Source organism: Bidens hawaiensis, unplaced genomic scaffold, assembly GCF_021521415.1.
Source record: "Bidens hawaiensis isolate Kalapana, Puna unplaced genomic scaffold, B.hawaiensis_p1.1 tig00000369_1, whole genome shotgun sequence".
Lineage (NCBI taxonomy): Eukaryota > Viridiplantae > Streptophyta > Magnoliopsida > Asterales > Asteraceae > Bidens > Bidens hawaiensis.
In genome coordinates, this window is record NW_027491028.1 from 1,075,161 (window position 1) to 1,146,981 (window position 71,821).

Genomic DNA, 71,821 nt, shown 5'->3' on the forward strand with positions numbered 1-71,821 from the left:
AAGGATTTGAAATCTTTAAACTATTTTTTGCAAGGATATTTTATCCTAAAAATCATTTTCAAAGATGTTTTTAAATTCTTCAACAAGACTAAATTTATATCAAATAAACTTTCACAATAACAAGCAAATAGTCAAAATCTTTATATTATTAATCATAAGTCACCTGGACTTACCCAAAATCCTTAACCCGGACTTCACCATTCAAAATATAGACCATCCATTCGGGTTAAACATGTGTTACTAGCTGTTCATGATGTGCAGGGAGAATAAGAGGAGTTGGATATATAGCCGAAAAGGAAGTTCCCAAGGAAACTCTATAGATATACGATAATTATATCTAGCTTGTCAAATATCATCTGTTTATGCAGGAAGTTTGAATTCAAAGGCAAACTGACAGCTGTGATCTTATCACAACCGCCATTTTGGAGGCAATTGTTAGGGCACGAAAATTTGACACTGTGGATACGTTATCCTGACATATGTCTGGATCAATTATCCTTAGCATGTACTCCAGATCGTATCAGGATCAAGGATCCTCAGTACTTATTACTAATTAACGGTTGTTCTCATGTGTAGTCTTATATTTAGCATGTATAACGCTTAGAAGACTCAGTCTATCCACTAACTTGCAGTCAAGAAGATATTGACGTGTCTGGATCAATTATCCTTATGAAGAGTTCTAGAGCTATGTCAGGATCATGGATCCTCGGTATTTGGTGTTGTTAACGGTTGTTTCTTATATGAAGGTTGATATTCATCAAGTGCAATGACTCCAAGACTTATTCCACCAGATATCTCGCTATTGGACTTGCCAAACACGTGGTCAAAGTGGCTGTTACGTTTATATTGAAGGCAAGGTGGATTTTTAGGGATTATTAGTTAATTGTGTTTATTATTAATAACTCCATTGAGTTATGACCAGTTAAGGCGCACACCCTATATATAACACACCAGCTACATTCGTAGGGAAGGACAGCAATACACTCACACACTTAGAATTATTGTAAACACTGATCATAATCTCCAACCTTGTATCTTCATTTTTCATATTAATTAAGTGGTGATAGACAATTGTCATAACCCGGGGTTTTTGTGCCGGCGATCCGACCAAGATCAAGGGCTTTTCCTCGTAACAAATCCTTGTGTTCATAATTATTTTGTTTAAATATTCATTATTATCATCATAGCACTAGACCTCACAATTACAAATTTGGATACATTATCCTTAGCATATTTTTATCCAAAACAAACACGTCATCTCATAAGATAATTATCATAGGGGTAACAATTATTCACAACCCAAAAAAGGCCCCATCATGGAACGGTTATCCATAACCCTCTTGCCAAAAAGGCTCCGCCATGGGACGGTTATCCATAACCTCCCGCCAAAGAAGGCTCCACCATGGAAAGGTTATCCGTAACCTCCCGCCAAAAAGGCTCCGCCATGGGAAGGTTATCGATAACCTCCCGCCAAAAAAGGCTCCGCCATGGGACGGTTATCCATAACCTTCCGCCAAAAAGGCTCCGCCATGGGAAGGTTATCCATAACCTCCCGCCAAAAAAGGCTCCACCATGGGACGGTTATCCATAACCTCCTACCAAAAAGGCTCCGCCATGGGAAGGTTATCCATAACCTCCTGCCAAAAAAGGCTCCGCCATGGGACAGTTATCTATAACCTCACGCCAAAAAAGGCTCTGCCATGGGACGGTTATCCATAACACCCCGCCAAAAAAGGCTCCGCCATGGGACGGTTATCCATAACATCCCACCACAAAAGGCTCCTCCATGAGATGGTTACACAACCTTTTGCCAGCAATGGCTCAACTGAAATATTCATAGCCAAAGGCCCAAGTTAAGTCCCTAGCTCCCCTTTCTTTAAAAAGGACAACTACGGACTAAGGGGGACTTGTAGAGGTAGGGTATTAAACCCACTCCCAAACAAGTCGTATATCGTCTCACTGAGTGGAAGGGTCAAGCGCCATACGGATATCATGGCGCCAGAAAAGGTGAATACGTACGGTCGTATATAATAAACATTCACTGAGACCTCGGGAATGGTAGCGCCAAGATCTCCACCAGCATGGGACAAAAAGAAAGAACATTCATCGTGAATGATGCCCAACCAATAAAGGATAAACAACACATAAATGACGGTACTACCTAGTACGACACGCCAATGTTAAAAGGCCACGATGTCCACCAACTCCCGAGATCACACGTGCAGGGAATATAATTGGTGGGGAGCTTGGCAAGGCAGTTAGCCATTGTAAGACCCCGTTACCGGTGCCTCACATTTAGGCGTTGGATTTACTCATAAACACAGTTCTAAATATCAGAGTTAATTAAAACTTTGCGCGGAATATAAAACTTTCAATAACATAACAATAATAAACCATAACTTGTCTTAAAACATTCTTGTCTTTCAAATTTAAACAATAAGTATAAAACATCATCAGTCTTCAGATGCCAGACTCTTATTCTTCTGCCATGTCTCATCTTACTCACATGCGTGCATACTAAAAGTCAGCTATGCTGAGTGAGTTCTAGTTAATCATGTATCATATAATACATACTCTTACCTTCAATCATGCATCCGAAGATACATAATGATTACTTTACTAACTTACTTTCATTACATAATTTCATACATACGTTCATACTTTATTACTTTCTTACTATATAATTACTATTCATTCTATCTCAGATATTATTAGGGTCTGATCCCTCTTTCCTTTGTCTATCTCAGATATTATTAGGGTCTGATCCCTTTCTTGTCTATCTCAGACATTATTAGGGTCTGATCCCTCTTTCCTTTGTCTATCTCAGATATTTTAGGGTCTGATCCCTTTCTTGTCTATCTCAGATATTATTAGGGTGTGATCCCTTTTTACTTCTCTATCTCAGATATTATTAGGGTCTGATCCCTTTCTTCTCTATCTCATATATTATTAGGGTCTGATCCCTTACTTCTTCATCTTCGTACATACTGTCTTTACCTACCCATAATATACATATACTTTCTTTTAACATTCATACATACTCATATGTTTTACATATATCTATATCTAACATACACATTCAGCTATCACATACATACCTCCTTTGTCAAGACGTGCAATATCCGAATATCGTTCACGTACCGACAAGCTTTCATTCACATTCAAAATATACATACATAAATAATATATAAATCATACATGGCATACACTTACCATTTGAGGTAAGTGTATTAACTATCACATCGAGTATGCACACAGCCCCGAAAACATAACAAGAAAATGGGGCTAGAAACTCACCTGGATTCGGTTACGCTCAGAGCCAATAGTAATCCATTTATTTAATTGTGCACAGCTAACTGTTAAATATATATATATATATATATATATATATTTGTTAATTAACCATATAATTAATTAAGTTTGTATTCTATTTAACCAACGTATGATGATGGACTAGTTTTCCTTAGATAGGATATGGGCTTAACACTTGTGGACTTAGTTAAGTCAGGCCTAACTGTCCATTAAGGCATCTGGGCCCAACTGGGTTCAGACCCAAACCAAACAGACAACTGTGTGGCTGAGAACTCAACACAGAACCCATGTTTAATCAAGAACTCCTAGTTTGACCGAGAACTCAGCAGAGAGCATCAGGACCGAGAACTCTTAACAGAAAACCCAGGTCTGATGCTTTCGACCTGTTTGTCAATCTTTTCATTTCTATGTTATATCAAAAGGTATATCATTAATTATACATCTATTATGGTATTCTTTTTAACCCTTAATATTTCCTTAACCATGTTCGGCCAAATCATGACCCGTGCAACCATAAAGCTTGGACCTTTATGTTTTAAAACGTTCTAAGGCTAGATCTAGGGTTTATTTCATGAACCGTTCATAACCATAAGTTTGTTAAGTCCATTTTAATCCTCAAGTTTGCAACTTTATGGTATATCTATACTCGATTTACTATCCTACTAAGTTTCATGCAAAACCGACTTCGTTTACCCGTCCTTTTCACAAACCGAACACTACTCGTTTTACCCGAAATGAACCAACTAACCCATTTATTATCAATTTCATTACTTTATCAATAATCATGACCCGATCTATCATCCTATCAATTTTCATGTAAATCCGTTCATGAAAAGGAAGTCTTTTTAACAAAAACGTACCTTTGAGGTTTTTGTCTGAAATCACTCGAGAGGCTCAAAACCATATCAAACAAACTTCGATTTGAGTGATTCAAGCGGCCACGGTACCGTCTTGTCCCGATCTACAAACCCCTCACCTTCTCCAGAAACAACTGCTACAGTCGCCGGAATCTTCATTTTTGAGCTGCTACGGTTTTGCTGATAAAAACCAGACTTCCTGACCTCTGATCTAAGATCTAATCGGTGGAAATCTTCATTTATATACCATGAACACTCAGTTAAAATTTGAGACCGATCCTACGGCTAGATCTCCGGGAATATTTATGTCTTTTTGGGTGGTTTTCTAAAAACGGGAATTGAAGAAGTGTGTGTTTTTTTTAGTGTAGGCTATGTGAGATGTATGAAAATGGAAAGGATTAGGGTTTTAAGGGGTATTTATACTCCCTTAAGCCCATGGACCATAGGCTCATCTTTCCTTTTTGGTCCATAATTAATTACATCTAATTAGCCTACTTGCTACTTATCCTTCCATCTTTATTATTTTACTATTAAATCAAGTAAACTTTTCCATCTTAAATAAGTAATAGATTAATTATTTATTCTTAGAAATTTCGGGATGTTACAGCCATACACATTTTCTCTCTCCCAACGGCTATAAATACCAAGGCACCTTCAAATGGTAAAGGATCTAGAATCTAATACTCTCAATCATCTCTATATACTTTTATCATAATCACATATTGATTCTCAAACCTTCAAATGGCACACATATTGTTCATACAAATAAACACCAAAATATAAAAGATAGATATTGTTCATTCTTCTAATAACCTAGCGGTATCAAATAGAATGACGTCTTCGAACTCAAACTCAAGTAATAATCAAACCTGTAACAATGCATAAAATAACATTTGTCAACACGTATGTTGGTGAGCAATTTCATAGTTTTGAGTATATATAATATGAGCGAAATCCACAAACGTATATGAGACTATAATTAAAAGCATCAATCGTGGTATATAAAACATATGTAAATGAGGATCCTTTCTAATCGGTAACAACCGACATACTTGGATAATGAGGCCCTATTTTACTAGCACAAGGCTAAGTAATTAGGGGAGCGTATGATCATACTTAATGAGGCTCAACAACAACATAAAAATAAACACTCCCGCGCGTAAAGCATATGAGACATATAACACATAATAGAGCAAGTATTCTAGCATCATACACCCTAAAGTTTGTGGTTTGAGAAATGAGTATAATAAATCATTTTTGTTTGAATATGTATGCATGTTACCCCCAAAAGATAAAAGTGAAAACGGGGGATGAAATGTACTCACGTTAACTAAGTAACTTGAAAGATTGATTCGTGAATAATCGGATATCGGGTTAATGAGCAAGACCTAGGTTAAACGGGTCTTAAGTTAGTAGGTAGTCTTGGAAGGGTTTAAAGTAAAATATGACAAGTAAAGTAAATAAATGAAGCCTATGGTTTAAAATGTAAATATTTGGGAAATTAAAGACATGTTCTAAAACGTAAGTTTACTCGAAACGGGGTCTTGGTATTTCATACATAAATATTACTCAACCTATGTTAAGTAACTTATGTGGGTTAAAATGCACTAATGCAAAACCCTTGGTTATATAAATACCAAAACAAGGTTTTAATCGAGTGTTCGGATTTGTTAATTTGGGTCTAGATAATTAAATAAACTCAAAGTTAACTTTCCAAAATGTTTTGAGATAACTCAATAAAATCAAAATACTTAACCAAGTATATAGTTCTATTATGAAGAACCTTAACGTCCGTTAAGTGAGTATTTGGTTTCAACGGTCGAACTTGTTATAAGATCAAGTTGGATTCCGACACACCAAGTAAGTTGATAAAATACTTAAAATTAGTTTAAAATACATTCTTGAAGAAAGATAAGTTTCGGTGGCCAAAAACACACCTGTGTGTCTTAAGCAAGTGAACTCAGTTTAGTTCAGTTTTGGTTCGGTCCTTGACTCGGAATGATACCGAGGATGGTTGCCACATACCCAAATACCATAGAACTATAAAAATGGTTTTAGAAGTTATAAGGTTCAAATCTTTCATAAACATGTTTATTTAACTATTTTAAACAAAACTAGTAAACAAAACTATTTAAAACAAAAACTAGTAAACAAGAGTTCGGTCTTGGTTCCGGTCTAATCTCGGGATAAAACCGAGACTAGTGACTTCATACCCAACACCATGAAACTCTTTAAACATGAATTAAAACTAAACTACTTACAATATAAACAAGACTAGTAAAGCATTAAAGGAAAATAGTATAATCAAGAACTACAAAGAGTTCTCCATGAAGCCTTGTCTTGTAGCATATCACCTCCCGAAGAAGATGAAAGCCGAAAGAAACAAGGGGTGCATATTATATATATGTTGTACCACAAGACATGAATTAGTTGGTAACAAAACAAGAATTAAAGAAGGTTGTTGCTTGAATATTATGAACCTTGAAGGTTTGAGATGGTGTTCTTAGTATGAGAGAGAAAGAAGATGAAATGAGCAAGAAGAAATGAAAATGATATGCTTGTTTATACAGGGAAGTAGTCAAAGTTGTTTTCTTTGGTTTATATCAAGGATTTCACATGTTTAAAAAGGTTTAACACGTCAAACAACACAAACAAACTAGCAAAAATCCGGATATGGGTGAGCTGGTGGCCTTGGCGTCGCGCGACCGGCCTCCCTCCCTTGGCCGTGCGGCGCAGCGTCTTCAGGGGGGCTGGTCTAGTTTGGTTTCGCGGGTTGTTTCGAGTCGTTTCGGGTCGTTTTCGAGGCGTTTTACGCGTTTTAAAGACCGTTAAAAGGAGTTTTCGAAAACCGACGAGTGTGAGATGATTATGAAACATAAAAGTCCAATATTTTATATTTTCGAAAGATTCGGTTTACAAACGAGTCGGGTTTTGATACAAATACAAATACAAACATAACCGAAAAAGACGAATGTTACAAAAAAAGATATTCAATTTTTCACTTCATTAATATAAGGAACGACAAATTCTGACATAACCCGAACATAATAAAAAGAAAAAGTTTTGGGTCGGTCGGCACGACCTATTTTGTTAAACATATTAACCCGAACACAATTTCTTATAAAATGAGTTTACATGCTAACATTTTTAAGAGTTCTTAAAAATATTAATATTGTGATATAAGAGATAAAAATTAATAGAACTTGTTGTTAAGTTACGTTCGAAAGTGAAATTAATTTACATTTTGTACCTTTTTATCTACTCTTTCCATTACAATAATTTGATTTTATTAGCTCTATATAGACTTTTCTCCGCTTCTTTTCATTCGTGTATTCTAATATCCTGATAAATATATAAATTCAAGTTTGCTAATTTAGAATCTTCATCTTATCATAATCTTAAATATATATATAAACAATCATTTAAAAGCTCTCTGATTGTTTCCTATATTGTCTTACGCCACCAAATTGGTTTATTTGTAAAATAAGGTTTCTTATGCATTTGACCTGAATTCACGGGTATTGGTCTCACCAAACTCATATAGCCCTTAAACGAATTATAACATCTCATTAAATAAAAAATTAATCTAATCAAATATTTGATATGGAATCCTATAACATATGAATATACTAAAAACTAATATATGATTCTTTTATATAAAAAGATATTATTTATTATTAATGTAAAAAAAAGCAGGTCATTGGTTTCACCAAACCTAGATAGTTTTTAAACCGGGTTACAGTATCTCTTAAGTATTTTATTAATTTCATTACAATAAAAAAATAAAATTTAAAAAAAGACATAAATATTATAAACGAATAATGTAAAACAAATCTCGTCAGTCTTTCAACAAACAAAAAAAAAATCTCATAATATGGAAAAATGATTATATGATATGGTTATATGTAATTTGTTTATATTTCTAAATTCTAAGACTATCCGTAATGGGGCGCGAGTTTGGGCGAATTGGGGCGAGAAAAGGGGGAACACCCACCCCCCCCCCCCCCGGCGATATGTGGGCGAAAGGGGCGGGGGTTTCTTGTCGCCCAGCATGTGTGTGTGAATATAAGGTAAGAATCTTAAGAAAACCCTTTGCAAATTGAGAACTTTGAGAACCATTTTGGACCACTAAAAACACCTTTAAAAAAATCATAAAACAAAAAATAACAAAAATTTTAAAAAAGTAAAAAAACCAAAATTCTTATATTTCATTAAAAAAATAAAAATAAATAAATAAAAACGTCATATTGTACACATATATATAATTTTATTTAATCTTTAGTTATAAAATATACACATATGTACAGTATCATTTATCTTAAATTACACACATGTGTATAAAAAAATCATGTAAATGTATATATATATGTATATATTATACATATGTGTATATAATTTGCTAAACCGAGTTTTTTTTAATGAAACCGGGATGTTAAAATAAGAATTTTGGTTTTTTTACTTTTTTCATTTTTGTGTTTTTTTTTATTTTATAATTTTTTGTGATCCAAAATGGTTTTCATAGTTCTCAATTTTAAAAAAATTCTCTCATGATCCTGACCCTATAAATATATATATATATATACATATATATATATATATATATATATATATATATATATATATATATATTATTACTATTTGTAGCCCCTACACCATTAGGCCAAGTGTAGTGGGCTACAATTTGGGGCAAGAAGGGGCGAAAAAGGGCGCAAACACCGCCCCCGGGGGCGATATTTGGGCGATTAGGGGTGCGGGCGAGGTCTTCCTATCGCCTGGAAGAAGGGCGAATTCAGACTTGGTGGGGCCGGCATGTATGGAGTGTGTGTGTGTGTTATATATACATACATATATATTATTATTATATTATATTTGTAGCCCCTACACCATTACACCCCAAAAACAAATTCTCACCCCTTGCTCACTGGGCGTCACATGGCGCAAAACGTCCCAATTTGTAGCCCCTCCACTACACATAGCCTTACACCTTAAAAACAAAAACACATAATTTGCTGACTGTGCGCCACATGACGCAAAACATCTCAATTTATAGTCCCTTCACTACATATAGCCTAAGCGCTTTCCTTCGATCAAACGCCACCTGTTTGGCCTACACAAATTACCTTGTATGCTTTGTAAATAATTTTTGCTCAAATAAGCATATAGCTTTTCTTCGGCCCATTTTACAAACTCCCACTAATTAACCATGGAATGCTTACTTGGGAAAACCAATAACGGTGATCGAATACATCTTGTGGGTGAAACTAAGGTGTCTCAGACCAGCTGAGTTTTCCCTCATTTTAACTTTATAATGTTGAATCATATCACCCAATGTCATTCTTTCAAGCTTTTTAGAATAATCTTACTACCTATATTTCACAAAATTTTTGACTAAAACTGTAATGTCTTAAACACATTTTAATTGACTGGACCTTTGTTATATTATATCAATTGATAACATCGTAAAATAATTACATTTTAGTTTCAAACATAGTGTTTGTAATTATTAATTACACTTCCTTATATATCTCATTTACTTGTAAAAGAAGAAATGCATTTATATTCATATTTAATTAAAAAGAGAAAGTAAATGTTAGGTGAAACTACCTAAAATGCTCACCTAACATATGAAACTTTGTTAGGTGAGCATGTGAAGCTTTGTTAGGTGAAGCTTCGATTTTAAGAATCTTATTAAAATTTCTCAAACGCGTATTCAGTTTTCGCATTTCACATTTAATTAGACTTTTTTTAACACGCATTCTATAACTTTATCTTAAGTCTTAACATTAGTAGTAATCATCTCTCGATTGTAACATAATTTCAAGGTAGAACATTTCTCATATCTTTTAAACTAACAATTTTAGCATCCACGAACTCGTCACAGTATAAATATACTTCTCTATACATCAGTTTGAATGGTTAATTATCAATGCATTCTTTAATTATAGCCATAACAATTAGACTTTATACTCAAAATATTTTAATGGTTTACGTTGTAGAACAATTATTATAGTTGTTGTCCTTAACTCAAAACTTTTGGCTATGCTTATAACAACTCAAAAGTAAAACTATCAACCGGATTTTATTAGGTTTAAGCTTAACGTAAAATAAACATGTTGAATAACATGTGTATGTAAGTTTATTATTTAAAAAAAAACAAACAATATTTGCCCACATGATCTCATTTTAATAACATGTTTTGCAAATTATGAGAAATATATATATGTAATTCTTTGTGTTTCCTTTACTCTTCTCTTCCTTGCTTAATTACTATCTCATCTCATTTAAATGTAAAGGAACAAATATAATGTACGTGAAAAGTGAATAAGTAATGCATGTCTTTTTTAATTTCTATAGTCCCCTTTCATTGTCACTTGAAGTATACAAGAAACTTCTTATTCCCAACCTTCATAACCATTTCACACTCATATATCCCTATATAAACCCCCCACTATTAATTAATTTCCAACTCGCAAATTAATCAAAATGATTTACACGTTGATGATCTTCAACACAATGGTGTGGTTTTCAGGAGGCGATGTGTATGTGACGGCAATTTATAATCTGATGTCTCTCTCACTAATAGTGTTGTTTGAAAGCTGCGTCCCAGCGTTGGATAAAGCTGAGAATCCGATTCAAAAACTTTTGGTGAAACTGAAATCGTGGGTTTTTTCAAATGTTGTGTTTATTGGGTTATTTTATCTGATGGATTTGTCCGAGTGGCCGCAATTGGCGTCCCTCAAGTACTTGTTTCCGCTCTTGGCTTGTTCTTTTCTGTTGTGTGGCATCATATTCAATGATTTCGTTGAGTGTTTGAAGTTCTGGAGGCACGGCACGGATCAGAAAGTGTGACTCAGTAATAAGAACGTAAGCATGCTTCACTATACTCTTATATATATGATGGTAATTGTCGATCTAGCTTCAAGAAAGTGCAAGAGTGTTTTTTTTTTTTTTTTTTTTTTAATATTAAATGTTTTATGTTATGAAGAGTGAGGGAATGGATGCTTTATTGAAAAATAAATGATCTGGTATTACGGATTATTATATGTCTAGTTTTAATATGAAATGATTTTAATTGATGGATGGATGGATGGTGTAAATGTAGCATGCGTTTAGAAATATATATATGTTTGTGGTGTTTATTGATTTTTGGTTCCTTTTGCATTGCATATTCTCTTTTGAGTAGTCATAAATTATGGGTTTTTTAATAAATAATTCACGGTTGTTAACAAAATATGCCAACAAGATGCTAGTCCAGCCGAGAACACACGTACCATACATCATTTCCACTCCTTTATCCAAATCAAAGTCACACCACCTTGCCTTGTTAAACTAAGGCTTCTTAATCTGTTTCAAATCCAGGAGAAGCTCAACGCTTTATTAACTTCATATATCACGACATAAAGATTAACCGGCTTTTCATCAAATAAAACCGCGTTTCTAGATTTCTAAATACATCGAATTGTGGGTAAACACGTAGCATGGAACGACTTAGCTTTCCAGTTAGGCAAAAGAGAGTACTTGTGTAATTCCATGATAATATATTTTGAGAACGCATAAAAGTCGGCTATCTTACACCAATTAATGATACGGTCCTAAATCAATCGGGTAAATCGTCATAAATTCCACAACTCCATCTAGTAACAATTCAAACGACCCACAAAATGGTGATAGCAACCGCATAAACTCACAAATTGCAAAATTAATATGTATTATAATGGATATGAATATATGATACATTTCTTATTGTTTTAGTTCAAGTTAATAAAACTGGTTGATCCGAAACATGACATATTCGAAATAAACATAAAACTGGTTGACCTGAAACATGACCCGACTCGACGTGAACAACAAACTTACTATTTCTATTTCTATTTCTATTTTGCGGTGGAACTAACAAAACCTGACCAATTTTAGGGCCAATCGAGAAACAGAAAAACCCTAGATTGGATGGAGAAATCAATTGCAACGTTGGATAAAGGCACGATATGTTCATCATGGAACTACTGCGGCCAAAGACTAGCCACTGGTTTGATCGACGGGTCAATATCCATCTTCCAAACCACTGATCCTGCTTCTTCCTTCTTCACCTCCACTTTCAATTTCAAGGTTTTCAACTTTTAGGTCTTATAACATTCACATTTTCAGTTGAATTATTTATTATTATGCCCAATTGCTTTTGTTCATATGCTGCCACTGATATTATGAACAAGTGTTTGCATAGTGAAAGTGTAAAATGAATACTGTAACGGTATTATTAAGACCGGAGAACCGACCCTATTGTGATATAACCGGGTCTGATCGGTTCGAGTCTTGCGGGTCTTACTTGGTTTATGCTCACCCATACTCAAAAAGAATGCTCATCCCTAACTACTAATAACTCTGATTTTAGGTTAATAACGGAAGCGTTACGAAAGTGGTTTGGGTTCCTCCGGAGTATGGTGATGCAGTTGCATGCATATGTTCCGATGGAAGTTTGTCTATTTGGGAAGAAATATCAGAAGGTATGCTTATAAGTGTAGAGATTATTTTGAGTTGCAATCGCATATACTCGTTAATCTGCATAGTTTTTAATTAATATTAAAATAGTAAAGTTATGTACATTAGACAGCGAGCCCGTTCAGTGGAAGCAATGCACAAGCTTTGGTGGACCTCTGGAACAAGCTCTAGATGGTCAATTCGGGAACTCCATCTCGAGTTTAAAACTGGTGATTCAAGATTCAGTTTATTGTTAATTATTTTATAAATTGTTTGCCTTATTAAATGTTATGTTTCATTTGCAGACAATTGCTTATTCAAACGGCCTTGTAAAAGTGTATGAAATCTTAGATCCGATGGAACTAAAGAATTGGCAACTTCAGGTGACCGTAATTTTGTAATGCTACATTTTTATGTTTGTTTATCTGTTTAGATTTCTCTCATGTTTCTTGCTCTTAAAAAAATATTATCTTTTTTCTTTGGCTTCTAGGCTGAATTTCAGAATGTTACGGATCCATTAACTAAATTTGGAAAGGCTACATGTTCATTGGCATCGATTTCTTGGAATCCACAAAGAAGCGAAAGCCGTCCTGCAAGTTTCGTGTTAGGTTATAACTCAGACACTTCACAATTAAATTCTCCCAAGGTATGCCACTTTGCATCATTATGTAATCGGGAGATCAATTATGGCTAATAAATTATGTCGGTATGTCCTATCAGGTATGGGAATTTGATCAAGATCATCAAAGATGGCTTCCAGTTGCAGAACTGGCAGAGCTTAGTGACAAGGGTGATCATGTAAATGCTTTGGCGTGGGCCCCAAACATCGGAAGGTAAAATAACAAAATGAAGTAGCGTAATAATGATTCTATAATGTTGGCATAATTACTCTAGTTATTTGTACGCTTCTCACGCTGTTTGTATTTGATCCAAACACTATACACACACCCACACAGATAGACTACTTTTAGAAGTAACTTTATTTGTAACTTCTTCAGGCCATATGAGTTGATAGCTGTTGCAACGTCGAATGGGATTTCAATATGGCAAATGGCATCGAACCCTGACTCTAATGGAAGACTTTCAGTTGAGAAAGTCGCCATGTTTCCTTGCAATGGCAACGAGGTACATCTTTTTTAGTGTTTTTGATGTATGATACTTGATAATGTGCACAATTTGATGGATGATTGTATGTTTTTTTGATATTTGTTGAGTAGGTGTGGCAGATGGAGTGGGATATGAGTGGAATGACGCTAGCAACTTCTGGGACTGATGGGAGGGTGAGATTGTGGCAGTCGAATCTTAACGGAAATTGGCATGAACAAGCAATTATTGAATCCGCAGCATAGGCAATGCTACATGTTTAACCTGATATGAATGTACCAAATGCAAAATGTACTCGTTAAAAATTTTATATTCATTTTAGATGTTTTTACTTGAATCCTGAACCTTAATTTGTTAAAGGATGGTTTTGGATGCTTCTGTTGGTACAAGGAGTGTATTGATGCTAGGAAGCATCATCCATGTCTGCAACTACAACCCGAGTTGTTAGAAATCAGGAAAATAATAAATAGTAGTATTTTCAAACACAAACACAGATTATATTAGGATCAAGTGCTGGCCCGGAGGAGGGGCGAGGTGGGATAGGGTCCGCGCTCATAATTGTTTAAAACAAGTCATCTAACTTTATTATTTACGAAATGGCTTTTTAGTGTAATAGAAAGAGTGCCGGTTTTAGTGTAATAGAAAGAGTGCCGGTCTATGAACAAAAGGGATTTTGGGTTCAAAGCATAGGTAAATAATTTTAGGGCTTGTTTACTTTTAATTGCCCTAACATATTTAAAGGTTATCGGGGACGGACCTATTTGGCCCAACTGCTCAATGGTCTTGTCTTTCCATTCATTCACATAAAATAGTAGCAAATTATCACCGACTATTAATTAAATTTTAAAAAATGTTATAAAAATTTGATTAATTCTCAATATTTACCATTTAATATTTAACCATCTGGGCTAGCTTAGATGGCCAGGGATATGATAGAAGACCTGGAGATCCCAGGTTCGATTCTTGATCTCGACCGGTTTTACCGGCTCTCTGCTGTGAGCGTGGGGGTCGGGTTTATCCGGTGAATTGGTGGTTAGGTGGCCCAAGAAACAACACTCGTGCCCAAACGTGGGCCCGGTTAAAACAACATAGTCTTGGCTCGAGTGGGTTGGGCTGTTACTGAAATTTGCCAAATAATGATAATATATACATATTTCCATTTAATCCAATCCGATACAATTAAATCCATCTTTAACTCAAAAAATTACTAATAAAAATACTATTTCTGGCGATCGCACTACTCCGACGAAGAAATTGATGTACGTTTTACATGTATTAAATCTATTCTAACACACAACATCACCTGTATGATATATAATTGATTGATTTGGACAAGTTTTTATGTTACAATTTGAGATATGCATATTAGGTGTTTGATGAAATGCCTCACTGAAGCATGCTACTGTGATATGTGATGCAGGAGGCTACATACTTGCATACAAACACATAATTAATTATTATTATAACAGCTGGTGGGAAATGGTGGAGTTTGTCTCAGTTTTTCTGGTTACTATTACTACACTACTCGTGTTCCGGGTTGTATATGTCATATCTCAGAGTAGCAAGCCGGCCCGTAACACTTCTCAGAAGCATTTGAGTACCCTCATTGTTTTGGGTTCAGGTGTGCAAATTACTGACTTGTTTTTTAACTCAAACTTCATATAGTTACATTACTAGCAATCTAGAAGCTGATGGTGTTGCGGTTCCTAACCTTATTCTTGCCAAATTTGATTTGGGAAGTCGAACTGTGTTCCGTTTTGATCCAGGGGGGGCACACAGCAGAGATGATAAATTTGTTATCTGTTATGCAAAAAGATCGGTTTGCTCCAAGATATTATATTGCTGCAGCAACCGATAACATGAGTCTTCAAAAGGCATGTGTTTATGAGGGCATCTTAGATGATAAGGTTCATCGATAACAAACAGTATATGATTCTCGCTGTTAATATTGTCTCTATGATGCATCAATTTGCTACAATTTATGCCCATGAGTTTAACTTTTGCTTGATTTGCAGGGCGCAGACGGCACTCAGTTTATGCAGATTTATAGAAGCCGTGAAGTGGGTCAATCTTACATAACCTCAGTTGGGACAACATTGCTTGCTTTAGGTCATGCTTTATGGCTCATGGTCAAAATCAGACCTCATATGGTATTTACTATCGTACCTTCCTTTTATTGTCTTTGTAAAGTTTTTATGACATGTCATTTTCTTTATGTAGATTCTATGCAACGGTCCCGGGACTTGTATTCCCATATGTGTAATCGTGTTCAATTTCAAGGTTCGTATACTTGAGCTTTTCAAAATGTTGTATTTTGTGTTTTTGACTGTTCGAATGACACTGTGTAAACTTCAGGTTTTGGGAATCAGGTGGTCCTATATATACTATGTGGAGAGTATTGCAAGAGTCAAAAGACTGTCATTGAGTGGCTTGCTTCTTTACAGATTACACATGGCTGATCAGTTGTTTGTGCAGTGGCCACAATTACAAAAACGATATCCCCGAGCTCATTATGTGGGCGGTCTCATGTAATCCATTTTTCATTCCAATGGACCAGAGGCCCTTTAAATTAGGGTTTGAATCCGATTTCTAGCCTTTTTTAAGTTTAATTATACAAGTCAAAGATCAAAAGCTGTAATCAAGCAGGTAACTGTTAGCTTAACTAGTGTACAGAATTACATGATTGTAAGGTTTCGGTTCATGGTTTTGGATAATAGAAATGACATTTGTGTGATTGATATGTTTGAATTCATCTTTCCCTTCACTTTGTTATGATTAGGCTAATAATTATGTTCCTAAGTCCTAACAAGAAATATAATTAAACGAAGTGTGTAGGGCTATAAAGAAAACTTTGTTGCTCATAGCTCGCTCAAATTTGGCTTGTTAGTAAACGAGCCGACTTGAGCTGGCTCAGTTTGAAAGCGAGTTAATCTCGAGCCTAGGTAAAGTTGCTCGTTTATACCAAGCCCAAATTTTAAATTTATAAGTTATAACCCAAATAGTAGTTGATCTTTATTTTCTAAGCCCAAGTTCTAGACCAATTCAAGCTTGTCGACTGTATTTATAACCCGATTAACTAGGTGAAAATGCTATTACTTTGATGATTAAAGATTAAATTGCTTATTGAGGCAAAAGAAAATATGCAGCGTTTCACCGATTGCTATGGTCAGTTCTGTATTTACAGGAAAATAAAATATTCACAATACAATCCCTGTACCATGTTATAAAAGTACCCTAGGTTTTCTATCTAACAATAATAACTCAAATTCCTAAATGTTTTACCCTATTAAGTTTTATGACTAATTTGCAGACAACTGCCTATTGAAATGGCCATGTAAAAGTTTATGAGATAGATTCACTGGAGCTGAAGAGCTGGCAAGTTCAGGTGACCTTAATTTGTAATTCTACATTGTTACACTTATTTATGGCTAATCTGGTGCGCGTATTATGTTTATTTATGTTTCTTTTTCTTACGAAAATGTCTAGCTCTTGGTGTAAATGTAATGCACAGTAGAGATCTTTATTCGATTACCATATGCTAATGTTTTCCCATGGTTCTGTGCACGACTAATATGTTCTCATTATTCAAGTTCATTTTTTATTGCCTAAAAGCAATCGAAATAACATCTTAAGACAAAAAGAATGACATTCTATATAATTTCTTGATTGCACTTGGCTATTAAATGTTACACTTTTAATTGTACAACACATGATTTGTCGATGCTAGTAAGCATCCCTATCTGCAACTAGCAAAACTTATTCCTATTTTTTTGATGAGTACATTGTTCGTATGGATCAGATGAAAAATCCAGAGTTAAATGGGAAATTTTGGCTAAAATCCTGTGAATCAGTTGGGAAAGCAAGTGGAGAATTTGTGGCGGAAGCAGTGGTTATTCCCGACAGATGTGAGTCATCATGATGCTGGAAATCACCACTGTGTTCTGTAATCGAGTTCGTTTAAATAATCAAATTGTTGGAAGTTTTCTGCGGCTGAAGGGAAGGAAAATGAATGCGGGACCATTGCATTTGAATCTGAGGTACAGACTCTGAGATTTTGTCTGAGGTTTGAGAGCATGTCTCCAGATTTTGGTGGTGGCGGTAGTTGGTGGTGGTTATGTTCGGTCTCATGTTTTTCTGGTGACTGTGGTGGTGCAACTGGTGGTGGAGCGGTGGGGTTGCATGTGTGCTGCCCTCGGTATGTAATCTCAAACACCATCGGGTCCTCGTCTGCTCTCTGCACCTGTTTTCTTGCCATGCAGTGATGAATATATCGATACGTGCATCTATAATAGCTTCTGCAAAATTAAGTAAAATTTATTATCAATATACGAGTTTACATGATAATTGAATCATATATTAAATATATCGACTGTAGGCCCCACGCAAAAGTCAGCCCCGCAATCCATCAAAACATCTGAGACTCTCTAATATTAGAAAGAAATACTTAAAGCGATGGTATCTTTATAAATGGGCCCCACGCTCGTTATCTCGAAGTAGATACACCGTATAGAGTGGGCTCCACTAACAAGTGGGCTCTGTTCTTTTAGAAAGACGAAGTGGAGCCTAAGTGAGTCCCACTTTTGTATGGGGTTTGGAAAAGAAAAAAAAAATCATGTCTTTTGTTTTTACCTTGGAAATTTAGCACCCAAAATGTCTTTTTGTCCGTACTTCCTCCAACTATAACCGTCATCGGTGTTTCCCTCCAACCCGGTGTCAGTTGAGATTCTAATTTGATTTTTCCATGTCGTTATCGCCTTCCTATGACACCAAATAATAAAAAAGATTAGGCGTTTGCATCATTAAAACATGCAACATACACGCGCCAATTTAAAAAAAAAAGATATATTCTAATTAAAGATACCTTTTCTTAGAAACAGGTTTCTGGTCATGTTGATTATCAAATGTTTGGTTAAAATCTCCACTTCGCGGGCTCTCGTCAATGGAAACGGATGACTCAGGCTGGCTGAGCAATGCCGGTGCTAGTGGCGGTGTGCCTGGCGGTGTTTGACCACCCGTGTGACCCCAGTTGACCATCATCAAAGCTTTGTCATATGATGATATGATTCCTTGTATCAAAACCTGTTTACTTTCAGGACAAGTATCTGAACTTAAGATGGACTTTAGCTGTTTTGCTAAGTGTATCCCTTGTGTTATCTCATTGATAATACAAGCACTAGTGTCCATATCTTGGTGTGTACAATTGAAGATGCAGAGTGCACAAGTGAAGTGTGTTTGAGTTTGAAAAAGTCAACTGTGGGTGTTCATGAGATGGGAAGGTGGGTGTGTTTGAGAAGTTGAGGAATGAATGAGGTGGTTTTTAAGGATTTAAAGTTGAGAGTGATGTTGGAAGGTTGACTGAAGAAACCGTGTGAAGTGTTTATTTTCTTCTCTTTTGCGGCTGACCAATTCAAATATTATTAATTTACAAATCAACCTCCTCTTATTAAAGAACTTTGTTTCAACACCCACAACTTTTTATTGTTCTACTTCTAGACCCTGTGTGCAATGATATTTATAGGTGTAGCAAAAAGTTTAAACCGAGCATTGATTTGCTCGGCTTATAAGAAGTTGGTGGGTTTGGACCGCCTGGTTTTGGTCCGTGACTCTAGCGCAGGTCTAGTCGTGTAGATGACTAGATGGTCACGAATTACCTGCATTCCGTTAAGTTCTTAGGGTTCTTATGCGTTGTGAAAGTAGTTATTGTAGTTTAGTTTAGTAGGTAAGTAGGTATAGTTATATAATAGCTTGTGACGAACCTTTGAGCAACAATAAGGTGGTTGTCATATGTCTTGGAGGTCATTAATTCGATTGTAGAAACATTCTCTTGCTAGAATGTATGGCAAAGATGCATAAATCAGGCCTGGGTTGGCATGACAACACGGGAGCATGTGCATGCGGGAGACTCGTGCACTGGCTTTGCCTGTCCCCGACTATATAAATAACTGGGTCCAACATGCTTCTTAAGCAAAATCTTTTCAAATCTTACAAAATATCCTTCAATGCTTCATAGGCCGGCTTGTGATTTGCGAGGTTGTTAAAACAAGTTTAACCCATATAGACTGCTTTAAAGTTTCATAAAATATATATATATATAAAAAATTAGAATTATAGTAGTATCACTATATATGTGAACTATTGTATAATCTTGAAAGTTATCCAATATCTTGTAAATTTCAAGTTATTTTTGTGAAATATGGAACCTTATTCGAAATTAGCATTTGTTGATCCTTTTAAAGAGCTTTACAAGCCGCCTTTTATAGGATTCGAGGTCATTTTAGAATAGTTGAAACGATTTAATGATTTTGGATGTGTTAAGAGATAGATGAATGTATAAAATAGGGGTACCCATTTGCAACTTTTAAGATTATTAGAATAAGTTAAAAATTACACCCATGAAGTAATGAAAGTGATATATTGAGCAAGTAAATGGAGTGAAAATGCAAGAAAGTGGTTGCTGACCAATTCAAAATATTCAATTCATCCCCACTTTCCCCTTAATTACACAAATATTTTTGGTGCTGCTGACCATTTCAGCTCTCTCTAGCAAACACACATGGACATGTGGCACATTCATAGTCGATCAAATTAACACGAACTTTAAGTCAGGTCAAGGCTTATTTTTTTAACGATAAAACAGAGAATTGTCTAGGTCTTTCGTACGGGATGAGTCAATGACAAAATGTCACACTCAGTTGGCTCAACCCAACCGTACGGAGTCCTTAAGTGCCTCCAAGTTATCTCCAGTTTCGAGAAAACTCACCTGCTCGAAGGCCTTCTAGTGGTAAAACTCAGACGCTCTTAGTCTCGAACGGGAGATTACAAACTCCCAATCTTCCTTTACTGCCACTCATCCCCCCCCCCCTCCACCACCAGTTGGGGGTGACTTTTCAAATACAGTGTTTTAATTTTTAACAGGGTGTTTTATTTTTGCTCAAATGTTTTAATTTATCTCGGTATGGTGTTTTAACCATTAAACAAGTTGTATTAGTTTGCGCCTATATTATTTTACACATTAATTTATACTTTGTTCTTTATGATACATGGCGTCTTTTGATGGTTTCCTACACTTTTAAGACACAATTGACTTTTAAGTCTAACTTCACCCATATAAGGAATGCCGTTTAGATTTACGCGAATTGGATTTTCTACTTGTAAAGAAGAGACTCTTTAATTGGTGTTATGCCATTGGATACAATTAAGTACTAATATTGAGAAAATTACAAGACCTTATGAGCCGAGTTGAGCCAGAGCTAACTTGAAGTTGGCTTGTTTATAACCAACTAAACGATTTTTGAGAGACAGGCTAACATGTCTACTCCAATATCTCAGTATCTTGGACCAATGATTTGATTAGTTTGGGATTAAAAAGATGACTAGTGGGATGACATTAATTAATTAATCATAATAATAATAATAAATGGATTGGTCTTAATCTTATACCCGCGTTTGGTTGGACTGTAAAAGCGTCATGCCAATCCACCTAACACGTTCCATTTCTCCACCGTTGACTTTTTAATTCCAACAACTAAGCGTACCCGCGCGTTGCTGCGGGCCGAGCTTTTATGTGCGTGTTGCCATAAGTTTCGATAGTTACTTTGTAAACCCCTCCCCCTGCACCCACAATGACAATTACTTATCAATGTTAATGTTGCAAGTAATCATACACGGCCACATGGGTCTTAGTTTCAAATAAATTACACAGTTTATGAAGGAAAAAAACGGGGGGTGACCGGGGACACGTACCCGGGCACCAAGCAAGCTTCGCCCTTGCATATGGGCCATGGTTGTAAACAAATTATGCGCAGCTGCTATGAAGCGAGAAAAACGGGGCTGGCTGGGGACACTCGAGCACCAAGCAAGCCTCGCTCTTGTACATTGTTGCAGCGCGTTTAAACAAGAAAAATGTTAATGTATGTACAAAGTGCTTTGCATAAAATCAAAATACAAAGTTGTTAAATTTTTCGGGTCAACCAACTATGGCCGTATAAACAGTTGCCACTTTTTACTCGGTACCCGAATGTTGACTCGCTTAGCCTTCCCTCCATCTATTACATTTGTTCTATCTTGTAAAGCTCATATCTGTCAAAACAATGCACAGTTTTGACTTTCAGAAGTCAAAAATATAATGTATTGTTTAGCCTCCTTAATTTATACATGTGTGATAGATAACTAAAGCAAATTGTAAACATCAATTCACCAAATCCAGCATAACAATAGTATGTACACGTGCAATTGTAGTCTCAGTCACACAGGTCAAAGCAATGCATGAAACGGGTCAAATTACAAAAAATATCTGGTTAACTTACATGTTCACCCTTCTGCATCCTTAGAATTATGAGAGCCCCCAATGACATGTAAGCCTTTCCCATGTTCAATATCATTATATCTAGCAACCTGCCAAACAAAATGCAACAAATCAGTTGTACATGATTTAGATTCATTTACCACTAAACATAATCATATAAAGAATATAAAAAATATATAATAAACTAATGATCATAATTTAGAAAGCAAAATGTTATCCACAAATATTCACAACTAAACTATGACAACTGTCTAATGATTGAATAAAAATATTCTTAGATCTTTACTTCTTCAAGTTCCCTTATGATTTACTTATAAAACTAAATAGTCTAAATGTGCTCAAGTTCTAATTTTGTAATTGAATACATAATTGTGATATGTTCAAAACCTTTGGGAATTCTGGCATGAGCTATTCAAATCACATAAACCTCTAAATAACCAATTTGCCTCCATTTTCACTCTTTCCAACCCTGCCCATCAACAATGTTGTGAAAGTTAAATGTCTGGTCAACCCGATTGACAACCGCAGTCCTAACTGAAAAATAACCAAAACTAATCAGTATGTTTCAAGTTATCAACGCAAGCTCAATTTAGACAAAAATACAAAACTTAATTGATTGCAAATAGATATTAGGTAGCTAATTGTGTAATTCTACGTGATCACAAACTTATGACCAAAAAACATTTACCGTGTAGGTATCCATTTGAACCATATAAGCCCGCATTCTTAAACCGCCATAAACGCAACACCCAATTAATCCAAAAACATCATCACTTTTAGCCCAGAATACCATGAGACCTGTAAAAATATGCTTAAATTCTTTAGAAACCGAAATATAATGTCGTATCAGATAAAATTCCTGAACTGGTTGCTTACCGAAGTGTAATTCATTGATGGCGGCTGCTTTCCCGCTTAACAAAACACCATGGTACACTGTACCATATGACCCCTCACTAAATAACCGGTTAATAAACCCATAAATAACCCTACATAATAATAATAATAATAATAATAGCATACGAATTCTTGCGGTTGCATGTACTTGGTAAATGATGGCCCATTCCCATAAGATGAAGTTGGTTTCCCAGTCAACACGCAGTTGAGATCGAAGATCTGATGGACAAAAGAACATCATTCATTTCTCATCACCTATTGCTTAAATATTTTAGGTATATGAGCTCTGCCACCACAACACAAAATAATCGTGATGGATGATGAATACCGTAACCCTAATTAACAAAAGAAAAATAAACAACAGTTAACGTTACAAATTTAGTCATCATAACGTATTAATCTTACTTTTATCAAGCATCAATTCAACTAAAGCTTCTGATTTAAACAACAATTAGATAGCACAAATCAAAATTTAAAGAATGAGTATTTACCTTGAATCATGGGAGTAAACCTCATAAGCTTTCCACCTGCAATTAATATCGGTATATTATACATCAGTTACTTTTAGTACTAAAAATGTAATCTAAAAAGCAAAAGGCTAAAAAACACAGCCACAACTTTATAATCCAAAACGGAAAAACTGCAAAAATCAATAAAAACAGATAAGCGCAGCAATAAAATCCGCAACATCGAAAGCCAAAGCGATTGCCGAGCCTGAATTCGACAACGCAAATGCGATGAAAAATGATACAATCTTCAGTCGATTTGTGAAGACGGGATGAGAAAGGAAAGGAAGAGTCACGAACCTTCAATGTCATAATGAATAGCGAGGCGGTGCAGAGAAAAATGAACCATACAGTCCTCACAATTATCAATCGCCTATGTGAGAGCCACGTACATGAACACGTGGCTAAGCCATAACTGGCTAACTGCTATGTAAGCTGCATCAAATACTTATACTACGTGTTTGATAAATTGTACCAATTTGCTACAGTAAATAATGTGAGTATAACCCAACATGCATTTTAATATATAATATAATTTGCATAATGCATATGTGCAACATATTTAGCAAACATACATTCAAATTTAGCAAACATACGGTACACTATGTCAATGAAACAGCCAATAGAAACTTAATATCAAAAGGGGCACTAAACAAAGCCACCACGGCTTACCCGCCACCAACGATTCCAAACTGGAAATCGGAAACGATAAACGATCGTCATCATGGCTCAGACACGCGATCATCATAGCCGCATTCCACCAAACCGAAAAAACCACGACTCATAATTGGCAACCCAACAGCCTGTTGTCAAGACGAATCCACCACCACCAAGGGTTTCTAATTTAAACCCGACAATGGTAGACGATAATCCTCGTTCCGATTATCATCGTAAAATCATGATCATCATAGTCGTAGTTAACAAAAACGACAAAAACACGTACTAACAATTGGCAGCCGGTGAACTATATACCACAGTAGGCCACCACAAATCCACCGCTACCAAGGGTTTAGAATCAGAACCCGGCAAACGACGGTTTCCCTACGGGTCGCCTCTCCGTCCACCGTCGCTTATTGTTTCGTAACAGAAACCGGCAACACCCCATTCACGGGTATACAGCCAACAACAAAACCGCATCAAAAGAACATTAAGAGGCGACCAACACCGCTACCTAGGGTTTCAAAAGGAAACCCGGCAACAACGTTGGTCACCTACACAATCCGATCGTAACCCCACCGTAAGCACACCACACCAAGGTAGCATAATCAAACGACCACCGGCAACGGAACACCCCGCTACCATAGGCGTCGTTGAATGACCGGTGAAAACAGGAATCCGACGACTCAAAAGTCAGCCACCACCCCAAAAGTCAAAATTAATAAGTCATTAAAGTCATACATCAAGACAGAATCACAGAGACATTAATTTGTGTTGCGGTTATATTACCTCAAAAGAATTCAGAATAAACTCGATTGGTCCGATGCCTCCATGGAAACGGCCGGTGGTTGACAGGCGCGCATCTCTGCCACCGCCACCACCGTCTCATAGGGTTCCAAAATGGAACCCGGCAACAGTCGCGGCATGGTTGACGCCTACGGTTTCCAAAATGGAACACGGCAACGTACGAATCGGATCTGAAACAGTCAAAATCGGTGGCCGGTGATATAGAGAGAGACGCCAGTGGGTGAAAGTGGTGGTATTAGTATGAGAGAGAGAGAGAGAGAGAGAGAGAGAGAGAGTGGCGGTGGTATATTATCTCTGTGTTCCATGACAGGGAGATATGTATGTATTGGTGTATGTATCGATATGCTTTGGAAGGGAGTACACAAAGCCTTATCAATTGTAAAATGAATGAACAATGTATTAGATTGTGAGAGGAAGCATGAATGCTTTTTAAATATATATATATATAATATGCAATTCATAATTCATAATAATTCAGGTTTAGTTATATATTGTATCTGAATATATTTTAGTAGTTTATAATATATACCAAGATTTTCTTAATAAATTAACTATTTAACAAAACTATTATTGAATAACAATATATTATTACAAATGGTCCTATCCATAATATATACAAAGATGGCCTTATTTTGTGGCACCAATTAAGCAATCAAAAAAGGTAATGAAATATTTCAAACGGCTAGTAAAGAGAAAAATAAGCATAATATCTTTTACTCCCTCTCAAGTTGGAGCATGTAAATCTGTAATGCCCAACTTGTCAAGTAAGGCGTGGAAGCGGTTTGTACCCAACGGCTTGGTTAATACGTCGGCAAGTTGCATCTTTGTATCAATTTTCATGGTTTGTATCTCTCTGGACTCCACACGTTCTCTGACAAAATAACAGTCCATTTCTACGTGTTTGGTTCGTTCATGGAAGACGGGGTTGGAAGCTATGTGTCGGGCGGCTTGATTGTCACAAAATAACTGTGTCGGACCGTCTTGGAAAACATCTAGTTCTTTTAAGAGCCATCTCATCCATAATATTTAGCATCATATATTTTATACCCCTTTGTCTCAGGCGGGTAGCCCACAAAAATTCCCGGCTTACCCCTTTCCTCAAATTTATCACCTCTTGTTTCCATGCTTTTAAAATAAGCGAGACAACCAAAAACACGCATATGTTCATGCTCGGGTTTTTGGTTGTGTAAAATTTCATAAGGGGTTTTATTGTCAATAACCTCCGACGGTAAACGATTTATTATATATGTAGCCGTTAATATGCATTCACCCCAAAAACGGGTGGGTAGATTAGATTCAAAACGCAAGGCTCAAGCAATTTCTAAAAGATGTCGATGTTTTCGCTCTACTACACCATTTTGTTGTGGTGTATGTGGACACGTGGTTTCTAAAACGATTCCTTCTTTAGAATAAAAATCAAGCATGTAATTAGATGTGAACTCCCCCCGTTGTCACATCGGATCTTTTTTATGTTTTTCTCAAATTGGACTTTTATCAACTTATGAAAATAAACAAGGCAAGTGCTAGCCTCATTCTTGTGTTTTAGGAGAAAAACCCAAACGGCTCTACTAAAATCGTCAACAATTGTTAAAAAATAATTTGCTCGAGAGAATGAAGGTGTGCGATATTTACCCCACACATCACAATGTAATAAGTCAAAGCAAGCATTCGTTTTCGTAGTGCTAACAGGAAAAGGTAATCGAGCAAACTTGGCCCTAACACAAGAATCACAAAAAACTTTTGGTTTAAACGAGCGTTTTTATGAAAATCAACAAAAGCAAGTTTAGAATTTGAAGCATGACCCAATCTATTGTGCCATGTGTCCACCGTTGTCATCATCACCTTTATTGTGTCCTTCGTCATCCCCATCTTGTATAGACCTTTCTTGCAATCACCCACTCCAATCAATGTCCTCGAACTCAAGTCCTGCATGACACAAAAGTCAGGGAAAAACGTTACGGCACATTGAAGTTCTTGTGATAGTTTACTAACGGATAAAAGATTGCATTTGAATTCGGGGACGTGAAGGACACCCATTATGGTTATTCCATTGGGTAAGACATGTTCACCTCTCCCCTCTACGGCGATCGAGTCACCGTTCGGTATGACAACGGGTGGTTCATAATGTTTTTTAATCTTACTTTTAAGGAAAAAATCGTTATAAATTATGTGTTCGGTTGCACCAGAGTCAATAATCCACTTACCTCCTTGGCCAATATTACCTGCCATGTTAGAAACCGGCGCATTTTCTTCTTTAGTTGTGTTCACCTTGTCGCCAAAGATCTTCACAAATTGTTGGTATTGCTCGTTTGTTAAACCCGGTATTTTGCTAGTCTCCCCCTCGACACAAGCGGCACTTGGTTTTCCTTTTTCTTGTTTCCCTTTACCCGGCCACCATTCCGGATACCCAATACGCTTGAAACAACTATCTTTATTATGACCATCTTTACCAAAAAATCACAATGTTTTACCTGTTCACCAAAACTGTGTTTGCCATCTTTATGAGAGAACTTGTTTTGTGATGAACTTTGGTCTTTCTTCTTTTGTACAAAAGCTTGAAAAGCCGTAGAGTCGATGGCTGGTCTTCTTTGGCTTGAGATGGATCTTTGTTGTTCATCATCGAACACAAGGTGGTAGGCTGTATTAGAGGATGGAATGGGTTGCATGGCAAGGATTTGTGTATGTATTGTTCCGAACTCGTTGTCTAACCCAAGAAGGAATTCATACAATCGTTCTTTGTCCTTGAGTTCACCGAGTTTCTTTCCGATCCCGCACTTGCATTCGTTACAGTTGCATACGGGGATCGAAAGCACATATTGTATTTCGTCCCAAATGGAACGAAGCTTTGTGAAGTAAGCGGAGACAGGTGTCCCCTCCTGCTTGATAGTGGTTAAAGCTTGTTTCAATTCATACGCCCTTGGTGCGTTGTCTTTTCCGAACCGCTCCTTTAGATCGGCCCAGATTTCTTGCGCCGTAGAGGCGTATTTCACACTCGTTCGTATTTCTTTCTCCATAGCCGTGTTCAGTCAACCCTTAAGCATAGCGTCACACCGTATCCAGGCCATGTAGGTAGGTGTGTCGGGTTCTGGTTTCTCGATTGACCCGTCGATGAACCCGACTTTGTTCTTGGCAAGCAAGAAATTTAACATTTCTTGAGACCAATCTTTATAATTCGCGTCAGTGAGGACATCGTTAACGTGTAACTGCCTCGGGTAGTCGGAAGCATGTATGTAATATAAAGAAGTGTGGTCAGATGCTCCTCCATCGGTCTTCTTTTCATTGTCGCCGGCCATGGCGGCTATTTTTGGGTTATGAGAGAGTCAGGGTAGTGAAAACGTTTAAAGGGTTTTTTTTGTATGGGATCCTATTAGTTAGGCTCTGATACCATAACAAAACTATTATTGAATAACAATATATTATTACAAATGGTTCTATCCATAATATATACAAAGATGACCTTATTTTGTGGCACCAATTAAGCAATCAAAAAAGGTAATGAAGTATTTCAAACGGCTAGTAAAGAGAAAAATAAGCATAATATCTTTTACTATTAAGCATGTCTCTTAATTTAAGGAACGAGTTGACTTTATAATCAATAGAGAAAAAAAATTCCATGTTGACTTCGAAATAATGGTTAATCCTGGGCTTTGGGTAGACAAAGTTGAAATGAGCTGAACTCGAGCTTGTATATACCTCAAAATGAAACTAGAGGTGCAAATATCTGTTAAACAGTTTTGGCCACATCGGTTGATTAATAACTGAACTGGTTATTGGTTAACATGGTCAAAACTGGTAATATCCGGTTAACCGACCAAAATAGCCGGTTTAGGTTTACTAGTTCCTCCTAGAAAATGCCAAACCGGTTTCTAACTTATGATTTGTATTGCGGTTGCACTAGTTTCTTAGTTTTCGGTTACTAGCCGGGTTCCATTTGATGAATATGAATTCTGGCTACCATAATTCCATAAGTACTACATTTGGTAATAATACTCATTAACAAAAGAATGGATCTCTTAGGTAACTTTCGTTACTTATTGATTCATTTGGTCAAATTATTCAAAATGTCAAATTATACAAGATATAAAAATTTAGTCAAAGCACCACCCAACGCCACTAGAACAATTACTGTCGCTACAATCACCACCGTGGATGGCACCTACGTCACCACCACCTAGACCTTCTGTCATTACGGTTGTCACAACCACCGCCACCTTCCCCCATTTAACCCAAACCAAATTAATATTTTTGAAAACGAACGCTTTGACCAGAGCTTAGTTTGACCCTTTACTTGACCCACCCGTGGTTGCAATGTAACAAAGCCTCAAGAGAAATCAAATTCAAAATAAACAAATTTGAATATCAAAGTCCAGATTCTTCTAGAGGTGGAGCAGTTGAAGAATCGTAAACCACAAAAATGGTCACACTTGAATATTATTGACAAAATTAACGTGTCAATAGATTTAAACAAACATAGCTGGACTGTATATTCTCGCATTATTTTCCTTCTAGAATTCAATTTCCCCATAATAGTCAACTTTGTTATCTTTCTACAATCCAAGCTGCAAAACTGATATTTGCTTTCAATACCATCAATACTTCGGCTTATTGATTGAAACAAACTTGTGGACAATAATAATTTGAAACTACCCTTCTAAGGTCAACCAGCCCAACCCAAAATAAAACCCTCTTTATTTCATAGAGGATTAAAGTGAGATGTTAAGATACAAAAGAAGCTGCTAACATTAGTACATTCTACACTAATATAATATTAATCAAAATACACGATTTGTCGCGCATATAAAAGTTACCTAGGGATAATATTCACTTTGCACCTATGATTTGAGAAACAAACATTGCAATTGATTCAACAGCAGATTGTTCGGCTTCTTCTTGAGTGATTCCCGCCAACTCAAGATTCTTCTTCCCGATTTTAATCGAGTGGTCGCCATTTTCAACAACATGCAGTTTACTCGAAGCTTTCATTTTCTTTCTAACCGCTTCTAATGACTCCAGTGAACACAGCCCATCTTTAGTGCCCTTCATTAACGAACACAAGAATAGTTAGTTAGCCGAAAGTTTGTTTTTGCATTTTTTTTAATTACATAATGCGTGATTATGAACTTTTACCTGTACAAACATGGTAGGAACGGTAAGTTGTAACATCTCTAATGGTTCCTTTTGGTCCCTGGAAAATGATTTAGTGGATCAAATATTCATGATACGTGACCTCCAAACACGACTTAGTTACAACAATACTGCAGTTAATCACGAATTAGAAGAGATTTTTTGTTATAAAGTCCATTTACATGAAAGAGCTGGCGAATTCGTATTCGGGGTAACTAGGTAAAGCCAATAAGAAATGAGCAAAAATGTCTTGAAGAGCTGGACGTTCTGACAAAAGGTTATGGTCTAACGAACCAAACCACTCATGAGCTACTCTAGAATCTAGATCAGTATGCTAAAAGCTTAAGCTGAGCATTAAATGAACTAAAGGCAAAAGTGAGCCTGTTTAATAAACGCCCGAACTTCACTTATCAAGCTCGAGTAGGCTCGTGAACATAAACGAGAATGCTAGTTATATCATATTTATTAAGTACTTTACGTATATATGTACACAATAATTATTATTATAAATATAATATTATAATAAAAATAGTTAAATAAAATTAAATATATAATATGTTCATAATTAGAAATATAGAAAAACAGAGAAAAAATAATAAACAATAAGCAAGCCAAGACCGAGCTTAAAAAACTATTCGCGAGCGAGCTTGAGCTAGAGCTTGAGTTTAGGTGAGCCCATGCTCGGCCCAACTTGTTTACGCCCCTAGTCCCCTATCTAAAACCCCGATTTTTTTCCGTTGACTTTACCAAATTTAGCAATTTTATTCCTTGTTAATTTTAGAAAAGCATGAATCTTTAAATTTATATTTCATGAGTTAATTTATGCAGTTAATTTCAATAATAGGTTATCAATTTTGAATACTAAAGATTTTGCCAAATCTTCATAAATTTATAGTATTCTTTTATGTTTTATGCATCCGCTCTGCATCACAAAGTTCAAACAATAATATGTACCATGTCATGATAAACAAACCTTTAGGGGGTACCCAAAGCAAACTACGGCTGAAGCCCGAATACCATTCTCAGCAGCTACCATACAACTTACTCTGCATATGACATTAAAAAGCCCATTAGTGCCCCTTGTTACAGATTTATGAACTGCTAAAAACACTAATTCAGTAATCTTAACCTTGAACCCATGGACTTTCCAGCCAAAATTAGAGGATGCTTTGGGTACTTTGCAGCAACCGTTTTGACGATATCCGAGTGAAACTCAACCAATTTTTCGGCTTTGGGAGGTGGTTTTCTTTTAGAAATATCTGCAAGCAGTCAATATTATTGGTAGCTAAAAACAACATATGTTCATACTTCATACCAAGTATGTGAAAACAGGTTAAATATACAGTGGCATACATACAGAACCAAAACAGCCATAAATTCATTTATTATTTCAGGAACTCACATGGGTAGTCAAAAGTTACAACTTCAACTGCATTTAGTGAATCAGCCAACAAGTTCTTCCATCTGCATAACCAAAAAATCAGAAACTTGAGCAGTGTAATCGCAGAGGGTTCTCTTGTACCAGGCCTTGCAACTTGGCCCATTAGAGTTGGCCCAATCCCCCTATAATAGTAAAAATTTTCTCTCTTTAACATGTAATAATCTAGGGTTGTTATATCCGGAGATTCTGGTATCTGAATTTCCTATAGTGAACTTCAATATCTGAAATTTCGCATTCAGATATCCAAACGAAACCCCAAGTTCCGAAATAATAATAAGTATTTAATAAATTTTAAAAAAGAAACTATTAAGAATATTAAAAAATATATATTTCAAATATCCGAAATATACAAAAATTAAGTGAATTTCATAATCTGAAATTTCGGATTCACATATCCAAAATCCCGAGTTCCAAAAAAATAATTATTATACAATAAATTTTAAAAAAATCATGTCAAATATTCGAAATATCCAAAATTTATCCGAAATATCCGAAAATTAATCCAACATTGAAATTTTTGGATATTTTGGATTAGGAGTTTGAATAATTTGGGTTCCATTTCTCATTTTAATTTTTTTAATGTAATATGTTATACTTTTACCTAAACTCCTAAAGTTCAATTGAGGCCTAATGACATATATTATTTTTACTGACCCAACCCAGATTGGGAATTACAGTATTTTAGGTATGATTTGACATTCTAGGGTTATTCCAAAACACATATGAAACTATCAAAGAAAGAATTGGTAACGATATATTTAATGCATCAGAAATTTAATAAAAATGTCCACTTGAACACAAAAAAAAAAACATTGAGTAAAAAGAGAGATGTGGTTAAAAATAACAATATGACCTAATCATCCACTCAGAAGATGAAGGAGCACCGGCGCCGTGAGCGAATACCACCACCGCTGAATTAGAAGACTTATTATTATTATTATGACGTATCTTCATGGACGAACTCTTGCTTCTGGTGACCATCGAAGACCGCTTTTGTACCGGTTGACTGGTTTCACTATCCACCGTTCGCCGGCGTTTCGGAGCCATTTTTTCCGGTGACGAAACCTAGGTAGGTGTGTGTGTGTGTGTGTGTGTGATGTGTCAACGGTCAATGCCAAGTGTCAGTTCACTGACAATTCATTTTCGCGCCAAATGACATTCGCTGGGTGTCACATTGGGCTTACTATGAAGTTAAGGCCCATTATGTGTTATCAAAAGGTTTTAAAAGCATTTAAATTTTTAAAGCTTAGAGTTTAATTGAATAGTGTTTCTTTAAATAAATACATAGAGGCCTGTTATTCATTTTTTTCATAAATATTTGTGAGTGTTTAAGAAAAGGAAAAACAATAAAATAAATATTTCTGAGTAGATAAGAGACTGAGAATCTGATGTGGTAGGTTAAAATATAGAGATAGTTTAGAGACAATGTGATATTTAACTAAACTACAGAGATAGATAAGTTGGCATGTATACATTAAAGGTTTTTTTGGTATGAGATAATGAAATAGATAAGAAAATGAAACAAATCAGTACAATTCTTTAATTTGTCATGTTTAGTTAACTAGGCTAATGAACTAAATCATTATTTTATATTGTTTGATAGACACAAAAATTGTAATGGCAGTGACAAGTGTGATTGGTGATGGCAAGGGTGGTGATGGTGGTGGTGGAAGCAGCAGCAATTGTGATGGTGGCGTTGGCTATGGCAATGGTGGTAGTTGCAACAACAATGTTGGCGAAGATGTAGGTGGTGGTGTAACTATGGTGAAAGAAGTGATTCCTTGTGTAATCGATAATTCTATTCATTGGCCACACTCCTTTTTCTGTTCCATCAAAATAATCAAATCTATTTCATTTGTCATTCATACGTACCAAACGCTACATAAGGATTAGGGGATAAATGCAAATGAATTTAAAAAAAGGTCAAAAGGGGTAAAAAAAACTGTTGTGAACAGAGCCGGCTATGAAGCAGGGTCAGGTGGTCGACCGACTACAGCCCGACATCCCGATATGTCCGAATTTTATTTTTTATTTTTCAATTTTATATATTTTTTTGAAAAAAATGCTTTCTTAATGTTTAAGCTCAATTACTCAACTAATTTTAGCCCCAAATTTTTCTTCACCTTCGTCCCAGTTTTTTTTCATAATTCTTAGTGACGACCCTAGTTGTGAATCAATGCGATATATTTTTTTGAAAAAAAAAATGCATTATTAATGTTTAAGCTCAATTACTCAACTAATTTTAGCCCCAAATTTTTTTTCGCCTTCGTCCCAATTTTTTTTTCATAATTCTTAGAGACGACCCTAGTTGTGAATCAATGCGAAAACCGTAAAACTTTTTATTTATAAAAAATAAAGTTTTAAAAATAATAAAGAAAAAACTATAGTTTATCTGAATTATTCTTTTGAATTAGTCATGTGGTTCATATCAGTCATTAAGGTTGTTCATTGGCTAAACCGAACTGAGCGAAGGTTTTACTTGTGCTCGGCTTGTTTATAAACCGAACAGGGTCGTAGTGTTTCAAAGGAAATGATGATGGGATAAGAACATGATCGATAAATACATGGTTGGTGTCAAAAAGAATATTTTAAATGTCTAATTAACTTTTTCTTTTGCTTTATGTTATTATTTTTTGTTTATGTTTTTATCTTTTTCTCTTTTAATTGTGTTAACGCTGCAAAATGTAAATGATACCGGACGACTTTGAATCGAGTCGTTGTGGTAAAGTTTGGATTTTGCCAACGACTGTTTTTTTTTTCTTTTTTTGTCTTTTCTTTTACTTTCAAATATGTCAATACAACGAGTTTAATATTTAAGTTTAATACCGTAATGGATGTCATTAATGCCAACCAAATTCTCGTCAAATCATCGCCACAAAGTGTGGGTTTGGGCAACGATCAGGTTTTACCAAACCGAATAAATGTCGTTTTAAGTATTTAATTTTTTGATTATTATAAGTTGTGTGGGTGTCATTACTCTTTTTTCGCCTGTAATATGTAAATCTATTGAATTTATTGTTTGGCGTTAGTTCTGGTACTATTTCAAATGTTAAGTGTTATGAACATAGATTCGATCAAATTTGTGTCAACTCATCAACCCAATGCCATGTTTCATCAACCAATAAGCGTTATTGTAATATGATAAGTTTTTTTTTTATCATATGTTATACGTTTGTCACTACTTTTTCTGGGTGTTTAATAATTTGTATTTTGGCTTTAGTGCAGCTGTCATAACAATTCTTATTGATACCGACCTAATTCGATCGCTTTGGTTAAAAGCTTTGCGTGTGTTGATAATGTTTTGATTGAGTGTTTACATAATTATTTTTTAGATTTATTGTTGGTGCTGTAACGAGGTTAGCATAGAGTTTGCTACCTAGTTAATTCTAATTTTTGAGAGGTGTTTTATCAAACATTTTTGGTTGATAATATTTCTTCCATTTTTATCCGGTTTTCCTTCAAAACAAGCACACACTATGATACGATCCGAGTGCTGCTACCTCACCCAGTCACCCACGTAGCCCATGCCATGTTCCCAATTCGTGCATGTTCTCAACCCATGTTCTCATGCAACATATTATCTAGTGTTTTGTTTATTTAGTTTGCATTATGTATTTAAGTTATAAAATAGGTAATGGTTCGATTTGATAGGATAGTGGGTAGTTTCTTTTGTTTTGGTTTGTTGCCTATAAAAGGCATTTGAATTATGTTATTAAAGAAGAAGAATATTGAAGTAAAATTATGTCTTGTTCTTTCTAATTTTGGAGTCTAACCCGCTCAAAGGGTCACTCTCTTGGAAGATTAACAATTTCGAATCGGCTACCTATCACACTAGAACATAATACAAGTCATGTAATTTAATAATATGGAAATATATTAAAGAAGAAATGCCATTTCCAAGGATACCTGAATTTAAAAGACATGTATAATGTATTCAAATACGAATCATGTATCATTTAACGACAGGCAAAATGTTACTTTTGAGAATGCACGAAATCGAAAGGGTTGATTTGAATTTGATTTAAGTATTATTTATTATCACAGATCACTAAAGGCACATAGCTATTTTGTTTGTGTCTAATGAAATTTCATATCGAAGAAAGTACTACCTACTAACGACTACTCCACTTATTGTAATCTTTGTAAGTTTCAAAGGTGGTCTTTGTCAATTGTATTCGTTAGACAAATCTATCTCTATCCATTAAATTCGTTATGACTTTTCCTGTGAGCTTTAGTTATTTTCAAAAAAGTTAGTGGTCCCAAGAATACAAAGTTAGTGGTCCCAAGAATACAAAGTTAGTGGTCGTTATACATTATATATAGTAAAAATTTCATATGCGTCTTTTTCATCCCTCTACTACCTTCCTTTTTCTTTTACGTATTATATTAGCGTGTCCGTAAAATATTCCACATATTAACAATTTAAATAATAGGTGAGTAATATTGAATAGAGAAGCACAATTTTACAAGAGTCATTACTATTCCCCTTTATAAAATCACACATACTATGCCTAGCAATGTGATAATGGTTATTAAAAGCATGCAATCATATAAAAGTATTAGTCATTTGGCACAATTTGAACAAAACAAGCCCTTCGTTGTAATGATAATGATGATAAAGTTAAAAACTCCTAATATGTGAGATATAGTTGTATTGCTTCTTACATTGGATATATAATAATAAACTCTGTAGAGCTCAAGATGTTATCTTGAGTAAGGAAAAAAAATTCTAAATTTATTATAGAAAAACACATGTGGTTAATACATTGTATAATATAATAGTTGTTAGATTTGTGTTACATGTTCTAACTTATATATTTTTGGTTTGTGGAATGCTATTGTTATGGTTTCATTTTTATACATCACAAAAACAGAAATCATGAAACTATCTATTTTTCTTTTTGGAGTAGGAATGCAGAATCATACTTAACTAGGATGTGTACCCGCGCTTCGCCGCGAGGGCATGGAGGTGCGGATTATTGCTTTTGTTGCTACAGAGTCTTGAGAGACTAAGCTTTCATGGCTTCATTGCAAAACAGTTACTTTCATGGCTTCATTACAAAGGGCAACGGTTACATAGTTTTATATAAAGGATACCGAACAAAGCATACACAGTTTTATATAAAGGAAAACTACATTTATATGCATCGAGAGAAGATGAAGCAGACGGCTTCATTACAAAATGTTGGCGCTGATGCATATGTAGTTGATCAAGCATACATAGTTTTGTTACCAAATGTTTTGGCTTTTATCATTGCCTAACGAAAGATACTTGGCTGATTGCCTCAATACAATTTTTTTTTTATTACGGGCCTGTGGATGTCTAAAAAGCGTGTTTAGGCCCGATGTGTTGCTTCGGCAATAGCATCTTTTTTTCTTTGAGGTGTTGAATGTCTAAGTTTTTTAGGGGGGCGGTTTGATTTATACCTGGAGAGTTGTCGCCCGCTGCCCTTTTAAGTTGTGTTGTTTTTGAATTTGGAGTGACGGGGTGAGTGTTGGTAACCTCGGATTGCATAGATCTTGTCTGGGATGATTCATGTGTCTATGTATCCCCGTATCATGATCATGTCTTCACGTGTTGTTTGAAGCATGTTGGTCATGGCTTCATCGAAGACCACTGCCTTGGTTGTTGTGTCTTTGTCTGCAGTGATAGTGTTTACAAAGTATGCTGCATGGACTTTGAGGAGAACATTAATTACATGCACATAAATAAAAGCATGAGAAAAAACAAAAAAAAGGCCTGAAGTTTATAAGCATGCTATAATAATATCTGCTCTATTCAAGAAGATGAATTAAGCATACGTAGTAACGTAGCTTCGTTACAAAACGTTAAGGCTAGTGGTTTCTTTGAGTGAAACGGGTTTGCGTTGTGTAACTAACCGGTTAACGGGTCCATACCGGTTATTGATATCCAATTAATATCTTTTTAAAGTCTATATCAACCCACATTCAAGCCCTTTGGGACAAAACTAAGAAGATTTAAAACTCCTTTCAATAAATCTTTGAATTATTTCAGTTGTGTTCATATATAAAAACAAATGGATTACGGTATGAATCACATGGGTAAGGAGCAATTTGGTCAACTACAATTAAACGTAACAAAAATGTCATGAAAGGGCAGTTTGTAAGTTTAAAAATTGTCATTCGCATATTTAAAAACAAACAGATCAGGGGCAGTGCGGTCGACCACGCGAACAAAAGAACATATTATTTGTTAAATTTGAAGTTCAGGTCATTGGTTAAGGCTGAAAACCAAACAGTGAAAAAGAAGATAACTGAAATGAACAAATGACCGACCGGTTTATAAAACTCGTAACCAAGATTGTGGGGCTGCATATTTAAAACAGACGTGTTTCTAAACGTGTTAGCTAGAAATTGTGACCACATCTGTATGCTGGTCATTTAATTAAACATAATAACTGGTTTATCTGGTCCATTAAAAGAATACCTCATTTGTTAGTGTTCACCCTCAGTTCGGTTTTGGTTTCAGTTTTGGTTAAGGCTCAAAACCAAAGGGTGAAACTTTTTGTTATGTACCTGTGCGTCAGCAAAGATGTAGCTCAGATATTCTTTTTGTTACGCCAGTTCCATTTTTTCAGGACTTGAATGTTTATTTCCTTTGGTGGTGAACGGGCAGTTATTTCGTTGTTGCGTGTTGACCTGCAATATTAGTTCAATAGTGTGCTTTGAGATTTTTTTAAGGAAAAAAGATTAATGTTTATGTTAAAAAATGGAGAGCATGCACTAAAAAAATATTGACAGGAAAAGAAAGGCGTGAAAGTAATCTAACATATAAACATCTAACAACTAAACAACAGTAGAGTAAACGAAGCATAGACAAAGCAGACAAACCTAAGAGGCAAATATGTAATATCTAGAGACTATTATATAGAATTGGAAGATGAACTCATACTGCAAGTAGATTTAAGTTGACACTGAACAACTGCAACCGAACTCGAATAGCAAAATTCAAGTTCAACAAAATAGATAAAAAGAATTCTCATATAATGCCTAACTATTAATAAAAGAGATTGCATTATTATGCATGCAAACTTGATCTGTAATTATTCATGTGCTATGCATATTATTATGATATGCAATTGTTTATGTATATTATTATGATCTGTTGTTATCCAGCACTCGTCCAATAAAAATGGTTAGCACAAAAGTGCTTTAACAGTGATTAACACTACATGTATGCTGAACCAATTCAAGACCAGATATCAAATCTAACAACATTCTAGTTTCCACGAACATAGGCGTAAAACAGTTGAATAGCAAATACTTAAAAATCACAAAAGATGCTTTTAAAGCCCCTATTTGTAAAGTATTGCTGAATCAATAACCATGTCAATAACAACTTTTAATAGCGGAAGGAAAACATATTAGGGCAACATAACATCGCAACAAATTTACAACTAACTGACACCTAATTCGAGGAATTAACACTTGTGTCAACATAAATGTACGAACCCAAGCTCCAATTGAAACAAAACGACAACAACGTTTAACCTAATTTAGTCAATTAATGCAAAGAACACAAATTGGGGCAACATTACTGACAATTTAAGGTACGAATTGCAGCAGGACAACAACAATTATCACGTAATCGACTCGATTAACCAACAAAGAAAAGGATTAAACTGACCGGAAACATGGAGAAGATTGGCATGCAGGTCAATGATGAAGTGGTTCTGTTATTACAGGAACAAACAACATGTGAAGGGCACGCAATGCAGTACGTGGCAACATTTAATCACTTGTACGTCACGCTCCAAAATGTGTCGCGGTAGAACAGTAATAGTTTGTGAGTTACCTCCCACTTCCAAATTAATATATATATATATATATAATTATATCCATTATAGTCTACTATTACTCGCATATAATAAGCACGAATTACACGAGTATAAACACTAGATACTCGCAAGTCAAATCCCATACGCGTATAACTAGAGATGTGCATATATCAAAAGGACACACAAGAATACAAATCACGTCACTTAATAAGAAAATATATTAAAAAAAGTCATATTTAGGGATATCTGAGTCTAAAAGGCATGTTCTATATGAACCACATATATGTTAATACGAGAGACAAAATGACAATTTTTAAGTATACACAAATCTAACCTTCCACCTCTGGTGGAGTGATTATGCTGATGATGGATAAGAGCTTATCCTCTTTGAGGGGTCAGGTTCGAATCTTGAAGGCCCCCGCGTTTTCTATTACAGTGTATTTACTCTAGAGAGCTTTCTCTTGTGGAAGGTACAACATCTGTCTAGTGACAGGTGGTTGGAAATTTTCTCGGGGAACGTCAAGCCAAACTTGGATGTCAGCGTGGGCCTGGTTAAGACAAAATAGTCTGGCCTGAGTAGGGTGGTGGGGCTCCTCAGTGAGGAGTTGCGGTCTAACTTAACTGTGAAATTCGTCGTTCAAAAAAAAAGTATACACAAATCTAAAAAGCAGATTTGAATTTAATTTGCGTGTTAATTTAATATAATAGACCAGATAATCCTGACAATCGTTTTATTTTAGTCTAATCAAAATCACTTTACACAAAGCAACTTGTAAATATTATGTCACACAGTAATGACTAATTGACTTCATGTTATAATCTTTGTAAGTTTTTAAAACATGCCGTGCCAAATAAATGGGTTTTACCTTTCATTTAAGTTTTAGGCATTAAAAACTAAAATAGTTAGTAGTCTCAAGAAAGCTAAGTTAGTGATTCTCATGCTCTAATAAAGCTGAAAAGACTTCTCATAAGTCATTTTCATCTATAGCACCCTAGTTGTTTTCATTTTTACATATTAAAAAAAATCGTGAATCATACATTCATAATATTGTGTTCATATGTATGTAAAACGCTTTCTAATCTTCCCATGTTATACGATAGGTGAGTAATAGTGGATAAACAAACACGATTTCACACAATTATTTACTGTTTGTTTTAATAAAATCGCAAATACTATGCATAGCAATGTGATATGATTATTAAAAACATGCAATCATATAGTATTAATCATTAGGCACATTTAGAACTAGATGTCAAATTAAACTCCTAATATATGATATATATAGTTGAATTGCTTCAGAATGCTTTATACATTTGGATACAATCTAATCTATTAAAGACAAAGAATAATTCATAATTATAATTTACAACCCAAATAATATTGAATTATCCTTCCCTCCATCTAATCTTCTCAATTACGGAAGGTGCTCGATTAATGTGATTCTTGCTCAACGAAAGATTATAACAGACTTAATGTCAATTAATTATAATTCCTTAATTGATCATTGTTCTTTCTCTTGTATTTATGTAACTAGGTTATAAACCCGTGTATTACACGGGTTAGAAAAATTAAATCTCATTCATTATCTTATTATATGATTTTGGTTTTTCATGTTTCAATAATCATATACAAAAAACACATTAAAACTCTTGAAAAATCAAAAGAGCTGAAAAATGTAAACAAACTGCTTTTAAGTATATTGTTGTGTTAGTTTCAATATATCTTGCTACTAAACTAACAACTGCAATAGTTTCTATAGGTAAAAAAATAACAAAAGATATAAATTGAGGGTTTAATGATATTAATTTATTAACCTTCCATAACTAAAAAAAAAATAAACTTTGGTGGCTTAATTTATGTCTTTTTTTCTAATTCATGCCTTAGGTTATAAAACTAAAAACAAGAGAAACTACATATTTGGTAATATCGGAAAAAAAAAGTACTAATAAAGTTATAGGCATTTTATCACATTTTTTTTTTCAAACATGCCGTCTTACTAACTTTTAATTTTAGATGATCCTGACATATTTTACTTAACTCCAACATATAAGAAACTAAAAAGTTATAGTGAGTTTTATATTTGTGTGTTAAAAGTAAAAACAAAAGGTGTAAAGAAAACATGGTCCGAACCAAAAGTAATATTTATCTTAAAATAGCCAGTTTTGACCCTAACTTGTACCGAAAAAACTGGTTTTTATGTGTTGCGCCGATTGACACGACCCATCCGTTTTGCCAGAGAACACAAGTAGCAAATGTTAATCGTTTAATTAAAGGGTCGCATACAAGTTGAACTTGCCATAAATGCTCCAAGTTATACAAAAAGTGGGCATGTTTCAAGCGGAACTTGTTGTGACCCATTATATAAATCAAAGTAAAAAAACTATTGAAAAAGTTTTATTTACAACAAATAAGTTATCAAATGTATATAAAAAAGTTATCAATACATATAAAAAAGCTTATTATATATAATTAATAGTAAAAAATAATAAAATGAAATGAACCATTTTCATATTGCTCAGAATGAAGACGAATCATGACACATTCTGAACGCAAGTTCTACATATGTTTTTTTATTTCTAACTTTTTTTTTACTTTGTTTAATTTACTACTAAAAAATTATAGTTATATCATTAATATGGAATGTTTAAAATATTTATTAATTGTTTAATTTAGATAATTATGACTTTCAAAAATTAAACAATAAGGATGCCACTTGGCATAAAATGGGACAATTATGTGCCATGTAACACAACATTTGTTTTTGTTTTTTTATAAAGGAAAATTCCCAAAATAAGCGTTTATGAAAACGTTTTTCAGGTTTTAGGTGCCATTTGCAAGAAATTCCCAAAATAGGGTCAAAACCGACTGTACCCAATCAGTACCGATTTCGATACCGGTACCGTTTGCTCATCCCTACTTCACGACTAGTTTATAATACATATTTTAGGAATTTCTTGCAAATGACACTTAAACCTGAAAAACATTTTCAGAAATACTTATTTTGGGAATTTTCCCTTATTATAATAGTAGATAATGAGAATAGTAACATTGGGTCAAGTTATTCTACAAAGGGTAATAAAAATAAAAAGTATGAGAAGCCATAAATAATTGACATGTGTCAAGTGAGGACCAAAGGAAAAAGGGTATAAAGGTAATTGTAACACATTTTCTCTCCCCACATGCAAGACACATGTTAATACCTCCATCATTTTAGAACGTTTATAACTTTTTCGTATGATATTTTTAAAATTTTTTTTTATCATAATAACAAGCGTTTTTTTTATCTTTAATATGAGTATGATTTTTGTTATATAAAATTTAAAACAAAAATCACGTTATTGTGTCTTTTCGCTTATCATTGTGTCTTTTTTCATCATCGTGTCTTTTCGCACACCATTGTGTCTCTTCGCTTATCATTGTGTTTTTTCGTCATTGTGTATTTCAACTCATCATTATGTTTTTTAAATACTAATAACACCATTTTGTAATAATAATATGTAAAAATAATGATAAAATAACAACAAATTATCTAATACATAAAACACAATGATTAATAAATGTTACACAATAACTTGAAACGTAAAACACAATGGTGAATACGTGTAACACAATGACCTAAAACGTAAGACACAATGGTGAATACGTGTAACACAATGACCTAAAACGTAAGACACAATGGTGAATACGTGTAACACAATGGCCTAAAACGTAAGACACAATGGTGAATATATATATATATATATATAACACAATGACTTAAAACGTAAAACACACTGGAAACAACATATTACACAATGACACAATGAACAACAAAAAACACAATTAAAAAACCCATTAATTTTTTTTTATTTTTATATAACAATATGATACTCATATTAAAGATAAAAAAACGTTTATTATTATGATGTTTTTTTTTAAAAATAATGTCATATGAAAAAGTTATGTACGTTTTAAAATGATGGGGGAATTGACATGTGGAGAGAGAAAATCAACAAATGTGGGTTATTACCTTAATGCTCTTGCCATCAATTTTTATTTATTAAATTAATCTCAGCTATTCAAATATAAAATCAATGGACTGAATTCTTTCTCACACTTCTATTTTTGTTGGTCTTTCTATTTTAACTTTACCATAATAACATTAACCATAAATCAATCTTCAATACAATCAACTTAAGTATATTTTTTTATGGAATAAGTGGAGTAATTATATTTTTATAACCTTAACTTATCCATACATTTGAAATTAAAAAAAAAAAAACTATTTGTTTATTATTCGAAAGTTTCGTAGAGAAGGATAGCACCGCCATAACGTCATTAACATTTTATAATTTTTGTCGCTTAATATGATAATCTCCACATTTCAGCTGGTACGTGTGCCACACTCTAACACTAGCCAGCCAGCCAGCATGACCGGAGTAGTGATCAATACCGGCTCTCGGTTAACATGCCAAATCTCTAATATTCATTCCTCATTATAATAATTTTAGGTATAAAGTTTAGCAGCAGCTTTTCCATCTTATTATTATTATTATTATTATTATTATTATTATTATTATTCTATCCTTCTTGTTTAGGTATACTTTCTCTCTTTCTCTCTCGCTCGGTAATCAATATCCTAATCGATTATTATTAGTTGAATTGCGGTTTTGAGTTTACGATTGTAGCGAGCATGGCTGGAGTAGTGATCAATCCGGTGCATGTGACCGGTTTAGTGGATCCTTTCGGCATTTCCGGCATTGTTGATCGGTTATTTGCGTACGTTACCATTACCAGCGGCACGAGGAATAACAGGGAGATATGTGGTCTATGTCTTCTTCTTTCCAGGTCTTTGCCTTGTTTACGGTTTCGGTTTCTATTGATGCTTCAATTTCAGCTTTCAACTCTGGTTTTAAGGTCTTATTATTTTTAGGGAACCGAGCCCTAGTAGACTCGAGCTCGGCTCGTTTTGACTTAGCATAGCTCGAGCTTGACTCGTTTTGGGTTCTTTTTCTAAAGCTTGAGCTCCGCTTGGAAGTCATTATTTCAAGCTCGAGCTCAGTTCCGGGTCAGATTATTTACTTTTTATTAAATAATTTATGTACATTTTTATGATATTTATATATTTTGAGAAAACCTTAATGAGCCTAAGCCCGGCTCCAGCACGTGTAAACTTCTTCAAACGAGCCAAAGCTCGGGTCGCGCTCAGCTGTGTAGTGTGAATTTAATACATAGTACAAAAGAGTAAAAATTAAAACTACACTAGGCCCAATAAGGCTCAACAAACCCAAACAATCTTCCTATACAACCTCGAGCTCGGGCTCGATGGGATTTATTTGAGGCTCGGCTCCTTTCGTGCCACACACACACTAGCACTGGCTAAACTTATTTAGGAAATTTTGCTTCTGAATTTGGGAATTGTATATTAAGATTGAGATTTGAGAAGCTGAAGTAAATCGTATCAAGTTCGGTGTCATTAATGCTCATCTCTATTTGAGAACTGAAATTGGAGCAAGTTTGTTTGCTAATAGTTTTAAGGTATTATTTGGTGTAAGAAATATATTATTCAGTAAGTTGTTAGGGACTTAGGGTTTTGCTATCTAGTTAACAACCATCAATGAGTTTATTCATTATCATCTAAACTTTACATTTACATCCTAGTTCTCTACAAATCTGTATGTAATTTGTTACTGATTAGATGTACATTGACCGTTACAGAGCTATTGACGATGCAGTTAGTAATAATGAAATTCCACACAGAGCCTTGGAGTTACCTCTTTTATTGAAGCAGGTAACGTGTTCTATCTTTGTGACTCCAAATTAAGCGTTAAAAAGCATATTTAAACATGATGTGATGTAACCTTTTAAGTTTGGTTCATTAAGATTGTAATCTAGAGTTAGGGCTGTTCAAAAAACTCGCGGCTCGTAGCTTGCTCAAATTCATCTAGCTAAAAAAACTTGATTTCAAACAACCCGAGCCAAGCTGGCTCATTTTTGTAACCAAGCCAAAGCTCGGCTCGACTCGTTGGCTCAATCTTAAGCTCATTTAACTTCGAGCTCATTCTCTAGCTGAGCCGAGCTGCCTCATTTAATTTCGAGGTCGAGCTCGAACTCACGTCGGCTCGACTCGTTTACATCCCTATCTAGAGTTACTAAATTAGTTTATTTTATATATCTTTTAAAGTACAAAGTATGTCCTGAATATGCGATTGTTACATCAAGTTAATAGTTGTTAGATTATGTAACTAGGATTGTAGTACATACTTTTTTATGTAACGTGTTTGTGATTACTATGGAATTCTCAATATGTATATCATGCATTAAGTTTCTAGTACTTTATGTCATGTGACACAAAATACTTACACCGTTACGTGCTTAGCTACGTCAATGGATTAATGATGAAGACTTGCTAACAGCTTTCATGGTGCTCATGATTTCTATAAAGGTACACTCTTGTATTTTAATTATCATTATGAGGGTTTATAAGTTTTTGATTTATATTTGTATCTTTTTTATGAAGTTTTTCAACTTGTTACCTTACTTTTAACAGGGTGCATGTAGAAATGGGTGGTTCAGTGAGAAGGATAATGAAGAACTTCATACTCTTTGCACTGAGGTTTGTAAATTGTTTTTTAGGACTTTTATTTGTTGGCATTGTGATCTCTTGCATTTTTGTAGCAAATTCTCTTACTAAGACTATTGTGTTGTGATTGTAGACAGTAACAAGTTTCTCTGGTGTTGGAGATTTGAACTCTGGAGAGAGCACAGTTAATCACAACATCTCAACAGTACTGGCAAGGTGTTTTTAGTATTTGGATTATTGTGTTTGAATTTATATAATTAATCTTTTGGCTTCTATTATATCCCTTTAGGTTCTATCCAAGAATGAAGATGGGTGAAATTTTCACATTTATTGAGGCACCGGTAATAGTGTTCAGTTTTGTCTTAACTAATATTATGTTAAATATCTATGCACTAATCATCAATTTGTCTATAATGTAGCCGGGGTATGGTACATTCGTTAAAGATTTCCATATTACAAAGAATGCAAAATCTCCTGGTGAAGAAGTAGTAAGATTTCCATATTATAACTTGAAATATGCCAAAAGTGTTTGCGTTGTCATGTATTCTGATTAAGTATATTGTTATTTCTGTTTCTAACTTCGCTACAGTATTTGTTTGTTGCTCAAACAGATAAAACAGAGACATCATCATGCATCGCAACTCCTCAGTTAGTCAGGTATACATGTCTTTTAATCCATTATACATTTTTCTTACATTAAAGTGGTCTGACCCGTAAGTAATTGTTTCTGTTCAATTTGTAGCTTTTTGTTGAATGGGAAAGCAGTTGTTAGGAGAACTGGTATTTACAAGGTTTGTATACACTGATTCATGGGTTTCCTGCTACAAGTGGCAAAGCGACTGCGTTGTGTGAATACTTTAACGTGTTTTATTTCTATCAGGATCCTGGACCACAGATTCCAACAGATATAACAGATTTGGTTAGGTATGGAACAACAAATCTTCTTCAAGCGGTGGGCCAGTTCAATGGTATTTACTCTACACATGCACTTTGTTTCCAACATAGTTTATAATTCTCTGTGTTAAATTATCCCTAAATATGTGGTAGGGAAATATATCATAGTTGTTGCCTTGATGAGTATGATCACAAATCCAAGCTGCCCTGCCCTTCAAGATTATGTGCCACCTGTCGCTGCCGCGCCTGATTTAGGTATACTATGTAATGTATGAGAAAATAACACATTCTCGTTTGATGTTCTTATCTATATGTTTTTGGTTTGTTTTTACATGATAGATAACGATATAGTTGAAGGGCCATCTAGAATATCATTAAATTGTCCCATAAGGTATGCACCATACTTGTTTTCGAAGCTAATAACTTCTAAATTCTTAGCATTCATTTCAATTCCTCTTGATCTTCACTTATTTATTATGTCTTGGGATCTGGGCTCTCTTTTTATACAGCTTCAAACGGATGACGACACCTGTCAAAGGTCATTTATGCAAGCATCTTCAGGTGAGCCTCCATTTTGCATTACTTTTGGGATACATGGTTTGGTTCATTTAAGGATATCTTTATCTTAAATGCATAAAACATGTAACCAACTTTGGTCAATTTTCCGTCTGCAGTAACCAACTTGTTTTACCCTAGAAACAACCATCAAAGTTCTATAAATATAGTTCAAGGCAACTTTGACACTAGTTGGTAACTGTGACCATGTTTTACACTGGTTACAAACTTACATGTCACTTGTTGGCAACTTTGACCATGCTATCTTTTTTCTGATGTGGTTCCTGGTTTGGTATAGTTGATGTCTTATCCTATGTTATGTTGCAGTGTTTTGATTATGAAAACTATGTGGACATAAACTCAAGAAGACCATCATGGCGTTGTCCCCATTGTAGTCAATCTGTATGCTTCACCGACATCCGAATTGACCAGAAAATGGCTAAGGCAAGTAACCTACAAATACTACAACTGATTTCCTTTAACCGCATTTTGAAAGCTTTTCGTTTGTCCTTAGGTTTTGAAAGAAGTAGATGTTACTATTTCACATGTGAAATTCTCTGCTGATGGCTCTTGGAAAGATGTTAACAACTGTGATGATCATGCGGATGAACAACAAGATAAATCACTTTTACACCAAAAATCTAATCCCTCTTCAGACAAGGGTAAAGATATTATGGACCTTACAGAAGGAGGTAATGATATTGATGCCCATCAAGAAATTGATAAAAAACCGTCTCTAGCTCAGTTGCAAGCCCAACTTACTCCCAGTGATCGAATTCTCAGCCTTTTAAACATGAACCCTGTTCATACAAATACTTCACCTCATATTGAGAATCCGTTTTCAAGGCAGACACATGAAAGCGTGACATCAGATACCAGATCAAATGCTGCTGTTTCTCAGGGTCAAACTGTGATTTATGGTACCAACAATATGCAGTTACCAACACAAGGAATCTGGACATCCAGGAATCCTAATTCGCAGGGTCAAAGTCAAAGTCAAATTCTTGCTTCTAGTATGCAGTTTCAACAGAACTGCATGAACAATGTGAGTAATGATTATGGTCAGAGGTACACGGCACCTGGCAGACATGTCACAAGAATTCCAAATGCTGTTCAAGTGCATACAGCTCAGACTCCTGCAGGAATGGTTAGTGGCGATAGATCGCAGCAAAATTCTAGATCTTACACGGAAGAGTATCAAATAATGCGTACAGTCGCTGCTTCAAATTCTTCAATGTTCGAGAACATGGGCTCCCAGGTACAATATATTGCCCCACCTTCATAGTTTGTATTAATTTGTTTTTCTAATTTGCAAAATTACCGGGTTAGATATTTGGTCAATATGGGCCCGGTCGAGCCATATCCTTATTTTTAGTTTCAACACTTTCTTTCCTTGTAGAATTGGGTTCATCACGGTCTCTCAAATGTTTCAAGTCGACAAGCTCAACAATTTGGTACTCACTCAGGTTCATTTCATCAATCAACTGGTCATCAATTCAACTCTTACCAACACCAGTCAGTCGACCATACGATGCCAAATCCTTCTGTTGTGGGTCCCGCAATCAATCCAGTAAGCAACCAACAAGCCCACAGATATGTAGGTCCCACAACCAGTTTCATAAGCAACCAACAAGCCCAAAACTATGTAGGTCCCATGCACGGTTCCATGAGCAACCAACAAGGTCAGCACTATGTACTTCCCACGCATGGTTCCATAAGCAACCAACAAGCCCAAAACTATGTAGGTCCCATGACCGGTTCCATGAGCAACCAACAAGGCCAGCACTATGTACGTCCCACAAACGGTTCCATAAGCAACCAACAAACCCAAAATTATGTAGGTCCCACGCCCGGTTCCATGAGCAACCAACAAGGCCAGTACTATGTACGCCCCACGAATGATTCCATAAGCAACCAACAAACCCACCACTACGCCAATGACACTGCTCAACAAGCTTTCCATCTCAATGGCTGGACACCACCCACTCCCACTCCACTCCCGACCTCATTTTCATCTATGCCAGTGATATCATCAGAAGAGCAAAGAGGTACTAGTTTAAAACACTATTATATTATCATCACACTAATAATTGTGTACTCAGGAGTCTTAAAATAGTCTTTTGGTGACTTGAAACTCGTTTGACCCGTTCCCAATTTAGCATTTTAGCTAACTTTGTGAAGTTTACCTATATGACATTCCTGTTAAAAGACTTGTTTACCCTTTACGTGTTAAAACTGCCACACGACAATTACTAATTTGAAACCTTTGTATTTTGTGCACCTAATGTCTAGGTGTTGGTCAAGCTATTACTACTCAACAGGGTTCAGGTTCAGCAAATGATCAAAACTGGCGACCAGTTGGTCGCATGCGTGGAAGTTTGGGGGATCGGGCTTACTCAGATGCTTTTAGTCAGTCCATAATTTATCCAGTACAACCGGTCCAAGCGGCTGCCAGCCCACCCGCTTTGAACACTCCTAGACCTTTTCTACCACCCCAATTGCAAGTCCTGGTGGCAAATAACATAAATGCTAATGGTTTACAAGAAGGTGCAAATGGTTCAGTAATTGATGGGATGAGTGGTGGTGCCTGATAAGTATGCAAGGAAATGGATATATTATTATTTATTTAGACTAATATAGAGACTTAGAGAGCATTGCCAATTTTGTATCTATCTGGCTGTGCAGCAGCAGATTCTGGTTCTTATTTTATTGACTTTCTCAAACTGTTCCAAGCCTTTTGGAATAGTTCCTATTGGGTCCCACGTGATTACGCGTCATCTGCGAATATATATAGACATATTACTACTGAGAATATATATATATATAATATTGACATATTACTACTGATTCTTCTTTTCTTGTTCCTCTTGTTGAACAAAATCTTGAATTTCTAATTCTAATTTAATAGAAAACTATAATCGTTCAATCAACAATTATCAATTCTAAAGATACAACTAAAAGGGCTCACTCATTTGGTTGAAAAACACCTTATTTACACCTAGGATGCCCATAGATTTCCCATGTGTGTCCAAAACAGGTCATACTCATGGCCTAATGATATTTTGTTTTGTAGCTTAACAAAGCAAATTAGCTAGAAATTTAGAAAGTAGTGTATTATTATAAAAAGATGACAACTCACAAATTTTTGAAAGAAACTTGATTTATATGAAAGCTATGATGCCTAATGCTCGAACACATAGACCATATTTTCACCTTTAGATTTGTAGCCCATGAAGATTCCGAAAGAACAATTGAAAATGAGTCGATTATAGACACAAGTGTCATTGTTTTATATGTTGGTAGAAAATAAATATAAATGTATATACGCAGAGTCAGGATATTATTTGTTTTGATATATAATTGTTGAAGTACGACTTTCTTACAAAGTCATTGCAAATAAACAGTGAAAACTTTAACTCCAAAAATTAACCTGAAAAACAAATATTCTTTAAACGTTATGGAAATTTAGCTTCAAATTTAATCGTTCTAAATCTCTATATAAGTGAAGAGGTAGGTCCCAGCAGAGCCCAGTTGGACCCGCAAGACTAACCTCAAAGAGGGACGTCTGCGCAGTTGAACCCGCAAGACTCACCTTCAAGAGGGACGTCTGCGCAAAGGCTAAACTCGCAAGACTCACCTCGAAGAGAGACATCTGCGCAGAAACCAACTGGATCCGCAGGACCCACCATGCTCAGAGACGTGACGTCCTTATGCGCAGTACGCAAGCTGTTCCCGCAGGAAAAGCCTCCCAATGGTCGACGTACTCCGCCTGTTCCCGCAGCTACGGATACTAGCCATCAGGGAAGGCTACCCGCGCAGCAACGCTACACGCACAAGGCACTAAACTCTTAAATAATTCAGTAATGTCACCTGAAGAAGGAGTGAGCAAGCCGGGAACACTCCCGCACAAAGCCGGGAAAACTCCCGCCCAAATGAGCCAGTCCGTACGATACTGGATGATCTTTTGTACTGTACCTGACGAGGTATGGACAAAAGATCTGACCAAAGCTGCGACAACTCACTGACAACAGTACAACGAGCAGCATGCTCTATTACTTAATGTCACTATCAGCCGCTGCCTACTCACCAACCTGTCGTAGCACGTGCATAGCCTGCAGTTGGTGGAAAAGGAATAGTACACAGCCGGCCTGGTCACTATGAGCCGCTGCCTACCCACCAACCACCAGCATGGCATGTGCGTAGCCCACAGTTGGCAGAACAGGAATACTATTCAGCCGGCTGTACCTTCTTGGAAACCTACCTTCGGCTATAAATACTCCAACACCTTGGAATGGTATTATCTTATGATCTTATATCTTCATATATTATCTGATATCTGCTCTAGTCATTCTCTTAATATACACTTATATTCAAGAGCAATCTAGTCTGATTCTCACGCCGGAGGGTGGTCACAAGGAGGTACCCCCCCTTCTCAGTGACGAGCTCACGGTGTCTGTTTTGCAGGTCATCAGAAGAACCATTTTTGCCGGACCTAACCCCTCGTGGGAAACATCTATTTAACCCCCAGATTATCCGTAATCTGCCCGGGGTCACTTAGTGTTTCTTCATTGGCGCCATCCGTGCATAAAAGCTAAAACTTATTCTTTTTTAGTTTTTTCAAACTTCTGGAAAGATGGTTAAGGTTACTCCGTTGCCAAGGCCAACGAGTGACCAAGAAACCCCGGTAACCACAACCCCAGCTACTGGGGGGAACACCGGCGAGCACACAATATTTATGAACACTACCCCGGTTACCCAAGCCGGGGGCAAGTGCAGTAAATTTTACGAACACTACCCCGGTTACCCGAGCTGGGGCAAGTGCAGTAAACAATCCTTCACTGGGATTCACCAACACCCAGTTGGAGAGACAACAGACGAAGCTCCCCCGCTAAACACTCGATCAAGTTAAAGCGTGGGCCGAAGCACGTCAAAAGGAATTCCAAGCTGAGTTGGATGAACGCTTGCGTTCACTCCAACAGGCTGACGAATTCGGAAGCATTCGACAACAGCTCAACATGAGCAGTGAGTGCCAGTACTCGGACGATGATCGAGAGGAATCCGACACCGACGCAAACCCTCGCCATAGGGCAAAAGGGAAGCGTAAGGAAGGAGAAACCTTCAAACCAAGGAACGCGGGGGAAACCAACGTGACTTCTCCAAAACCTTTAGACCAACTGCTGCAAATGCGGAAACGTCCAAGTTTGCAAGGGACATTGCGGAAGCAATTGCCCCGAAAAGTGCCAAACAGATGTCCAACATCGGCACTTATGATGGTATATCCGACCCAGACGATCATTTGAACAGATTCATAGCGGGGGCAACCGTCAGCAACTGGACGGAACCCACGTGGTGTTATATGTTCCAGATGACGCTGGTTGGAGCGGCTAGAGCGTGGTTCGACCGTCTACCGGTCCACCACATCTACGATTGGGCAGAATTCCAACACAAGTTCAGCCAACACTTCAGCCAACAAAGAAAGTATACCGAAGAGCAATGGATAATCCTCAACTGCATCCGAGAGAAAGATGAGTCTTTACTAGACTTCATCACGCGCTTCAATTCAAAGAAGCTAAGTCTGGGCAATATTAGCGAAGATCTTGTTCGCGTTGCTTTCATCCAGGGCGCGAAAGACCCAGAGCTCATCCGCACCTTAACGGGTAAATATGGCATGCCATCCAAATGGGATGCCATCATGACAGCAGCTAAACGCTTCGCGGAAACGGAAAAGCAACTGGGTAGAGATCTTCCCCAGAGCACAAACCTCTACACCCAGAAAACAAGAGAAAACAATGTCCTTACCGCCTGACTAAACAAAAAGAGGAAGCTAGGTATTTGGCAGTCAAGGGTAAACTTTGACACCTCATCCGGCTCGCACCCTCGGTTAGGCGGAAAGGATAACATGCGGTCGTCAAACCGGAACTCCAGATGGACGCCACTCACCAAAAGCGTCACCGAAATATTTGACACCGAGAGTCTCCCATGGCCAAAGGCTCCAATAATCTGAGAGCGTCACAACGCTGATCAGAGCAAATTCTGTGACTTCCACAGGACAAGAGGCCACACCACCGAGGAATGCTTAAACTTGAAGGACATCGTCGAAGCATTTGTCAGAGATGGGACGCTCGCACACCTCGTGGCGTAATGAACGCTGAGCAGGCTAATGCGTGTAGAACCCCGGTTGGGGAATACACGAATGAAACTGCAGCGTCAATGTTGGAGACTACATACTGAGTAAACAACGAGATCCCGAACCAGGTGCATATCGGCTCGATGGCACTCCCATCCCAACAACATGGAAGGGAGCTCAATTACACAGTCTGCATGTAGATCAATTCCAAACTTGTAAAGAAAAGGCCCAGAGCCACTTCTAATGGAAATGATTCTCCTTATCACATTGATGCTGATGGTCTTACATTTATACTTATGAACTTTCCACACTGATATGCCGGTCTTCACCGCATACATAAGTGGGGAAGTAAGTCGTTGCGTGTGGAAGGCGGCAAAACCCCATAAACACAAAAAACGGCAAACCTTCACGCAGGTCAGTTATGGGTAAAGTTTGGTCATCCCACTAAATGAAAGTGCCGGTCCTAACCGCACAAATCATGATAGAGGAAACCGAACTAACCTATTGACAACCGCGCGTCGAACGGTTAACTTATTCAAAACACTGATATGCCGGTTTTCACCGCATACATAAGTGGGGAAGTAAGTCGTTGCGTGTGAAAGGCGGCAAAACCCGCATAAACACAAAAAACGGCAAACCTTCACGCAGGTCTGTAATAGGTGAAGTTCAGTCATCCCACTAAATGAAAGTGCCGGTCCTAACCGCACAAATCATGATAGAGGAAACCGAACCCTAACCTATTGACAACCGCGCATCGAACGGTTAACTTATTCAAAACACTGATATGCCGGTTTTCACCGCATAAATAAGTGTGAAAAGAAATCGTTGCGTGTGGAAGGCGGCAAAACCCGCATAAGCGCAAAAAACAGATGACAACCTTCACGCAGGTCAGTTATAGGTGAAGTTCAGTCATCCCACTAAATGAAAGTGCCGGTCCTAACCGCACAAATCATGATAGAGGAAACCGAACCCTAACCTATTGACAACCGCGCGTCGAACGGTTAACTTATTCAAAACACTTGGAAAATTGCTAAGTTAAACTAAAATATGCACGAGCGAATCATATATTGTTTATGCGGCAAAACAAGTGCCAAATTAAGCTATAATATGCATGAGCAAGTCATATAACGTTTATAAAGCAAGTCATCCAGTGAATGTTCTCAACCCATGTTCTCATGCAACCTCACCCAGTCACCCATGTAGCCCATGCCATGTTCCCAATTCGTGCATGTTCTCAACCCATGTTCTCATGCAACATATTATCTAGTGTTTTGTTTATTTAGTTTGCATTATGTATTTAAGTTATAAAATAGGTAATGGTTCGATTTGATAGGATAGTGGGTAGTTTCTTTTGTTTTGGTTTGTTGCCTATAAAAGGCATTTGAATTATGTTATTAAAGAAGAAGAATATTGAAGTAAAATTATGTCTTGTTCTTTCTAATTTTGGAGTCTAACCCGCTCAAAGGGTCACTCTCTTGGAAGATTAACAATTTCGAATCGGCTACCTATCACACTAGAACATAATACAAGTCATGTAATTTAATAATATGGAAATATATTAAAGAAGAAATGCCATTTCCAAGGATACCTGAATTTAAAAGACATGTATAATGTATTCAAATACGAATCATGTATCATTTAACGACAGGCAAAATGTTACTTTTGAGAATGCACGAAATCGAAAGGGTTGATTTGAATTTGATTTAAGTATTATTTATTATCACAGATCACTAAAGGCACATAGCTATTTTGTTTGTGTCTAATGAAATTTCATATCGAAGAAAGTACTACCTACTAACGACTACTCCACTTATTGTAATCTTTGTAAGTTTTAAAGGTGGTCTTTGTCAATTGTATTCGTTAGACAAATCTATCTCTATCCATTAAATTCGTTAAGACTTTTCATGTGAGCTTTAGTTATTTTCAAAAAAGTTAGTGGTCCCAAGAATGCAAAGATAGTGGTCCTTATGCATTATATATAGTAAAAATTTTATGTGTCTTTTTCATCCCTCTACTACCTTCTTTTTTCTATTACGTATTATGTTAGCGTGTCCGTAAAATATTCCACATATTAATAATTTAAATAATAGGTGAGTAATATTGAATAGAGAAGCACAATTTTACAAGAGTCATTACTATTCCCCTTTATAAAATCACACATACTATGCCTAGCAATGTGATAATGGTTATTAAAAGCATGCAATCATATAAAAGTATTAGTCATTTGGCACAATTTGAACAAAACAAGCCCTTCGTTTTAATGATAATGATGATAAAGTTAAAAACTCCTAATATGTGAGATATAGTTGTATTGCTTCTTACATTGGATATATAATAATAAACTCTGTAGAGCTCAAGATGTTATCTTTAGTAAGGAAAAAAAATTCTAAATTTATTATAGAAAAACACATGTGGTTAATTCATTGTATAATATAATAGTTGTTAGATTTGCGTTATATGTTCTAACTTATATATTTTTGGTTTGTGGAATGCTATTGTTATGGTTTCATTTTTATACATCACAAAAACAGAAAACCATGAAACTATCTATTTTTTTTTGGAGTAGGAATGCAGAATCATACTTAATTATATCCAATTATAATCTACTATTACTCGCATACAATAAGCAAGAATTACACGAGTATAAACACTAGATACTCGCAAGTTGAATCCCATACGCGTATAACTAGAGATGTGCATATCTCAAAAGGACACATAAGAATACAAATCACGCCACTTAATATGAAAATATATTGAAAAAAGTCATATTTAGGGTTATCTGAGTCTAAAAGGCATGTTCTATATGAACCACATATATGTTAATACAAGAGACAAAAATGACAATTTTAAGTATACACAAATCTAACCTTCCACCTCTGGTGGAGTGGTTATGCTAATAATGGATAAGAGCTTATCCTCTTTGAGGGGCCAAGTTCGAATCTTGAACCCCCCGCGTTTTCTATTACAATGTATTTACCCTAGAGAGGTTTCTCTTGTGGAGGGTACAACATCTGTCTAGTGACAGGTGGTTGGAAATTTTCACGGGGAACGCCAAGCCAAACTTGGATGTCAGCATGGGCCTGGTTAAGACAACATAGTCTGGCCTGAGTAGGGTGGTGGGGCTCCTCAGTGAGGAGTTGCGGTCTAACTTAATTGTGAAATTCGTCGTTCAAAAAAAAAGTATACACAAATCTATAAAGCAGATTTGAATTTAATTTGCGTGTTAATTTAATATAATAGACCAGATAATCGTGACAACCATTTTATTTTAGTCTAATCAAAATCATTTTACACAAAGCAACTTGTAAATATTATGTCACACAGTAATGACTAATTGACTTCATGTTATAACCTTTGTATGTTTTTAAAACAGGCCGTGCCAAATAAATGGGTTTTACCTTTCATTTAAGTTTTAGGCATTAAAAACTAAAATAGTTAGTAGTCTCAAGAAAGCTTAGTTAGTGATTCTCATGCTCTAATAAAGCTGAAAAGACTTCTCATAAGTCATTTTCATCTATAGCACCCTAGTTGTTTTCATTTTTACATATTAAAAAAAAATCGTGAATCATACATTCGTAATATTGTGTTCATATGTATGTAAAACGCTTTCTAGTCTTCCCATATTATACGATAGGTGAGTAATAGTGGATAAGAAACACGATTTCACACAATTATTTACTGTTTGTTTTAATAAAATCGCAAATATTATGCATAGCAATGTGATATGATTATTAAAAACATGCAATCATGTAGTATTAATCATTAGGCACATTTAGAACTAGATGTCAAATTAAACTCCTAATATATGATATATATAGTTGAATTGCTTCAGAATGCTTTATACATTTGGATACAATCTATTAAAGACAAAGAATAATCTATAATTATAATTTACAACTCAAATGAGTTTAAATTATTCTTCCCTCCATCTAACCTTCTCAATTGCGGAAGGTGCTCAATTAATGTGATTCTTGGTCAACGAAAGATTATAACATACTTAATGTCAATTAATTGTAATTCCTTGATCATTGTTCTTTCTCTTGTATCTATTTGAGGCAACTACCATAAAAAACTAACATACTTTCTGTTGGTTCTCGCGTATAGACCTTAGATCAGGCTATCATCAACTGAAGGTGAAAGAGGCGGACATCACTAAAACATCGTTTCGGACGTGGTATGGACACTACGAGTTTCTCGTGATGTCATTCGGTCCGACGAATGCTCCCGCAACGTTTATGGACATGATGAATAGGGTATGTCAGCCGATGTTGGACAAATCAGTTGTCGTCTTCATCGATGATATATTGATTTTATTAAAAGAGTGAGCCTGATCATGCTAAGAATCTGAGAGAAGCGTTTGAGGTCTTGAAGGAAGAGAAGCTGTATGCTAAGTTTTCAAAATGTGCATTCTGGTTGCGAGATGTGCAGTTTCTTGTTCACGTGATTAATCCTGAAGGGATTACCATGGACCCAGCTAAGATTGAAGCAATAACAAACTGGAAGACTCCGCAAAACATGACTGATATACGAAGTTTCTTAGGGTTGGCTGACTATTATAGGAGATTCATAGAAGGCTTCTCCAAGATAGCCGCACCGTTGACCGGAATGACTCGAAAGACAACAATATTCAGTTGGGGTAAGTATAAGGAAGAAGCGTTTGAGGAATTGAAGAATAGACTCACGCAAGCTCCAATCCTTGCCTTACCCGATGGTGAAGAGTATTTGGTTGTTTGCAATAATGCCTCGCATCGTGGGTTATGTTGCGTGTTAATGAAACGAGGAAGAGTAATAGCTTATGCGTTTAGACAGTTGAAAGTTCACGAGAGTACTTATCCGACGCATGATTTAGATAGCCGCAGTAGTACATGCTCTCAAGATTTGGAGACATTATCTGTATGGTACGAAGTGATACGCCGACCATAAGAGTTTGAAGTACTTCTTTGAGCAAAAAGAGCTGATTATGAGATAGAGGAGATGGTTGGAATTGATAAAGGACTATGACTGTGACATCAAGTATTCTCCTGGTAAAGACAATGTGGTCTTCGACGCGCTAAGCCGTAAAAATGAAGAAATCATTACAACCGTGAAGTCATATAAATTGGTTATTAACTCAGATCTCTTTGGAGAAATCATTAAGGCGCAGTCTGAGGTGCTTGCAGGTGAATGGTTAATGAAGAAGGAAAGAATTTTCGGACAACAAGATGAGCTTACAGATAACACGCGTTATGTGAAGACTAGGTTTGACCATGTGTGGATTCCTCGTCATGGAGATCTTAGAGGTCGAATCCTTGATGAAGTTCATAATTCAAGATACTCAATCCATCCGGGGTCCACTAAGATGTATCAAGACTTGAAGAGAGATTATTGGTGGCCGGGAATGAAGAATGATGTGGTAGAGTACGTTTAAAAAAAAGTAAATGCTTAACTTATTTGCAAGTCAAAGCTGAACACCAGAAGCCTTATGGGAAGATACAATCATTGGAGATACCCTAATGGAAGTGGGAACACATCATCATGGATTTCATAACTAAGCTACCCGTACAACTAAGCATCATGATACCATTTGGGTGATTGTCGACCATTTGACGAAAAGAGCCCACTTCCTACCTATACGAGAGGCCATCTCGTCAGGAACGTTAGCGAATGTGTTCATAAAGGAAGTTGTGGCTAATCATGGAGTACCGTTGTCGATTGTGTCTGATAGAGATACTCGCTTCACTTCTAGATTTTGGAAGAAGTTCCATGAAGCCATGGGAACAAGAACGACGTATCATCCTCTTACAGATGGGAAGTCTGAAATGACTATCCAAACCCTTGAGGATATGCTACGTGCTTGTGTGTTAGATTTTGGAGGAAGTTGGGATGACCATCTGCACCTGGCAGAATTCTCTTATAACAATAGCTACCATTCGAGTATTGGTTTGCCGGTGTTTGAAATGATTTATGGTAGACATTGTAGAACTCCTGTTTGTTGGGGAGAGATTAGCCAGAAGGAGATTGGAAGCTTGGAAGTTGTGCAAGAAACCTCTTCAAGGTTTGATCAGGTCAAAATAAGAATGAAAGCTGCTCAAGATCGTCAGAAGTCCTATGCTGATAAGTAGCGGCGACCGATTAAGTTTAGCATTGGTGACAATGTGATGCTCAAGGTCTCGCCTTGGAAAGGTATTATACGTTTCAGGAAGAGAGGCAAGTTGAGCCCGAGGTATATTGGACCGTTTAATATTGTGGATCGTGTGGGCGAAGTGGCTTACAAATTTGTAAGGAATTCATTCTACTTTCCATGTATCTCATTTGAGAAAATGTCTAGTTGATGAAACGTCTCATGTGCCACTGATAGACATTGAGGTTGATAAGCAATTAAACTACATTGAGCAACCTATAAAGAAAGTTGACCGCAAGGAAAAGCAACTTCGTCATAAAGTTATCCCGTTGGTAAAAGTGATATGGAAGCATCGTAAGGGATCAGACGTCACTTGGGAAGTTGAGGAAGAGATGCACAAGTTTTACCCAGAATTGTTTATGTAATAGTTAGGTTTCGGGGATGAAAGCTCTTTAAGGAGGGAAGACTTGTAACATCCTACTTTTGATAATAATAAATAAAGAGGATTGTGTGTATTTAAAAGTGTGTTAATATTTAATTAATTTAAATAAAATAATAGAGTGTGGACTTGATTAATAAAATAATGGAATAAGGGATGGTGATGAGCCTTAGGTCCATGGGCTTAAGGGAGTATAAATACTCATTAAACCTCCCTAAAACCCTAAAAATCTCTCATTCTTATCCATAAGATTCCTTACACACTCAAAAACACAAACACCCTAAAATCTCTCATTGTTATCCATAAGATTCCTTACACACTCAAAAACACACACAAACACTCTCAACCTTACGGCCGAGATCTATTATCCAAGAACCAAGCTTAGATATCAATAGATCTTTAGCTTAGAAAGCAAGAACGAGTCCATAAGCTATACGAGAAGATAACCCGTAGCTTAACATATGTTAAAGAGGCACGTTTTACGTATAAAGGTTGTGCTTTATAAATGGTTTTCCCTAAGACTTGGTACTAAGGCAAATCGGGTATTTTTATACCATAAAAATATAAACTTGATGTTAAAAGTGGACTTAATGAACTCGTGAGTAAGAACGATTCATGTAGAAACCCTAGATCTAGCTTAAACGGGTTTGAAATCAATAAAGGTGTAAACTTTATTGATAAGTAAGCTAGATCTTGGTCTAGAATAGAAAGAAGCATGTTTAAAAGATAGAAGAACACTAAAATAAGAGAATGGATGTTAGAATATGTAGTGATAATGATAATAAAGGTATAAATACCCAACAGTGGGTGTATTCGAATGAAAAACTGGCATTTTAATACAAGTGTTCAAATGAATGGCATTCGAATAGAAAAGAAAGGAAAAAAATAAAGAAAGGCAAGAAAAAAGAAATAGAGGCGGAAACCTTTGATTCGAATGGGGGACCATTCGAATAGAATGTTTGAAGCAAACAAAAAGTTGATTCGAATGAAAGGTTGATTTGAATGGTGTACCATTCGAATAGAAGTTGATTCGAATGGTGTATCCATTTGAATAGAAGTTGATTCGAATGGAGGGTCCATTCGAATAGATGGTTGATTCGAATGAAGGATCCGTTCGAATAGAGGGTTAATTCGATTATAAGGGTTCATTCGTTTAAGATCAAGCATTCGAATAGAAAGTCTATTCAAATAGAAAGTCCATTCGAATAGAACCTGCCATTCGAATAGACAAACCATTCGAATAGAATCTTCCATTCGATTAGAATATTCCAGACTTAGAAAATTCTGATGAAACCTTGATGATATGGATAGGGTTAGTTAATTGATACGTATAATGGTTATACAGTTAGCCAAGCCCAATTAAAGAAAAGAATTACTATAAATTCAGAAAGGAACCGGATTCAGGTGAGTTTCTAGCCCCATTTCCTTTTTATGATTTTGGGGCTTTGTGCATACTCAACGTGAATGTTAATACACTTATCTTAAGTGGTAAGTGTATGCCATATGATAGATATGATATTTATACTTATGAATGTTATGAATGAATGCTTGTCATTACGTGAACGATCTTCGGATATTGCACGTATTGTCAAGGAAAGTGATGTGCAATTATAATTATTGATGTTATGAATGAATGCTTGTCAATACGTGAACGATCTTTGGATATTGCACGTATTGCCAAGGAAGACAAAGTGTAGTATGTATGGAATGAGTAGGTACAAAATGAGTATGTAAAAAAGAGTATGCATGGAATTATTATTTGTTGGTGCATAATGTCAGTAGTTCATAGTCTAGTGTCTGTAATCGAGTCTGTAATGATTAATTATGTTTTATATATCTTAAGCGAAGTTACTAACAAGTTCGCTGTTTAGGCGAACTTGTTAGTCAAGCGAAGTTATGGACAACTTCGCCTGAACATGCCAGGCGAAGTTGTCGTGTATTTATATAGGTTACGGCTTAGCTTAGAAAAGGAGTTCGTGTGATCATTATCGAAGTTACGAGAGCTGTAACGTGAGGACGAGAGTTCGTGTCTGTAATAGTGATATTGTATCACGTGTTTTGGTTATAATATAACATGTTTGTTTATCGTATCGTGTTTGATCTATTCGTGTCTTCTACGCTCGTAACGACCTACGCAGGGATTCCGCACCTACGTAGATCGAGATATCCCGTGCAGATCCATCCAGGGAACCTACATGTGGTATCAGAGCCTTAGGCTCTTATGCTATGGTTCGAGATCTGCGTTTTGGTGTTTCTGGCACGTCTCTGATCGTTTCTGGCCGATCAGCGCCGCAGGCGAAGTTATGGGATTCAGGCGAAGTTGCCGTCACTGTTCGTAGGGTTTCGGCGATGTTATTGGCCAGGCGAAGTTATTGAGGGGCGAAGTTGACTTTTAGGCGAAGTTGACTTTAGGCGAAGTTAACGAGAAAAAAAAAAAAAGTGTTTTGGAGTTTTCGTCTGTATGGCCAGGTGTACACGATTATTGTGAGACAGGAGATGTTCCGTCAACGAGTGAAACTACTCTAAGATGCCTATGAGTGTCAAATCTGCTGAAGAGCAGTTTGCTCTCTATGCTTCTTTTATTGCTTCCTATGAGAACTACATTCTGAGGAAGATTGTTGATCCAGCTATGTTGGATGAAGACTATGACCAGATTGATGCTGATGTTCTGGAAGAAATTGATCTGCAATGGCAGATGGCTATGATCGTGAGAAGAGTGAAACGGTTTATGAAAAAGACCGGAAGAAAGTTTGTCGGTGGAAGGCCAGGGTTTGACAAGACGAAGGTAAGATGCTACAACTGTCAGCAAAACGGCCAATTTGCTAAGGAGTGCAGAAATGAGCGTGTAGAACGTGGTCAAGGCAAGTCTACACAGCATAATGGGGGTTCTAAAGATTATAGTGCCATGATTTCCAGAGAAGATGGTGAATACAACTGGAACCTGCATTCTGAAGAAACTTTCGAACAGGCCAATTTGGCGAAGGTTGAAACTGAAGGAAATGAGAAGGTTACCGGAGAAGAAAAAGCTCTCATGGCAGATGTTAAAGACCAGCTCTCCGAGGTATGTTCTAAACCTACTTGTTCTAAATGTGAAAACTTGTCTGAGCAATTAGCAACTATAACTGATCAGTATGTTGGTTTGGATGCTGAGTTTAAAACTTTAAAAGAAGATCATCACTTTACTAAAGCAAGAGAAAATAGCTATAAAGTTAAAATAAAAGCTTGTGAAAAGGATATTAAAAGTCTAAAAGCAAAACTTGCTGAAAAAATACAAGTGATTGATCTAAGCTATGAAGTTTTGGAAGAAAAAACCATGCTAATAGCTGAAAGAGAAAAACAGATTGCTGATCACCAGGTGAAAGTGGTGGAACTGAATAAAAAACTTGAGCAGTTCAGAAATTCCTCTGCTATTCTTGATCACCTTGTTAGTGATCAAGGTTCCTCTGTTAAGAGGGGAGGAATTGGTTATCATGAGGTTCCACCACCTTATAATCACAATTACACTTTTAATCCTAGTGTTCAGAAATCTGTTGACTTTGAGGTTGTTCAGACAGTTCCAATTAAAGTAACTAGTAAAGAACCAGATGTTAGTAGAGGCGAAACAAGTTCGCCTGTTTCAAGTGTTAAAATTTCTGATCCGAGTCCAGTCTCATAAAGTTTGGATAAGTCATCCGAGCCTGGTAAGGCAAAAGAGGAGGCGGTATTGCCAGATAGTGGAGAGAAAGATAAAACAACTAATAAGAGTTCTCCGCTAAACCCGTATGTCTCACCTTATGTGAGACAAACGGGCGGTAATAAAGCCTCGACATCTAAAACACCTGTTGATAAAAAGGTTGAACATAGGTGTTGTTTTAGATGTAATCAATTAGGGCACCTAGTTGCAGATTGCCCTCTGAAGCAGCGATTCAGAGGTGTGAGGCATACCAAAACTGAGACTAAGCCTAATGGTAATTATAATACTGTTAAAAATGAAAACCATTCAAAATTCAGAAATATGACTAATTCAGGTTTTCATAGAAACAAATCTCAGTTGTACACTGCTAATAACCAAACCGTAAGTTATAATTCTTTTAATTCACAAAGGTTTGGAAGGCCTCACAATCAATCTACAAGGAGATATACTAATAGGACTTACAGGAATTATACAGAGACTAACTTTGGAAAGCCAAGGTTCGGGATGTATAGATACAAGACCAATTGGTCTTGGGTCCCTAGATTCTAATCTTTTGCTTTTATCGTGCAGGAACAGTTGAACAGGGCTGCAAACAACCTATGGGTTGTGGATAGCGGTTGTTCCCGGCACATGACGGGTAACAAAAACTTGTTACACGATTTGAAACCTGTTCAAGGAGGGAGAGTGAGCTTTGCAGGAGAAAGTGGAGGCAAGATTATAGGAATGGGAACTGTGTCTAATGGAAAGATGACTCTAGAAAAAGTAAACTTTGTCGAAGAATTGAAGCACAATCTGCTGAGTGTGTCGCAGATCTGTGATAAGGAGTACACAGTACATTTTACAAAGAATGAGGCGATTGTGTTACATCCTGGTTTTCAGATACCAGAGGAGTGGATTGTGATGAAGGCTCCACGTGAGAGGAATACGTATATTATGGATATGAGGTCGACTGAAATGGCCACGGAAGAATCATGCCTTATGACAAAAGCGAGCGAATCGGAGTCCGAATTGTGGCATAGGAGAATGGGGCACATTCATCTTCGGAAGATGAACCACATTGTCAAGAATGGACTTGTGCTGGGCGTTCCCTTGAAAAGTTTCAACTTTGAAGACAAATGTCTAGCGTGCAAGAAGGGAAAGCAGCACAAGAAATCCCATCACACCAAGAAGGTCAATTCTATTGTCAGTACTCTAGAATTGCTTCACATGGATCTCTTCGGTCCCGTGAATGCAAAAAGTCTAGGAGGTACTTCTTATTGCTTGGTGATCACTGATGATTACTCACGATATTCGTGGGTATATTTCCTGAAATCAAAAGATGAAACGGCTCAGATGGTGAAGAATTTGATTACCAAAGTTGAGAACGTTATGGATAAAAGGGTTAAGTTCATCAGGAGTGACAATGGAACTGAGTTCAAAAATTTTGAGATAGAGATCTTCTGCCCTCAGAAAGGGATTGAACACCAATACAGCGCTCCGTATACACCGCAACAGAATGGAGTGGCTGAAAGGAAGAATAGAACGTTAATTGAAGGAGCCAGAACTATGCTGGCTGATTCGAAGCTACCTGTGGTGTTTTGGGCTGAAGCTGTAGAGTCTTGACTGTTAAAAGACTTAATAAAACGTGTTATGAGCTTATGCATGGGAGGAAGCCCAACTTGAGTGGTCTTGAACCATTCGGGTCCCCTTGTTCGATTTTAAAGACAAATTCTAAATTTGGTGAAGTAGCCGATGAAGGAATCTTAGTCGGTTATGTTGTTGGGACTCCCAACAGACGTGTCTTTAATACATCGACCAGCAAGGTTGAGGTGGTGTGTAACACCGATATCACAAGTTACAAACCGCCAAAACCAAGCAACGGATCTGCTGAGTTTTTCGACTATGATAGACTTTTTAAGTCTTTTAACATACCGTATTTGGATAGTGCAGAAGAAGAAGAGAGAGTTGCTACGAAGATGATCCTTGATGAGGAAGAAAATCTAGTGCAAAGACAGCTGTTTGATAAATGTCAACCTTCCTCATCAAATGCTATCGATACCCCTGCTGCCTCTCCTGAAGAAGAATTTTTCAATCCGTTTCACTCTCAGCAAGAAACAACCATTGACGAGCTCTCTTCTAACTTGGAAGACAATTTGCATGTCGGTTCTGTTCCGACCACGAGAATTCATAAAGATCACCCTTTGGAGAATGTTATTGGTGATGTGTCCTCCGGTGTACAAACAAGACGTAGCTTGAATGAGCACACCTGTGTTTACACAAGCATTAAGGAGACAGGCATAATCAACGAATGCTTGTACACCTGCTTTATCAGCCAGATTGAACCAAAGAATTACCAAATGGCTCTAAAGGACAGCTCGTGGGTCGATGCTATGCAAGAAGAGCTGGCTCAATTCAAGAAAATGGAAGTTTGGACTTTGGTTGAAAAACCGAAGCATGTGCATGCGATAGGCACAAAATGGGTTTTTAAGTGCAAGAGAGATGAGAAAGGGATTATTATAAGAAACAAGGCGAGGCTAGTCGTTAAAGGTTTTAATCAACAAGAGGGGATTGATTATAATGAAGTGTTCGCTCCTGTGGCAAGATTGGAAGCCATTAGATTGTTTTTGGCATTTGCTGCTTATAAGAAGATGAAGGTATTTTAGTTGGATGTGAAAAGTGCGTTTCTAAATGGGAAAGTTGATGAGGTTGTGTATGTTGAGCAACCGCCGGGTTTTCCTGACCCAGACTTTCCAGACCACGTGTACAAGTTAAGCAAGGCGTTGTATGGACTACATCAGGCACCTCGTGCCTGGTACTCAACTTTATCAGATTACTTGCTTGAAAATGGGTTTGAAAGAGGAAAGATAGATAGCACACTGTTCTTCAAGAGAGAAGGAAGCGACTTCCTGCTGGTGCAAGTCTACGTGGATGACATTATCTTTGCTGCATCAAAAGTCTCCATGTGTCAGCAGTTTGAGGCCGTCATGAAGAAAAGGTTTGAAATGAGTGCTATGGGTGAACTAACTTTCTTTTTAGGATTGCAGGTTGATCAGAAGAAGGATGGGATGTTCATTCATCAGACCAAGTATGTCCATGATGTGCTCAAACGCTTCAAGATGGAGGACAACACTCCATTCGATACTCCAATCTGCGTCAACCATAAATTGGGTGCTGATTCTGACAATGACGCAGATGTGGACCCAACTCAGTATCGGGCTATTATAGGTTCTTTAATGTACTTAACTGCTTCTAGGCCTGATATTATGTTTGCAGTTTGTCTTTGTGCTCGTTTTCAGGCAAACCCAAAGGAATCTCACATGAAGGGTGTGAAGAGGATCTTGCGGTATCTCAAAGGCAAACCTAAGCTGGGGTTGTGGTACGCGAAGGGAGGAGACTTGGAGCTAGTCGCTTACACAGATTCTGATTATGGAGGGTGCAATCAGAGTCGGAAGTCAACAACTGGAGGATGTCAGTTTCTTGGTGGCAGATTGGTGTCGTGGCAATGCAAGAAGCAGACTTCAGTCGCAATTTCAACATGTGAGGCAGAATACATGGCAGCATCCAACTGCTGCTCCCAGGTTCTTTGGATTCAACAACAGTTGCGCGACTATGGTTTGAATTTCTCACTTACTCCTATTTGCATTGATAACACAGCTGCTATCTCAGTAACTAACAATCCCGTGAAGCACAGTAAAACTAAACATATTGACATACGTCATCATTTTATACGGGATTGTGCTGAGAAGAAACTGATTGTGCTTGAAAAGGTGGATACGCTTGATAATTTCGCTGATTTATATACTAAAGCGTTTGACAAATCAAGATTTCAAAACCTTGTTGAGTTGAATGGGATGATCAATCCCGAGTAACCATGCTTTTTGTGCATATTAAAAAAAAAAAAAAACGTACGTCACTATCGCTTAGAACAATGTCGGTTACCTCAGTTTGATGGACATGTCTTAGGATATGTTTGGTCCTCATTTCTATGAGGATAGCCATTAACCAGACGACTGAAAGTGACCGGGGCGGTTTATGATGAGTTTTCATTCTTTCGCTTAAAATTAGTCGATCATACTTAGTTAGAAGGACACATACTAGTACGTGGTCGGTCCAGCTGATCCATTGGATCTTCGGGATAGCCGTTGACCTGAAGACTTTGATTTGGTCGGGGCGATAGAAGTTAAATTTTTCTTTAAGGGAAATGAAATTATTTTTCAAGTCTACTACTTTGTAAGAAGTTCGTTTGCTATGTTTAACAGAAAATTGATCCAACCTTGGAAAATGATAGATATACTGATTCTGTGTGCTTAACTAGTGAAGTTATTAGGCTTAAAAGGCTTTAGAACAGTCATTGTATGTCATGGTAGCTTTTTATGGTGCGTAAAAGTAGAAGTGATACTAACTAAATCTACTCGATTTTATGTGGAAACTTCTTAAGAGTTCTGCATGTCTTCATATATATCTTTCCGAATGATAGGCAGAAAAGCGATTCTCAGTCATACACGAGCCTGTTAGTGTTCTGATTCCCGTGAAGAAAGCGTGTCAAGAGACTGCAGTGATCCAGATTCGGGACTTGCAGTTGTTCTCTATGTGTTTGTTAAAAAAAAAAAAAAAAAATTTAAGTCATTGAGACATTCTTTAACTTAAAATGTCAATCATGATGTAAGAAAGAGAACGGGAAGCAGAGTCTAAAGATCGAAGAATACTTACAACTTAATCAGACACTACGGGTCGAGGTCAATTCGGGGTGACTTGGGGAAAGCCAAATACGCTTTGAGAATAGATAGGAGGCATCATAATCTCTGAGTTGTTGCCTACTTAAATTTTGAGGCTTAATTGAACTTAACTCGTATCACAGAAACGATGAAAACCATTTAAGTTATGTACATACTTACAACCTGTTTCTTTATGTCATAATACAGCTAAACACGGATCTATGTGACAGTCACGTAATTAGTATGATTCCTGTTCGGATCTTTTCTAAAACGTAGTAGTCCCTGTCGAGACTCAAATTTGATCCCTTGTACTTTAATTTTTAAAAGTTTTTCGTACTTAGGTAGTTTTTATGTTTTAATACTTGGTTACTTGATTTTGATCTTATCATTTAACTCTTTAAAGGAAGTTTTAAAAGTTAATTGCAAAATGTTCAAATTATAAGGTTTGATTTTGTAAATATAGGCGAAGTTGTTAAACAGGCGAATTTGTGACGACTCTGGAGATTGTGTCTTTACCACCTCCAACTCTTACTCCTTCAGAGGTGGTTGCTCAATTTGTTGAGTCGACAGTCGTTGCAACTGCAGGGTTATCAGGTATGATACCACCTGCGGTTACGCCTGCTTCTGATGTCCCGGTTACATTTGAAATCCCTCCTCAGTACACTCAAGATATATCACATATGAGGTTCGATTTCGATGCAACCCTATCAGACTCGGAAAGAATAGCTGCACTTGAACGGGTCGTGGCAGAACAATCAAGGGTGAATCTTATCCAGACCCAGGCTATTCAGCGCCTAGTAACAGAGAATCAGCTGCAGTCGTCTCTACTGGTTGAACATGGAAAAATTATAGATGCTATGAAGGAGTTCTTGGCATCTCAGGGGGAGACGAGCTGTAAAGGCGACGAGCTCAGGACAAAGAAGAAGAATGACAGAGACGATGATCCCAATGCATCGAAAGGTGCAGGTGGTGAGTTGCCAAGAACTACTCAAGCTCTTGGGACTTCCACAGCTCAGGGAGAGTCTGCAGGTGCAGCTGGCGGTTCTGGTGGTGATGAGGTGGTGATGGTAGATGACGAGGAGATGGGAGATGATGTGATCGATGCCTTAGAAGGAGTTGGATGATGATATGTTGGATGATGAATTTATGTGTGAAGATGATGTTCTACCAGTCGAAGAGATTGAAAAGATTGGTGCAGAAATTGTGATAGAAGATGATGTTGAAGAAGGTGAAATAGTTGAGGAGAATGTTGAACACGAGATCCCTGAAGTTGAAAAGTCAGATGTATGTCAAGATACAGTAGTTGATGATACAGAATGGAGGAGCAGCCTAGATGGAAGGAAGGCTATGCTCATTGGTTTATCAAAACGAAGAAGCCAGTGGTACCTACAATTTTCAAGAAAAGTTATAATATTAAAGGGTACGCTGAGTCGAAGAAAGGAATTATCTGTTGGCTATATGATGAACAGTTAAAAGTGTTCGTGGTGAAAAGATATGATGGGATCCAATACTTTAAGAGGACGTTGAGATCTCTCAATACATTGCCTGAATGTGAGGTGAAGGATTTGGCTAGATTGGGGTTGATTAATAGAAGCGACGACAACATGGCCAGAGTTATTGGGAAGATCGTGTGGAAAGAAAGTATTAAAGAAAAGAAGTTTGAGTTATTAAGGCCACAGAAGGGAAAGCTAGTGGAAGATAAGGAAAGAGGAATGAGAGCAGATAGCAAGCCATGGATGGTAATGAAGTACAAACCGATTCGATGCATGAAAGAGGTTCCAATGAAGACTATGCCTCAAGATGTGTTGAAAGATCTTAAATGGTGGTATGTTGATTGCCAGACTGCTGAAGCCGTGATGGAAGACGAAGACGAACAAGAAGTGCTAAGAGTGTATGATCCGATGCATCTTGTTAATTTATCGAAAGCTGATCTGCAGGTGTTAAATGAAAAGAAGATATTTTATATTCCTGCTTGGAAAGACGAAGCGAGGAAATATCAGCGAGTAGTCACGGTATGCGTGAGAGAAGGAGTACATGCATGAAGACCAAGAGATTGAAGATTACAAGACACGTGCTTGAAGATCAAGACATGAAGCTACTGCCAAGGGGGAGTCTGTTGGTGCATAATGTCAGTAGTTCATAGTCTAGTGTCTGTAATCGAGTCTGTAATGATTAATTATGTTTTATATGTCTTAAGCGAAGTTACTAACAAGTTCGCTGTTTAGGCGAACTTGTTAGTCAAGCGAAGTTATGGACAACTTCGCCTGAACATGCCAGGCGAAGTTGTCGTGTATTTATATAGGTTACGGCTTAGCTTAGAAAAGGAGTTAGTGTGATCATTATCGAAGTTACGAGAGCTGTAACGTGAGGACGAGAGTTCGTGTCTGTAATAGTGATATTGTATCACGTGTTTTGGTTATAATATAACGTGTTTGTTTATCGTATCGTGTTTGATCTATTCGTGTCTTCTACGCTCGTAACGACCTACGCAGGGATTCCGCACCTACGTAGATCGAAATATCCCGTGCAGATCCATCCAGGGAACCTACATTATTTAAAGAAGAGTATGAGAGAGTGTATAGATAGAGGGGACCAGACCCTAATTATATCTGAGACAGAAGGACCAGACCCTAATAATATCTGAGACAGAAGGGACCAGACCCTCATAATATCTGAGACAGAAGGTACCAGATCCTAATAATATCTGAAACAGAAGGAACTAGACCCCAAAAATATATGAGACAGAATAGATGGTATGAAAATATGATAGTGTGATGATATGAAAGAATGTATGCATGTATGTATGTATGTATGTACGTACACATGAATGTAAGGGAGAAATCTAATAGGTAAAGTATTGAATATGTATCTTCGGATATGTATATGATAGTATTTGTATGAATGTATGTTACATGATTAACTAGAACTCACTCAGCGTAGCTGACTTTTAGTATGCACGCATGTGCGTAGGATGAGGCAGCTGGATTGAGGGGGACACATGGCAGAAGAATAAGGAGTTGACATCTGAAGACTTATGATGTATTTATGAAAGACAAAATATGTTTGTTTAAGACAAGTTTTTGAAATGATGTGAAATGTTTATTGAAAGTTTTATATTCAGCAAAAGTTTTAATTAACTCTGATATTTAGAACCGTGTTTATGAGTAAATCCAACGTCCAAAGTGAGGCACCGGGAACAAGACCTTACAAAAGTTATATATTACTTTAATTTTTTATCAGTTCTTAATCACTTTTATTTAACAGATGTTTATCATAAATATTATGATTTAATTATATAAAAATACTTAAATAAATATTATAAAATTTTTGGAAACATTATATAAAGAGATTTTCTTAAAATGAGTATTTTAAGCTAAAAATACGTTTTATGTATATATTTATTATTAATTAAGATTTCTTTTAAATAAATATTGTAATTTTAGATATCTATATTAAATTAAAATTCTTTTTAAATATTAAAACCTTTAATAGTCT

At 36.4% G+C, this 71,821-nt stretch overlaps 5 protein-coding genes and 2 pseudogenes across 13 annotated transcripts; 3 read left to right on the forward strand and 4 right to left on the reverse strand.

Moving 5' to 3' along the window:
* The first annotated feature begins 12,078 nt into the window (after window positions 1-12,078).
* LOC143623590 (protein SEH1-like) lies at window positions 12,079-14,031 on the forward strand. The gene is made up of 8 exons (XM_077094457.1): window positions 12,079-12,275; window positions 12,559-12,670; window positions 12,774-12,874; window positions 12,950-13,027; window positions 13,135-13,290; window positions 13,365-13,477; window positions 13,643-13,769; window positions 13,862-14,031. Exons 1-8 carry the CDS (start codon window positions 12,117-12,119, stop codon window positions 13,991-13,993), a joined length of 978 nt encoding a protein of 325 aa, XP_076950572.1. The 5' UTR covers window positions 12,079-12,116; the 3' UTR covers window positions 13,994-14,031.
* Window positions 14,032-15,223: 1,192 nt separating this feature from the next.
* Window positions 15,224-16,833, forward strand: LOC143623602 (uncharacterized). The gene is made up of 5 exons (XM_077094465.1): window positions 15,224-15,371; window positions 15,515-15,655; window positions 15,764-15,898; window positions 15,969-16,028; window positions 16,104-16,833. Exons 1-5 carry the CDS (start codon window positions 15,228-15,230, stop codon window positions 16,278-16,280), a joined length of 657 nt encoding a protein of 218 aa, XP_076950580.1. The 5' UTR covers window positions 15,224-15,227; the 3' UTR covers window positions 16,281-16,833.
* Window positions 16,834-17,534: 701 nt separating this feature from the next.
* On the reverse strand, window positions 17,535-19,072 carry LOC143623613 (putative WRKY transcription factor 41; annotated as a pseudogene). Its single transcript, XR_013151929.1, has 3 exons — window positions 18,610-19,072; window positions 18,378-18,506; window positions 17,535-18,043 (listed from the first exon to the last, which is right to left on the reverse strand). The product of XR_013151929.1 is annotated as a putative WRKY transcription factor 41 (transcript).
* Window positions 19,073-21,340: 2,268 nt separating this feature from the next.
* On the reverse strand, window positions 21,341-23,249 carry LOC143624187 (pto-interacting protein 1-like). 7 transcript variants are annotated; one of them, XM_077094925.1, is made up of 5 exons: window positions 23,074-23,249; window positions 22,930-22,986; window positions 22,742-22,851; window positions 22,055-22,142; window positions 21,342-21,827 (listed from the first exon to the last, which is right to left on the reverse strand). In XM_077094925.1, the coding sequence occupies exons 1-4, from the start codon at window positions 23,186-23,188 to the stop codon at window positions 22,059-22,061; spliced, it is 366 nt and encodes a 121-aa protein (XP_076951040.1). In that variant the 5' UTR covers window positions 23,189-23,249; the 3' UTR covers window positions 21,342-21,827; window positions 22,055-22,058. The 7 variants fall into 7 exon arrangements, 5 of the variants coding, with proteins under 5 accessions (XP_076951028.1, XP_076951036.1, XP_076951030.1 ...); XR_013152061.1 differs by adding an exon at window positions 22,441-22,522 and having other exon boundaries at window positions 21,341-21,827; window positions 22,742-23,249; XM_077094913.1 differs by having other exon boundaries at window positions 21,341-21,827; window positions 22,742-22,986.
* Window positions 23,250-26,504: 3,255 nt separating this feature from the next.
* Window positions 26,505-27,931, reverse strand: LOC143622688 (uncharacterized). The gene is made up of 2 exons (XM_077093761.1): window positions 27,445-27,931; window positions 26,505-27,361 (listed from the first exon to the last, which is right to left on the reverse strand). Exons 1-2 carry the CDS (start codon window positions 27,929-27,931, stop codon window positions 26,505-26,507), a joined length of 1,344 nt encoding a protein of 447 aa, XP_076949876.1.
* Window positions 27,932-29,588: 1,657 nt separating this feature from the next.
* LOC143623618 (uncharacterized) lies at window positions 29,589-32,568 on the reverse strand (annotated as a pseudogene). The gene is made up of 6 exons (XR_013151931.1): window positions 32,336-32,568; window positions 31,444-31,505; window positions 31,171-31,300; window positions 31,015-31,087; window positions 30,045-30,102; window positions 29,589-29,954 (listed from the first exon to the last, which is right to left on the reverse strand). The product of XR_013151931.1 is annotated as an uncharacterized LOC143623618 (transcript).
* An 11,386-nt stretch (window positions 32,569-43,954) lies between these two features.
* On the forward strand, window positions 43,955-49,884 carry LOC143622698 (uncharacterized). The gene is made up of 17 exons (XM_077093770.1): window positions 43,955-44,109; window positions 44,980-45,052; window positions 45,641-45,706; window positions 45,812-45,877; window positions 45,978-46,060; window positions 46,134-46,185; window positions 46,264-46,332; window positions 46,434-46,501; window positions 46,587-46,635; window positions 46,725-46,812; window positions 46,892-46,993; window positions 47,078-47,129; window positions 47,248-47,299; window positions 47,621-47,737; window positions 47,808-48,551; window positions 48,693-49,341; window positions 49,586-49,884. Exons 1-17 carry the CDS (start codon window positions 43,955-43,957, stop codon window positions 49,882-49,884), a joined length of 2,784 nt encoding a protein of 927 aa, XP_076949885.1.
* Window positions 49,885-71,821: the final 21,937 nt, after the last annotated feature.

Excerpts from the sequence above, each read along its gene's own strand:
- LOC143623602 (XM_077094465.1), top strand. The coding sequence starts at position 15,228 with ATGGTGGAGTTTGTCTCAGTTTTTCTGGTTACTATTACTACACTACTC. Across the intron at positions 15,372-15,514 it reads TCATTGTTTTGGGTTCAGGT|GGGGGGCACACAGCAGAGAT; the intron begins GTGCAAATTACT and ends GTTTTGATCCAG. Across the intron at positions 15,899-15,968 it reads TCAAAATCAGACCTCATATG|ATTCTATGCAACGGTCCCGG; the intron begins GTATTTACTATC and ends TTCTTTATGTAG.
- LOC143624187 (XM_077094908.1), bottom strand. The coding sequence starts at position 23,188 with ATGATGTTCTTTTGTCCATCAGATCTTCGATCTCAACTGCGTGTTGAC. Across the intron at positions 22,852-22,929 it reads CATCAATGAATTACACTTCG|GTCTCATGGTATTCTGGGCT; the intron begins GTAAGCAACCAG and ends ATATTTTTACAG. Across the intron at positions 22,143-22,741 it reads TTCAAATGGATACCTACACG|GTTGCTAGATATAATGATAT; the intron begins GTAAATGTTTTT and ends TTTGTTTGGCAG.
- LOC143622688 (XM_077093761.1), bottom strand. The coding sequence starts at position 27,931 with ATGGAGAAAGAAATACGAACGAGTGTGAAATACGCCTCTACGGCGCAA. Across the intron at positions 27,362-27,444 it reads ACAAAAGAAGAAAGACCAAA|ATGGTCATAATAAAGATAGT; the intron begins GTTCATCACAAA and ends TTTTTGGTAAAG.
- LOC143622698 (XM_077093770.1), top strand. The coding sequence starts at position 43,955 with ATGGCTGGAGTAGTGATCAATCCGGTGCATGTGACCGGTTTAGTGGAT. Across the intron at positions 45,878-45,977 it reads TTCATACTCTTTGCACTGAG|ACAGTAACAAGTTTCTCTGG; the intron begins GTTTGTAAATTG and ends TTGTGATTGTAG. Across the intron at positions 46,061-46,133 it reads ATCTCAACAGTACTGGCAAG|GTTCTATCCAAGAATGAAGA; the intron begins GTGTTTTTAGTA and ends ATATCCCTTTAG.
- LOC143623590 (XM_077094457.1), top strand. The coding sequence starts at position 12,117 with ATGGAGAAATCAATTGCAACGTTGGATAAAGGCACGATATGTTCATCA. Across the intron at positions 12,875-12,949 it reads CCATCTCGAGTTTAAAACTG|ACAATTGCTTATTCAAACGG; the intron begins GTGATTCAAGAT and ends TTTCATTTGCAG. Across the intron at positions 13,291-13,364 it reads CACAATTAAATTCTCCCAAG|GTATGGGAATTTGATCAAGA; the intron begins GTATGCCACTTT and ends ATGTCCTATCAG.